Source organism: Scardinius erythrophthalmus, assembly GCF_964197995.2.
Source record: "Scardinius erythrophthalmus genome assembly, chromosome: 25".
Taxonomy (NCBI): Eukaryota; Metazoa; Chordata; class Actinopteri; order Cypriniformes; family Leuciscidae; genus Scardinius; species Scardinius erythrophthalmus.
In genome coordinates this window covers 2,909,223-2,981,311 of record NC_138245.1, presented here as the reverse complement: position 1 = coordinate 2,981,311, position 72,089 = coordinate 2,909,223, and the positions used below count along the sequence as shown (strand labels likewise).

The window sequence follows — 72,089 nt, the reverse complement described above, 5'->3', positions numbered from 1 at the left end:
TTTTGTGGAACGGTACGCGATGCGTTAGTGTACATGTTTTCGACGCATATGTTACACGTCACATCCTGACCTCACGTGTCTTTACGGGATGTGTGTGAACACACTCAGAGATGCCAGAAAATCACTGGCAGTGTGAATGAACCAAAATCAAACGATCCTGGCACAAATCCCAGGACACATTATCCTTTTCGGGTATTTTCCGGAATCTCTGTGTGAAAGCTAACACACACATTCTACCCTCCTTCTCTCTGCTTTTATTTTATTTCAGAGGCAGAAGTCTCCATCAGTCTGGTTTCAAAAGCAGACACTCAACTGAGACTTGACTTTGAGATTGGCAAGAGCAGCTTCTAAATCCTCAGTTCTCATCCTGCTGGATCTGTCTGCTGCCTTTGACACAGTTAACCACCAGATCCTCCTGTCAATCGTAAAGATGAAGGGCATCTCGGGAACTGCACTCCAATGGTTCAAGTCTTACCTCTCAGGTAGGTCCTTTAGGGTGTCGTGGAGGAGTGAGGTGTCTAAGACCCGACATCTAGCTTCTGGAGTGCCTCAGGGCTCAGTGCTTGGACCACTTCTCTTCTCCATCAACATGACATCGCTAGGATCTGGGATTCAGAAACATCGCTTTTGCTATCACTGCTACGCTGATGACACACAACTCTACCTCTCATTCCAGCCTGATGAACTGATGGTAGCTGATCGTATCTCAGCCTGCCTGACAGACATTTCTGGCTGGATGAAGGACTAAACTAAACCTTCAGCTAAACTTTGTGAAGACAGAGCTGCTTGTGCAAGCACCTGCTCCGCAAGTGAACGTCGTCTTTCGGTGCATCATCTCAAAGAGGCACAAAATCTCTTTCTCTGACCTTTACCTTGACTGTTCCATTCTGGTGGAATGGTCTATAACTCAACCAGAGCTGCTGAGTCCATTGCCATTTTCAAGAAACGGCTAAAGACGCATCTTTTTTGGCAGCACTTGATACATTAATACTGTTACGAACCCCGTTATTAAAGTGCTCGTTATAAGGGGTAAGCAACATAAAGACGCGATGACAAGATAGCAATTTGAAATAGTTTATTATGGGATCAAAACTCACGTATCTGCAGGCAACTGATAAAGGATAGAGATAGACAGACATACCAACGCAACATAGAAACAAACAACATTCAAACACAGCTGAACAGCGGCTGGCAGAAACATCATGACGCACACAGGACTCCTCGTCAATCCTCTCAAGCCCTTCTCCCTCAGTGAACATCAAGCTCTTCACAGAGCTAAAACAGTGATTGCAACGATCACGCCGCTGTGGAAAACAAACGTATCCCTCAAGTTCCACCCTCTTCTCTCTTCACTCTGATGTTATATAGGCTATCCAGCCTAGATACTAAACCGGCTGAAGGTGCGTAGGGGCGGAGCCTATTAGGAAAGAGAGAACCGGATCAATGAAAGAGATATACACAAATAAACATAACTCTGGCCGTAACAATACTTACACTTTCTCTTCTATTCTATATCTATTTATTAAAAAAAAAAATTAAATGTACATCGTTAGATTAAACTGAGAAGGGTCATAGCACTTGCATATTGTTGTCCTATTTAGTTTAACTCCTTCTATTGTTCCCATTTGTAAGTCGCTGCCACTTTCTGGTTAAATAATGTTTATAGATGGATTAACTTACAAAGTATTTATTAAGTAAAAAGACTTGTTTGCCAACAGTTAAATGACAATTAACTAAAGATTAAATTAAAGACTAACAATTTACCATCTATTAATGATGGTAATGATTAATGATTTTTTTCTCCATTAGGTCACTTGATGAAGTTTTTTTTCGGTTCCTTGCCACTGTTGCCTTTGGCTTGCTCAGTTGGGGATATTTTGGGGATATTTAATTTTATTCTATCAATCAATAAATTCCACTAGAAACAAACCTTGTTGTATTATTTTATTTTAATGTAATACTGTGAAGCTGCTTTGATACAATCTGTATTGTGAAAAGCGCTATACAAATATACTTGATTTGATTATAAGTCAAGTCAAGTCAAGTCAAGTTTATTTATATAGCGCTTTTCACAACACAGGTTGTATCAAAGCAGCTTCACAGTAATAAATTAGAACAATACATCAATGTTTGTTTCTAGTTGAACGTCTACGTACGGTAATGCTGATCAATAGTATCGTTGATTGATTAATTTAATTAAATATCCCCAAATATCCCCAACTGAGCAAGCCAAAGGCAACAGTGGCAAGGAACCGAAAAACTCCATCAGGTGACCTAATGGAGAAAAAAAAAAAACCTTGGGAGAACCCGGGCTCAGTCGGGGGCCAGTTCTCCTCTGGCGTTTATGAACTAGAGGTCGGATTTAACTGTAGGATTAAAAGTATTATATGAATGCCTGGCTGAAGAGATGCGTCTTTAATCTAGTTTTAAACTGGGAGAGCGAGTCTGAGCAACGAACAGTATCCGGAAGACTATTCCAGAGTTTTGGTGCTAAATGTGAAAATGCTCTCCCTCCTTTGGTGGACCTAGATATCCTAGGTATGACCAAAAGCCTCGAATTTAGTGACCTTAAAGAGCGCGATGGATTATAGGGCGATAGAAGATCGGTTAAATAGACTGGAGCTAAGCCGTTTAGGGCTTTATAAGTCAGTAGCAATACCTTGTAATTAATACGGGACTTTATAGGTAACCAATGTAGGGATGATAAAATCGGTGTTATATGATCATATTTTCTTGATCTAGTTAGAACTCTAGCGGCGGCATTTTGGACTAACTGTAGCTTGTTTATTAAGGATGCAGGACAACCGGCTAATAACGCATTACAGTAATCTAGTCTCGAGGTCATGAATGCATGAACTAACTTTTCTGCGTCAGAAACTGATAGCATATTACGTAGCTTAGCAATGTTTCTAAGGTGGAAAAAGGCTGTTCTTGTAACATATGAAATATGATTTTCAAAAGACAGGTTGCAGTCTAATATAACACCCAGGTCTTTTACTGTAGAGGATGAAGTAACAGGACATCCTACTATGTTAAAGTTGTATTGTGAGAGGTTTTGTGGGTGGTTTTTTGAACCGATAAGTAGTACCTCTGTCTTGTCTGGATTTAATAAAAGAAAATTATGCGTCATCCAATCTTTTATATCTTTAACACACTCTGTCAATTTGGAAAATTTAGCGTTTTCATCTGGCCGTGATGAAATATAGATTTGAGTGTCATCAGCATAACAATGGAAACTAATTCCATGTTTCCTTATAATATTTCCAAGTGGTAGCATATATATTGAGAATAATAGAGGGCCTAACACAGATCCCTGCGGCACTCCATAGTTTACTGGAGTTATGATAGATTTTTCTTCATTTAAATAAACAAAATGGTAGCGGTCAGATAAATACGATCTAAACCAGCTTAATGCTTGTCCTTGAACACCAGTATAATTTTTTAGTCGATCTAAGAGTATTGTATGATCTATAGTATCGAACGCAGCACTAAGATCAAGTAAAACTAATATTGAGATACAGCGTTGGTCAGAAGCTAAAAGTAAATCATTTGTGATTTTAACGAGCGCAGTTTCAGTGCTATGATGCGGCCTGAATCCAGACTGAAACTTTTCATAGGTGTCATTTTCTTGTAAGAAAGAGCCCAGTTGAGCGGACACAACTTTTTCTAGTATTTTAGACATAAAAGGTAGATTTGAAATGGGTCTATAATTTACTAGATTATTCGGATCTAATTGTGGTTTCTTAATGAGAGGTTTTATAACTGCCAGTTTAAATGTTTTTGGAACATAACCTAAAGATAAAGACGAGTTAATAATATTGAGGAGAGGCTCTTCCACTACAGGTAACACTTCTTTCAATAGTTTAGTTGGTATGGGATCTAATAAACATGTTGTTGTTTTAGAGGAAATGATAAATTTATTTAACTCTTTTTGTTCTATAGTTGAAAAGCACTGTAATTGTTCTTGCTGCGTGATAATTGAGGCTGAATTATAAGGCGCGATTGAGGATTGAACGTTTACAATTGTGGTTCTGATGTTTTCTATTTTCTCAGTGAAGAACTTCATGAAATCATTACTACTAAACTGTAATGGAATACTTTGTTCAGGAGACATCTGTTTATTTGTTAGTCTCGCCACGGTGTTAAATAAGAACTTAGGATTGTTATGGTTGTTTTCTATTAGTTTGCGTAGATGCTCAGCCCTGGCCGCTTTTAGGGCCTTTTTATAACGTGACATACTGTCTTTCCATGCGATTCTAAAGACCTCTAAGTTGGTTTGTTTCCATTTACGCTCTAAATTACGGGTTTCTCTCTTTAGAACACGCGTAGTACTGTTGTACCATGGTGCTTTACTTTTCTCTCTGACCTTTTTTAATCTAATGGGCGCAACAATATCCAATGATCCAGAGAGAATGGTGCTCATAGTGCTAGTTAATTCCTCAAGTTCATCTGTTTGTTTGGGTTCACTGAGCAGCTGAGACAGATCCGATAAGCTGTTTGAAAAATTATCTATGGTGGATGGAAGGATTGTTCTGCCTAATCGATAACGCGGCGCAGCATGATATATTACAGGAGTACGTAATATGCAAGTTACCATGTAATGGTCAGTGACATCGTCACTTTGTGGAATGATATCTATATCGGTTGGATCGGTTCCATGTGATATAATTAAATCGAGTGTATGATTAAATCGATGAGTCGGTCCGGTAATGTTTTGCTTGACCCCAAAGGAGTTTAATAAATCTGTAAACGCAGCCCCTAACGCATCATTTTGATTATCTACATGGATATTAAAGTCTCCAACAATTAATGCTTTATCGAAGTTAACTAATAGGTCTGAGAGAAAATCTGCAAACTCTTTTAGGAAATCAGCGTAAGGCCCAGGCGGTCTATATACGGTAGCCAAGGCTAGAGATAATAGGGATGTTTTTCGAACATCTAAGAGCGTAACATTTAGTACAAGTACTTCAAATGAAATAAACTTATAACCCGTTTTCTGAGTAACATTGAGAAAATCTCTATAGATTGTTGCAACACCGCCGCCACGACCATTCAGACGGGGTTCGTGCTTATAGGAGTATCCTGCTGGAGTAGACTCATTTAAACCAAAATAATCATTTGGTTTAAGCCAGGTTTCAGTAAGGCAAAGTACATCGAAGCTATTATCTGTGACTATTTCATTTACAATAACTGCCTTAGGTGTGAGTGATCTAATGTTTAGAAGACCTAGCTTTAAAAATTGTTTTTGATTACCAATAGCAACATTTTCTGGTTTAATAACAATTAGATTTTTTCTAGATCCTGCAGTAGATTTATGATTTGATCTCACTAAACGAGGAATAGACACAGTTTCTATGCAATGTTCTACACTATTTATATCAGTTAAATTGGTGCAGCAGAGACTATGATTTGGACTTTTGTTTACTAGTCAAAAGGTATTTAACATTTTGGAGATGTTATCTGACAGAAGATCCGATCCGAATCTGCTTGGGTGTAAGCCATCAGCACGGTAAAGCCTAGGACGCTCCCAAAACAGATTCCAATTATTTACAAAGAGAAGTTTCTGCTCATTGCACCATGACATTAACCATTCATTAAGCGCAAATAATCTACTAAACTTTTCATGACCTAGTCGATACGTGGGAAGCGGTCCTGACACAATAATCGTTATATCAGGCGATGTGCTGCGTACCGTATCGATCAGATTCCTGAAGTCTTTCTTCAGAACATCCGTCTGGCGCAGTCTGATGTCGGCCCCTCCCGCGTGCAGGACAACGGTTCCGACGCGCTCGTTCAGAATCTCGGGAACGTGAGCAGCGATTTCAGAAATACGAGCACCAGGAAAGCAGTGACTATGCACCTTACTTTTATTTAACGTAACGTGTACGTGTCGAACGATGGAATCGCCGATGATCACAGCATCGCGTTCTGTTTCGCGAAGAGGGGAGAAGCGGTTTTGTGTGGATATCTCGAAAACCGGGAGGGTCGGAGAGAGTTTTCTTGGTCTAGACCTGACTCGCGACTTCCGCTGCGGAAAAATCCAGGCTTCGTGATGGCATGTTGGAGCCGGAGTGAACGAGACCATGGCTGATCGCGACCTCGACGTTCGGGACCGATGTTGAGGAACGCACGGAGTAGACGAGGTCGGAGTCAGCGGGTTAGTAACATTAATCTCTGATTTGTGTGCCTCGGCACGTGATGTTTCGAGAGCCAAACGCCGGTCTATCAGCTCGGCTTTTCTTACTAAAAGGTCGTGGATCTGTTTCTCAACAGCTTCCAGCTCAGACTGCACCGCGTGCAGCTCAAATGTGTCCTCACCTGCACCAAAAGGTAGACTACTTACATTTGATATATTCGCCATTTTAACAGATGGACAGTAAGTTAAGTTAGCAACGACGCTACCAGTGGTGCTATCAATATTAATACTAATTTATGGCTTAAGTCTTGGATATAATCCGTCTTTTCAGTGGTACGGGTGTAGAGTAGACGCACGATAGGCGAAAAAATGTTTGTTTGTAACTTAAATGAGTGCGGAGAAGACGCGTTCAGCCGTGATCCACGGACGTAACCTATAAGAGTATCCAGCGTTGGATCACAAGGCTTGAGACGCGTCTGCTCAACAATCCGCATTATAACTATGAGGTGAGGAAAAGTAGAAAATGTTCGTTGTAAGTGAGTTTAAAGAGAAATCAAGAATTATAAATCAATCGATGGAGCTCCAAAGACAACAACGCGCTCAGACGCGACGCATGCGCATTCGAAACAGGAAGTTCGAACAAGATGTGTTCGGTAACACTTTATAATAAAGTGTTACCGAAAAGATATGTTAGCAATTCCATATTTTGATATTAGAAGGGAAGGGATGCAGCTGCTTTCACAACTACCAATGCTTAAAAACATCCCGAGCTAATGTTTAATGCACGGAATTTATTGTGTGGTTTTCCTAACCCCCATTTGGGAAATAGATTATAACGGTGGAATAGTTAGTATAGCATGCTATGCCACTTTCATCAAAACCTATTACAAAGCTAAAGCAATGTCATGTCATTAAATACGATAAACAGTGATTCTGGAACAGATCTGCGTCTTCCTTATCCCGTTAAAAAAAACCTATTACAGTATGTAACCATATTCTGTCCTTTCGAAAAAAAAGTTGCACTAACTGTTCTTACAAGCAGCATTTGCCGTCAGGCAGACAGCTAACATAAACATATTTTTGCTAGCCTACCTGCTGCAAAAGTACACCATTTGTACAAGACAAGTAGAGCTACTTTATCCAGTGTAATTTATCACTTATCACAATTTTTTTTTACCTTTATCTTCTTTCTTTTCTGGTTTCCTGAAGCATAATTCGCTTCATGATAACTGCCGAGGAGGTTTTGTATTTTGCCAGCAGCAGAGACGCGTGGTTGGCTGGCTGCTGTCAGCGACTACTGAGGGGGCCCCCTTGAGGGGGATCCTGATAACAGTATCATTGCACTTTACTGCATTGACTATCAAAGGGGCACTCACACAGTTTGTCGTTTACTTTTACTCTTAACCAGTCGTTGTCTTGGGGCCCCAGGCCAGCTCAGGGCCCCAAGCAATTGCTTTTTTTGCCTGCCTTGTTGCGACGGGCCTGTCCCTGTTCATTACTGGTCATGGTTTCAATGTATGTTCCCATTTGTTTCCATGGTTACTCAATTGTTTATTGATTAACCCCACCTGTTCCTTATTTTCTCCCTTTACTGAAGGGCTGTTTACATGACACTTATTTTTTTAGCTAAAAACAGAAAACTTTGTATGCGTTGCAGCCGTTCATTACACGACAACTGTATTTTGGGGACCTGGAAATGCAAGTTTTTGAAAACAATACTGTTCCCCCATGTAAACTACAAAAATGTGAATTTGTGAAAATGGTGATGTCATGCTCATGCGTACTACATCTTCAGTTTACAGGTGCATACTGTTTCTTTACAAAGGTGCATCACCAACTACTGGTTTGGCAGCAGAATAAAGCATTTTTAGTCGTTTTTGCGGGTCCATATGAACTGGGATCATTTTGACTACGTTCTTCTGAAAAAGCAGTCAAAAAACAGGAGAGATCATCAGTCTGTGAGTGTTTACTTTTCCCAGTAGATTTAAGCAAGGCTCTGTGTTGCTAGGAACTTTGTTTTATTTACTGTGTTTTTACTCTGGTAAAAGCGCCCGTCTGACTTTGTTTGTGCGTCATGACTTTTTAGTTTCGCTTGACTAAATAGGAGGGTGTGGCCAAAGCCAGTTAACCCCCTGGGGTTGGCTATAGAGCTGGTAAGTCCCGCCCCTTCCGCTAATCCCCCTGGACCTCTAGGTTGAAAAAAAGTCAATGCAAGTGAATGGGAGAAAATAATTATTTTCTGGTCCCGTTTGAATTTTGCTATGAATGTGAACATATGTTGTCTGTGAATTTTTTATATAACTTTTCGTGTAAAGAATGCTACAATTTAGCAGGTAGAAGTTTGATACGGTTAGACTTTGTGTGAGAGCACTTTGTGGACTACAACTCTTTGCTGCTTTCGACGCGTTTGAAACGTCAACACCACTCGCACACGGACACTAGCTCACGGATCCCGCTAAACATGGCTGTGTCTTTGGTGCACTTCACCGCCTTCTTTCAGGGAGAGGACAAAATCGTTGATGTTAGTGAAAACCACGGGTAAGTCAACTTTATGGGGTGACGTCACATAGGCGACATGTAGTCTTTCTCGTTATGTCTTTTCCACAACTGCTAGCCGGAGAATCATACCATATACTGTCAAACTCGTAACATGAAAAGTTATATAAAAAATTCACAGACAACATATGTTCACATTCATGGCACAATTCAAACGGGACCAGAAAATAATTATTTTCTCCCATTCACTTGCATTGACGATTTTTCAACCTAGAGGTCCACTTGGGATTTTACGGATGGGCGGGACTTACCAGCTCTATCGCGCCGGCGCGATAGGCTCGTTTTTATCCGTATGAGTGCAAAAAATAAATAAAAAAATATATACATTTTTATCTTATATGCTTGTGTTATACATCAATCGAACCTGTTTAGTGTGTATTTTTTTTGTGTATGCTCATAATAAAAACAAAGTGTTGTGCTTTTCGCCAAATAAAGAAAAATAAACATGATGCGAGTTCTGCCTACTCTCCATCAGTGAAGTCAATTCTGAAACGCGTCCGAAAATGAACTGTAACTCAGTGAATACTCAGTCAAACAGGCATACAGACACACAGGCATGAAGCTTGAATTCTCTTCTTTTAAATGAAGTATTTTTTTATAAAAAACAAATATTCACAGTTTATATAATATGTATGTAAAGAGAGAGATGTCAGTCGTTCTCATCTCAGCTAATTAAGTTTTAATGTGACTCCGCCTAAGGATACCGCGCTATTCAAACGCAAATGTGAGGCGATCCATACAAACCTGTGAAACGCCCACATCCGCTGGATAAGGCCGGTGAAACACTGGATGCGTGGCGTAAGCGTCTCAGCTGCGTGGCGTGTCCGTTTTTATTTCGGCTCCCATGTTAACAGTTTAGAGTTTGCACACTGCCTGTGTGAGACGCGCGTCTCAGGCGCGGCACGAGCCGCGTGGAAAACGTGTGCATGCTAGAAATAGAACCGACGCCTATTTTTCACGCGACACGCAAGCATCTTGGAAGCGTTTCCATGCAAAATTGAATAGGAAAATCTGTTTATTTGTCATTTTGACACGAATACATATTATTAAATGTCCTTTTGATGTTTAAAAGTGTCTAGGTTTTGACATAAATGCAAATATAAATTTAATTTTACAAAATATGATCGATTTTCAAATAGTGCTGTATTGAATGAACAGCTTTTAGCAAACTCTATTGCTATATTGAGATTGAGAATATATACTGTATGTGTTTTGTCAAAAATAAAGTCATCAACTAACTAATGAATCCTTTACTTTGAAATACGTATGATAAAATGTATACTTTAGTTTTGAAAGACGTTGACTAGTTTTGAAAAGATTATAAAGTATGTATGTGCATGCATATATATATATATATATATATATATATATATATATATATATATATATATATATATATATATATATGTGTGTGTATATATGAAGAGTTCAGATGCAAAAGCCTCTAAATGCCATCTGAAATTTTCTCCTAGAATGATCATTTTTATGAAGCTTGTATATTTAAGTTAGCTATAGGTGACACACCTGAATGAAAGGCTCATTAAGTATGCAGGGACATTGTCTCACCAGGTGTGAACTACTAAATATGCATGATGCTGTTGGAGCGTTTACGCCCCATCTGCATATTGGCTTTCCAAACTAAAAGTGTTTCACAAAACTAAAATCAATGTATCGTTTTATGTGAATGATTAGGCAGGATGATTTTCACATCGTTTTGAAGAAAAAACTCTAGGTGATGACATCCATTAGTCAAAAGTCTTATTTACACATATTTAGAATGTGTTTTGTGGCCTTATTTCAGAAACTTTAATTTTTAGTTTTTTCGATAACCATGCATAAACATTATTCTCTCAAAAATGAAAACATGTACATACATGTGGCTCACATATTATGGAAGTCCTGTTTGTGCTATATAGAGTGAATTTACACCTTTGCCATTAATATGTTTATAAGCAACTGAAAAAAGCACAAATGTCAGGGCATGTCAGAACATCTCAAAGACCCCAAAAACACCCCAGACCCCAGAGGGTTAAAGTATTTATTGTAACAAACTGCTAGTACTTATTAGAAGAAGCAGTTGAACAACAGGAGAGATCATCAGTCTGTGAGTGTTTACTTTTTTTTTTTTTTTTTTCAATCAGACAGAGAGCTAAACATTTCCTCTCATTGGGATCAGTGTAAAAATTGCTCTTAATAACTTGCTTTTGTTGCCATTTCCATTAGATCACTTCTTCTATCTTCACCTCCAGTTGTTAGCTGGATGAAAGAAATTCCTGGCAGATAAATCCTCATGAGGGCAGTAAACGACTTTTCTTACAGAACATCAGATAGATAAATGTATACCACAGTTTGACATACTGAAGCACAGCTATTTCCAAATCAGAAGGGAAACCAATGCAATATGTATGACTTTAAATAAAATTTGGCATGAGACCAAACCCACCAATAAGTAGTCTTACCTCTGACCTCACAGCAGTGTGCTGAAAAACAAGACAGACGCTTTAATAACATTCTGGGTTTAAAGCTATTTACTTTGATTAAAAGCAGTGCCCTACTGGAATCTGAGAAATGTTCAGTTTTATGCAAATTTCAGCGCAATATCCACAGAATGTTACATTTTAGTTAACTAAGCACACAAATTTAATTACATTTAGGGACAGAAAAACTATTTAGGGGTAAGAAAAACAAACTTAATTCAAGATGTAATTTTTTTTCAAGCTCATGACTATCCATTGTTGCCTGAAGCACTACACCAACATGAAGCCGTTAACAGTGATTGGTCTGTTATATCGTGACTACAGTTTGGCCTGACAATCCATTAGGGGCCGGCTATTATTTTGGCTTTCACTTGTGGGTGGATAGCACTTAATAATCAAACAAACTGAGCTGGGCGGCTATATCTGCTGTTTGCACAACGGCATCATGTTGAAAATTGACTGTGCTACACTCAGTGAATAACTGCTATATGCTTGAATTCCTCTGCAGATTTGATAATTTGTAGTGAATACATGTGAACGTTTTATGGACTGTGAACAAACCCTGCAGCAAATCTTCGCAGAAGCATGTCTTATTCTTTGGTGAATGAATGTCATCTTGAGTTGAACTTTATTTGACCTGTTGTATAGGCAGATGAGGGGACGGGAGGTCTTATTAGTAATTAATGTGGTGGAAAAAACAGGTGGAGCTCAAGATGAGATGTTTTTCTCATGTTCTCATGGTCCCACTGAGCACAAATGAATCCATATTTGCATTATATTATGTGAGAGTCTCCCCTCAGTGACTGATATGGACTGTGAATTTGGCTGATGTTCTCTACTGTAACTGATGAATGGTGTATGAGCTGATCCATCAAAAAGGCAAGAATGTTATTCATTTTTAATGTGCACTGCAAAAAAAAAAGGATATTAACACTATGGGCCCTATTTTAACGATCTGAAACGCAAGTGTCAAAGCGCAAAGCGCAAGTAACTTTGTGGGCGGGTCTCGGCGCTGTTGCTATTTTCCCGGCGGGATAAATGACTCTTGCGCCCAGCGCAAATCTAAAATGGGTTGGTCTAAAAAGGTCGACTTTCGTTTTGCCGAAACGGCGCCACAGTGACTGGACTGTTTGGGGGTGTAAAGACCACTCCCCAGGGGGAACGTTGTCCCTGGACAGTCTGTCGGGGCCCTCGTTCAGGTGGCCAGGCACATGCGCGGCTCTCAGCGAGCGCAGAGAGTGCTGAGCCCACGCGAGGAGGCGTTCCGCCAGGGTACAGAGTGTCTTTCACATAGGCCACTACCGATGTATTGTCCGTGCGGACTAGAACATGGTGACCTAGGAGGAATGGGAGGAAGTGTTTGAGCGCTTTCTCGACCACGAGCATCTCTAGACAGTTTATGTGTAGGAGATTCTCCTGGTCTGACCAGCGGCCATAGACCGGTCTGCCTTCGAAGAGCGCTCCCCAACCTAGGTTGGAAGCGTTTGTCGAGACAACTTTCCGGTGTGAGATCACCCCCATAGTCACTTCTGTGTGATACCATTTGGCTGCCAGCCAGGGCTGCAGGGCTGAAATGCAGCCCTGATTCACTCTGACTCATGAGCCGCCGGCCGCCCAGGCTCGGTGGGGCACGCGCGCTTTCAGCCAGCGTTGAAGCAGGCGCATGCGCAATAAGCCCAGCTGGAGCACTGCTGTAGCTGAGGCCATATGCCCCAGGATACGCTGGAATGTCCTCAGCGGAACCTGGCTGCCTATTTGGAAGGATGCGGCGAGGTGACGGATGCAGCGCGCACGCTGCTCCGACAATCTGGCCGTCATAGCCACCGAGTCCAGTTCTATTCCAAGAAAGGAAATTGACTGATGGGGCTCTTGGTCCAGTTGACCGAGAGACCCAGACCTTCCAGATGGCTGAGAAGCGCTGTTCTGTGAGACACAAGTTCCGTCTCTGACTGCGCTAGAATAAGCCAGTCGTCCAGATAGTTCAGTATCCGCATTCCCTGTCTTCTCAGGGGAGCGAGAGCCGTGTCCATGTATTTCATAAATGTACGGGGTGCTAAAGACAGGCCGAACGGCAGGACTGTGTATTGATATACTCGACCGTCGAAGGCGAATCTCAAGAATGGCCTGTGACGGGGAGTTATCTGGATCTGGAAGTACGCGTCCTTTAGATCGAGAGAGATAAACCAGTCTCCTGGGCGAATCTGCGTGAGGATTTGTCTGGTTGCAATCATTTTGAACGGCCGTCTCATGAGGGCTTTGTTCAGATGTCTCAGATCTAAAATAGGTCTTAACGCTCCGTCCTTCTTGGGTACGAGGAAGTAACGGCTGTAAAAGCCCGACTCGCTCAGAGAAGGATGAACCTGTTCTATAGCCCCTTTGCGCAGCAGCTTCGCTATTTCTGCTTGAAGCAGGTGCGCTGCTTCTAAACTCACTTTCGTCTCCGTCTGCGCTAGGAAGCGCGGGGGGCGACGAGCGAATTGAAGCGAATAGCCGTGTTTTATAGTATTCAGCACCCATTCTGACGCGCCCTGAATAGCTTCCCATGCTTTGCACGCATAGCTAGGGGTCGAATGGTCTCTGGGTTCAGATCGCCGCGCTGCGCGGGATGGGGAACCTGTATCAGAGAGGATGGGGCGGCGCATGCGCCGCCGGTGCTCGAACACGGGGGCTGGTAAACAGTGCTGGCCGGCTGTACAGCGTACGGTAGCTCGGTCCCTAAGGATGGAGCGCGTTTTGCGGGTCAAACACCCCTGGCGGGAGAGCGGCGTGGGGGTTATCGTGTCTAAAAGTGAGTGTGAGTGCTCGTGAGCGGGCGCAGAGTTTACACTTATAACACGGCCAGTGTTTGGGAGCTTTAGAGGGTCTGTAACCCGAGGTAACTGAATGGCAGAGCGAGCAGCGGGTAGGTGTGAGCACAGAGTTGTGGGCACATTTACTCGAGCGGCGTGTGTCCGCTTTATGAGAGTGCGCTCTGAGCGCGTTACCGTGGGGACCGTGTTTGTGTGTAGTGGTGAGCACATGGGAGTGGGCACATTTTCTACACTTATGACACCTTCGGCCAGAGCCGGAATGTTTGTGAGCTTTAGAGGATCTGAAACCCGGGGTAACTGAGTGGCAGAGCGAGCAGCGGGTAGGTGTGAGCACAGAGTTGTGGGCACATTTACTTAGTACTCAAGCGGTGTGTGTCCGCTTTATGAGAGTGCGCTCTGTGAGCGTTACCGGGGAGACCGTGTTTGTGTGTAGCAGTGAGCACGTGGGAGTGGGCACATTTTCTACACTTATAACACCATCGGCGTTATAGGAAACTGATAAGCGAAATGCTTTGATGGCTCATATGTTTAGACGCTCATAAATACTCAAGCACCATCCTGTGAACGGGAGGGTGCGAGATGCGGGTTCGCTTTCTGTATGTAAGAACGCTGGCCGTGAGCTCGGAGAAGCCAGCAGAAAAAAATATTTAACTGCCGCCAGAGCCGGATTCGAACACGGATCTCCCCCGTGGAAGCCTAATGTTCTGCCACTGAGCCACAATGACACACATAAGTATTTAGTTAGTGCGAGCATATGACTGAGCGTCATGTTTCGTTTCGGCGTCTGTTTGCAGGCACGCGTGTATTAAAACAGGCTCGTTTACTGCAGTATTAGTATTTCCAGCCGCCTGAACTTAGAGGGGACTGAGAAATATGCGGGAATTGGAGGTAGTCCGGCCTAGGCGGGACAAAAACACCCTCTCTTCCTCTTTTCGCCAGTGCTCGTGACGTCCGCTCTGATATCCCTTGAGAACGGCGCAGTTGCGCGGCTCGAACAAAGGGAGAGAGAGCGGGAAGATGTCATCATGTGCTGTGACATCGTTTGTTTGCAGGCGTGCGTGCATAAAAACAGGCTCGTTTACTGCAATATAGATATTTCTAGTCGCCTGAGCTTAGGAGGGGACTGAGAAATGTGTGAGAAACGGAGGTGGTCGGTGAGTGACGCGCGCGACCGAGACGCGGGGTAGCTTCCTTATAACGTAAAGGAGGCCAGCCCGTGACCGTCTACTTCTGACATCCCTTGTGAGCGGCGTGTTTGCGCGGCTCGAACAGAGGGGGAGAGCGCAGGAAGGGGCGTGCGACATCCGGGGGGGTAGCTTTCTTGTAACGTAAAGGAAGCTATAGCCCGAGACCGTCCTTTTCTGATATCCCTTGTGAGCGGCGCCTTTTGCGCGGCTTGATAGAGGGGAGTAAGCAGCTGTCTATGATAGCAGCGCTGTCTGCTTCATCCCCTGAGGCGACGGCAGTGCGGGCGAAGCCGGCCGCTGCGCGTCGGGAGGTGGGGGGGGAGAAGGAGATAGCGAGGCTCGCGGGAGGGGCTCCGGCGAGCGCTCAGCTGTCATAACCGGCTCGGGAAGCCTTTGAGAGCGGCGTTTCTTCTTACGCGGCCCGTAAGAGGCAGCCGGAGAAGGGGGAGGATCATCTAACATGGCGAGTCGAGCTCGCAGGGTCGACATCGGCAAATCCTCACACTGTTCGCAGCCGCCCGAGGAAAGGGCGCGGGCTGCGTGGTCGAAGCCCAGGCAGAGAGCGCAGATACATGGCGGTCTCCTCACGCTCTTTAAGATGCAAAGTGTGTCGCGGGGCGAACACACAAACACACACAACACAGAGAAAAGAAAGGATATATTCACCGGATAGCGAAGCAGGCAGGGAAAGCTGAAGGCGACGAAGGCGGCCGGCTTCCTCAGTCTGAGATCCTCGGCGTGCTGGTCGCTTGATTCGATGGCGGCTTCCTCAGAGTCCAGCGATGCAGAGAGCTTCGCTGAAGAGACAGAAATCAGTGAAGCAGCCTCTGAGCCCTGCTTATATACGCTAAGCCACACCCCTTTTGGCGGGTTATGACGCATGAAGCGCGCCAAGCGCGCTTATTGGTCGTGACGTCATGCCAAGGGCTCACCGATAGGCTGCTGCAGTTGCCGCAGGGCAGCCAATGGGCACGCTAGTAAGCCTGCCCTAGGTCTGCATGCTGCCGCACTGCGTTGACAAGATTATTAAAAATTAAGGATATTTTTTTGCCTTCAGTATCTCGAGAAAGAAGACTTTCCCGCAGCGTAAGCTACTTACGCAATACGAGAACCTAACGTAAGAGAACTTAATTTCTTAAGTAATTTTGCTTCAAATGTATCTTGAAGAAGAATAACTTTTTCTACATCATAATGATTCACTCCAGCAACACAGTCACAGAAATGAATCTTTCAGCATGGTATCAAGAATATGACAATTATATGACAAGTGTGAATGTTTTTGGACATACCTGTACTTACGGTGGCTGAGAGAGCTCAACATGCTGAAACTGAAGAAAACACATGCAAACAGACAAAAAACACCTGCAAAATAAGAAAACATCTTCATCAGTTCCGTTGATCCAAATACTCTCAACACAATCAAATACAGAAACGCACAGCAAAATAGCACAGACCACAACGGAAATGTTTCCAGGGGACCCAATAAGTGACGAACCCTGCTGGGGCGTGCTTATTGCTTGTGAGCATCCCTATGTCCTGCTCCCCTCAAAGGGCAGACGGCAGAGCCCTTGTAGTGGGACTTTGGAGTGAGCAGGGCACTCGTGTGGCATTATGTAGCCGTTTGGAACGCACTTGATGAAGGGAGCAACGAAAGACAACGTAATTTCCTCGTTATTTTCACCTGGGATGTTCCCATGACAGCTCAGCACGGCGTCCATCAGCTGCTGTTCTTACGACATAAATGTCTTATTAATGCTGTTAACATAACTGTTGCAAATAAATATACTTTTTTTTTTCTGAAAAAGCTGTTAAAATATGCGTTATATATCTGTGTGTGAGTGTCTCAACTTTAAAACTTTGGACCCTGCATTACCTAACATTTCTTATGAAACTTTTCTTCATGAAAATTTAAACATAACATGATAAAATTTGTACAATGTAACTGATGTATAGATTAATTATTTTCCCTCATGTTCTTTTTCTCTATCTTTTTTATTTATTCTAGTTTTCAGCTTATTCACGAGTTCACACTTACAAATAAGTCAGATAGAATAAATGCATATTTGGCGTGCTGTCCGAGGAGAGGGCTCCGGGCTCGGTATTCGGCCCGAACCCAGAGTACTCCCCCCATATTCCTGGCTGTGAAAGAACAAGCCAAGAGTGAGGAGTCGGGGTGGTGGAGGGATGCTGAAAACTGTCAAGGAAGTTAGATGAGTTGACAGAGTGAATATATATATGCTTCCTCTCATGCTGATAGGGTAGACATGGTAATTGTTTGATGAGTTGATTGATTACTTGATTATTTGAACGTGCTCCTCCCGAACTTTGTTAATAAAACATCATTTGTTCTTTTCTCATTTGTATTCTGATGACATTGAACATATTTTTCATACATTTTGTACATTGTATACAAAGATGTATGTCATAAACATGTCATCTCTGTATGTTTTGCACAATATATATATATATATATATATATATATATATATATATATATATATATATATATTTTTTTTTTTTTTTTTTTTTTTTTTTTTAAATAAAATAAAATGAAGTAGACTTTTGAGCTGCACGTCCCAGCCGGGTTCGTCACTTATTGGGTCCCCTGGAAACATTTCCATTGTGGTCTGTGTGATTTTGCAGTGTGTTTCTGTATTTGGTTGTGTTGTGAGTATTTGGATCACATGTGTGTTGTGAAACTGATGAAGATGTTTTCTTAATTTGCAGGTGTTTTTTTCTATTTGCATGCGTTTTCTTCACAACACAGCGTGTTGAGGTCTCTCGGCCACCGCACATACTCAATACTCAATTAAAACATCAACTTGTGACAGGACTGCCAAAAAATTTTCTTTTTAAAACAAAATTTTGTCTTATCACCAAACGCATTGCTTGTTCTTACGGATGAGAATGTGCTCTGCTTAAACTATTAGTTAGTAGCTTTGGCATGCTCTGCTGATAAAATGTGTCAGTGAGCCAAAGTCGGCCTTAAAATGCAGTAAGTCATCCTGAAGGGACACATCACACTTCTATCTGTTGCAAAAAGTGACTGAATGCTCCAGGAAAAATGTGGAGCTTCCCTGGGAGAATTTCTGCAGTCAGGCTTCTCTCCAATCATATGAACAGACTGGACACAGACATGCTGCATTTGTCACTCAACGCATGTTATAGGCGTAACAAGTATTGATTTGTTGTTTTTTTGGTTTTATTTTTTTACTCACACAAAATCATTATGGTTTCTGTTGGAAATTAAAATGCATATGTGAGAAAAGAAAAGGGGAAAAAATATATTATTACGAATGAGTTTTGGCGCGTGGCTCGCGGGAGGTCTGATTAGAGCGAGGTATGTATTTCGTTCACTCCTGTTGAAAAGTGTGTTAAAATGGGTAAAAGTCACTAATTAATTGATCAGTGTTTTGTTAAGATGTACATTAAATGAGTATGCATGTGAGTTATCTTTCCTTTAAAGCCGTTTTATCTGTGAAAGTGGAATTTTAACCGGGTGAATGCAGTGTGACGTATGTTAGTGTAAAGGTTGGCCTGTGAAGCATGACTGCTAATTTCTCTGCTGTATTCAAATATTTTGCAGGAGCAGGCATGATTACCCAACTTTGATTATATGCAACGATTAAACTGCATTTTCCCTGCTCATGCAGATAAAAGAACCACTGAACCAGCAATTCGCCACACAACACAACGCAGAGGGGTTGCTGAGACGTGGCGAGAGACACATGCGATCAGCCAGACCGGCTACGGGAGTTTGTTTTTGGTGATATATTTATGTGGATTAGCCTCACTCATGGTTTTCGTTTAGTGGTCTTGTAAAAAATCTGAGAAATGGTTCGTTCTGTGTCAGCTGAGTGAGTGTAGGAAATGTTTGAGTATACTGGCCTAAAATCAGCCAACAAAAATACATTTTCGACATCAATTACGTAGTATTATGAATGCAACACTTCCAAAGGTTGTGTGTAGAACACTGAGATGTTTTTTTTTTTTTTTTATTCAGATTCATCTTATTTTACAGTACTTATACTTTTCATTCACTAAACTCCCATATTTCAAGCAAAATTAAGTTTTACTGCCTTTGCTTTAGATAGATGTCTGTAAAAGTGATTTTACGTAAATGTTGAAATGAATGAAATGCATGTCATTGTCATTTAGCTTGTTCGCAATATTAAAGAGCTTAAGAAATGTAAAACCACAAAGCATATTATCTTTGAACTCTGCCTAAAGGAGATGAGTACTGTGATGGACCTGTTTTTGATGTGTGTTTCTCCCAGCATGCACCGTGGGAATTACCTCTTGTTTTGAGGGCACATTCCAAGACAGCAAACAATTCTTGCCAGGCCCCCCCGTGTGAAAGGATAAGACGTACCTTGGTGAAGTAATGAGAGAACGTATTCAACCCTGAGGCCAGACGGCATTAATTTCACATTTGATCCACAAGTTTCAAATTAGCTTAGCAGAATAATCTCAGCATTTTTTAGTTTAATGTTTGTTGCTCACAGTTGAGCTCCATATGGACAAACAATAATACAAGACGTGGATATAAAAACAGCAAAGGTTTTAATTTAATAATAAACATAGAATCTGTACAGGACTTTTTGTACAAATGACCTATATGACGGCCATGAAAAGTGAGAACAGGCGCGATCCATGTCAGGTGATGAATTTCATCAGTTTCATCTCTGGAATGAGTTATTTATGTGTGTGCGACTCAAATAACAACAACAACAAAAAAAAAAAATCTTTGAATAAATAAAGGATGGTTTATCTTGTAATGGTTTTAAATGTAATATAATATTGCCATTTTTTTTAGATTTGGAGAATGTATTGTAAACATGTTTGGTTAGTGTAATAAATTTATAATCTATAATGCATATACTCTCTATTGCAGTTATTCATATGTTGTGTGTTATTGTGGCATTTAAAATGGACATCTTGAGATTAGTCATAAAATGCATGGTTTCTTTTATGCTTGGAAAGAGCCAGGAATTTTCCTTTTGTCTTTTCGGTAATTATTTATATTCACAAGGAAATTTCAAATTATGAAAGGCCATATTAAATAAAAACATATTTTTTAGAATAAGCCAATGTTGCAATGTAGAGTTTGCTGTACAGTACTTTTAAAAAAAATATATATTGTTCAACACATATTTTAAGAAAGTCCTTTAAATATTACATGATGGCGATTGGTCTAAAAAGGTTAAAATATTTTTCAAAGTCCTGTGTTAAAATGCTTATTCAACCCCACCATGCATGTCTGATCTGGAGGTCAGATCATACTGGCAAGTCAAATTTGGACCATCACAGACATCTCACCTAAATGCATAAGACACACACGTTCACATTGAGAGTGGCAGTCCATGCATGGCTTCTTCTTTAGCTTAGGTGCAGTTGTGTAATGCTTTCATGATCATAGCGCCAGTCCTCTCCAAACATTCTGTTCCTTCGCTCTGCTCTTTAATTCTCCCTCTCCGTAATAGAATCCCGATGGCCTTCCTTTTGGACAGACATGAACCTTTTCTCTGAGGTGATTCTCCAGGTGTTGGGACAGAAGAATGAACAGGCAGGGCAACAGATGAGTAAATATCAGTTTAGCTGTGCTCCAATGGATGATCATGTAGACCTGCCCCTAATGAAGGAGAACAACAAAAAAGAAAACAAAGTATTGATGGGATTGTGAAAGCTAGTGGAAGTGACTTTAAATCTATTTAATGAAAACAGTTGCATTGAATGTGCCTACATTTTGATGATATTTAGATAAAGACACAAATATTTGTACTGTATTAGTCTATAATAATCCACACAAACCCAGGCTTATTGGTAAAATGTGTCTGTGGTGATAATCGCACATTTCACAACTCTTTCAAAGTGAAATGTCCGAATTATCGGAAGCATATGTAGTACACATCATCAGCTTTTTTGTCTTCAGGAGCCGTTTGTATTGTTGGTACGTGGTGAAGGCAGGATCGTGAAAAATCTTATCAAGAGTTTTAGGAAGTGTGTGCCTCCGTGTCCCAGGTTTTTGTCACTTTGCATTCGAAAATAGATTGCACAATCAATCGGACCAACCAACACAAGTTTCAAAAAACGAAAATAGGGAATCAATTTTAACGGCCTTCTCTCGGAGCGTGTCCAGCTCGTCACGATACGCCCGCAGCGAACGCGCGTCACACAGCGACTGCAGGCTCTGACACACACACATAACAGCAGATTATCCTTCTGCATAATGTGTCTCTTTTCACAACAAACATGTGAATTCTGCCAGTATTCAGACAGTCTCATGCATACAGATACAGATTCCGGCTACGCGTCTACAATCGCCTACGTAGGCGAAATTTGTTTGACATTTCTAATCGTAAACTCAGCCATGTTGAAGCCTGCAGTGATGTTTTTCACTGATGTTATGGCAGTCCACTCTGCTTATTGTTTTTGGAGAATATTGCACACCTGTTTGTCATTGTGCACGAAACTTCACGCCAATAAATCATCAGAAATATTGCTGACTTGTGCGCGTCTCAAGCGCCCTCTTTACGTTCGTCCTAATGCCTGTTAGTTGTCCGTGGATTTGCCAATATCTGGCGTTGAAAATGGAAATATCTTTAGACATGGAAAATCGATTCAATCAACACTTATTTTTCACAAAAGTGGCAGCCCTAGAGGACACACACACGATCTATGCGTTCATTGCTTGGGAGAGGAGCATGAACGTTCAGTGCGTTCAGGGTTCTGAATGCGCCCATTGTGAAAAAGTTCACAATGAGGAAGCCTTGTCCCGTTTGTCACGTTTGTCCCTATTCTTGAGGTATGTCGGATTAGCGTCCGCACCCCACAGCTAAGGCTGTTGCCAAAGCAAAGCTCCGCTTCAGCCATGGGCATTGCAGGTCGAGCTCGCTTTTTCGCCTCGATCACGGGCTCAATCGATCTGCTGGATCAAGATGTGCTGTCTCTCGAGTCACACAATCCAGTAGATAGCATATAGCTGGCACCATCCAGCCAAGAGGGAGTGGATGTGGATGAAGAAGGCGAGGAATGTGTGTGTACTGAGTCTTCTTAACCTGCCAGCCCCACATACAGAGAATTGTTGAACGTCATGGACCACACCAGATTGGTTCTGGGTGTGAAACGCGAGGTCGCTGGTGGTAGGCTGGATGAGTGATTCCTGTTAGGCCATGTTCGCTCTTCCATCTCTTCCATCTCTTCCCGACCTCCATGCTGAAGTGCAGAAGTCGTGGAAGAAGCCATATTCAGCCCGGATTTATCCGTTTCATCATTCAAACTACGCAAATGTGGAACGATTGGCCGAGCGGGGATTTGTTAGGTTGGCCCTTGTGGAGGAGACGCTATCTTGTGAGCCATGGCTCTGTGATGGGGGTCACGGAGAGGTATCTTTGGCTGAATTTGGCGAACATCAGGAAGAAAGGAAATAATTTTCACCTCAATGCCCGAATTCTCGTCCTCTGAACTTTTTAAAAACATTTATTGTGACCGTGGTCGGAAAGTTTAGAGAGGCGAGGACGCAGTCGGCAGTGGTCAGGAAATCTATCCTGCACCGTTTCAGATCCCGACTAAAGCCTCTGGGGATCCGAGGACCGGAGGCAGGGCCAGGTGTGGCCACTCGCAGAGGAGGAGAGACATGAGGAAGATGAGACAGGATCTCAGGGCAGTGATTAATAGGAAGTGCTTCGATAAAGATCCGAACGCTGATGGAAAATAACTGTGGCAAGCAGGGTGGGGCCAAGAGCCGTGGGAATGGAGTGAGGCCGATGGTGCGAGAGTTAATGAGCGTAAATTGCGCCACACCGGCCTCGAGTCTCACGGAGAAACTCCAGGAGGATAAAAGAAGGAATGACGAAAGTGCAAGATGAGAGAGGACCACTCCTAGACTATTTATGTTGCTGTTTTGTTTTAGTTTAAGTGGCAGTCGTCCATGAGGCAGCGGCAGTAGTTTTGTTGTATATTTTATAATTAAAGTATTATGTTGAACGTTCGCCAGTTCAATAACAGCTTCCCTCTTTCCCTTCCCTCTTTTCTTCTCCTTCAGACAAAGAAGTTGATGACGTGTGCTAAGGGCGCCCTCTTATACTTCCGGGATCTCCGCTAAAGACGTCACGGACTGTCACCAACCAATCAGATTGTAGTGTTTTCACACGTGCTTCCGACACTGGATACGCTGATGGCGTCTCCATAGCGTCAATCCAAGACCTTAAAGTCTTAAAGTTCTGCATAATTAAGGGCGTGGTCACTTGAGTGACAGGTGGACTGCTGCTGATGTCACTACTAGCCGTTTGTCTGCTGTCTGTTAGCGTCACGTCACCTCAGCTAATCTGCCTTTATGCCCATTTTCGGTTATCTGGGAGTGACTCGCTACCAGGATGGGCTTCAAAAATGCTCTTCAGAAACCTGCGGGTGACGTCACGGACACTGCATATTTTTTTACAGTCTATGGTAGAGGCACACTTTCCCAATGAGCCTATGTTGGGACTTTAGCGGTTTGAGGGTGTACTGTTACCTCTGACTGCAGAAAGCGGTACACTCTTGGTCCTTGTGTAAAGCACACGTGCAGCGCTGACCTCCTGAGCTGCCCTCGGCAGAACGCCGTATCCGCTGGGAGCCTCGATAACTTGACATGCCATATGGGACAGTGCGCCTACCAATACACAAAGGGGAAAGGGTTATGACCTTGCAGTTAAAGAAAACACTACCACTGCAGTGCTTAAAGGCAAACCGTGAAAGTGAGAAAGGCTTTTAATGCTTTGATTTACTTAAAGGACTTGAACCAGCAAGCCTTCAATCTTTTTTTTAAGAAAAGTTCAAATTCTCCCTTGAAATTACACTGTATATCACGTCTCCATCCACCTTAAAATGTCAGAGTCGGGAAGTTTACAGAAGGATTTAATGTGTGCTCAGAGTATGTGTGCAGTGTTTCACTGCCCTAGTTTGATCTTTCTTTTGCACTCATGGAGCAGGTTACATACACAATCTGCCGGGTCTGAAATGTGACACTGAACCATGAATAATGTGGAGGTTAGAAAATTGTCAGCACCATCCCAGATTATGAATGTGATCGACATGCCAACCTCACTGTACAAACACCTGAGCATGGATATGAATATGGTAAAACACATTAAATTGAGAGAATTGGACTCTTATTGATAGCTGTAAGCATTATTAAATGACCCTTAATGTTTAGTAAACATGCACACTCAGGGCCTTCGCTAGTGGGGTGAAAGGTGGTGACAATTATAGGGGCCCCGCTGCCCAAGGGCCCCACAAAATCCAGCAGTTATACTATATAGACCCCTGTTGTATGAATAATTCTAATATGTATATTAGTTGTATGCCTGAGATTTAAATGAAAACCACAAAAACGTGCAATTTGATCAAATATTTTTTTTCCAAATATCTGCTTCTCTTACCTCCCTAAAAATGGTTTAGTCCGATCTAAAGTATTTATTAATTATTCAGTCAGTGACAAACATCAGAAGAACCCAATTAAATTGTAAGTCCCACCCCAGCTCGTGAACAGAACCAATCAGAGTTGAGGTGGCAGTGCCTTAAGTTAACGACAAACTTGTGGAAGAACAGGAAATTTACTGACAAAATGTCGGGGAAAAGAAAACATAAATCAGGGTACCAGAAACGCCATGAAAAGAAGGAGAGTGAGGCCAGGAGAGTTGTTGTATCCCTGAGACGTTCTTAAAGACAGGTTGTATTGTTATTTCGTTGGGAATAAGAAAACTGCTGGTCCTGTCACTTTTCATTATTGCTGCCCACCACAATCCACCGAATGATTACGTGGTCAAAATCCCTGTCTTTTTACACTATTGTAAATAGAGTTAAAAAATTGTCTTGAGTCACGACACACTGCACTTGAATGAATACATGTATTAGCTTTATTTAATAATATTACCAGTTCCATATTATCTTTATTAAAAAATAAGACAATAAATTATTTTATTTTTCAAATTTGACTGCATTCTTACAATTTCTAAATGTTTACTTTTTGATTTATGAATTATAGCAGACTGATGGGAAAACACATTATTTTGCTGTTACTTTTTTAAAATTGGTTTTATTATTATGCAACAATTTCTGCTTTTTGTAAGTTTTTATATAAACATTTAACTTTTAAAATAAAGGTTTTACAACAACATCACCATCTTCTGTGATTTGTGGGCCTCCATGCTAATCTATTGTACAGTATATGAAATTGGTGGAGGGTGGTGGGGGCCCACATCAATATTTTTTCAGGGGGCCCCGAATCCTCCAGTGAACACACTTTTAGAAGAAAATGTTCAAGAACATTAAAGTGTTCCTTCAGGTGCTTCCCTGGAGCTCAAACAGTAGCTTGTTGGCGCTAACAACACCAAGGTCATGGGTTTGATTCCCAGGGAAAGCAAGAGCTGATAAAAATGTAAATGTGTACCTTGAAATGCAACGTAAGTCGCTTTGGATAAAAGCATCTGCCAAATGTTATATTATATTATGCAATTATTTAAGACTTATATAGAACCTTTTGGGTATAAATAGTTCTTTAAAATGTAGGGCTAAAAATCTTTCAAACCCTACAAAAATCGTAGGGTTCAATACATGTATGTGATTTATAGTTTTTAGGAGTTCCCATGGGATCATTTAATGGATATAGTTTTAATAAATTTTTATTTTGATTGAATTTTATTTATTAAATAGCTTGTAAACTTATTTTACCACTAGAAAAAAATTAAATCACCTGTTAAACATTAAAGCATTGTACAATCATTTAAGATGTTTATCCTTATATAGAGCTTTTTTTGGCATAAAGACTTTTAAAACTTAATTTTTAAAATCAAATCAAGAACCCAATAGTTCTATATAGAACCCTGTTGAACCATTTTCCCAAAGAGTGACAAGGACACATAGAACTTTTAAGAATGACAGGCGTATCAATTCTACAGAAATCTACTGCAGATTCACTGGAAAACCAGTTTGGTTAGAAAATGTCCAGTATATTTAACAGTAAGAATAAGAGATTCAACAAAATAAACAACCTATTTCATTAAAACTACACCTCAGCTCAAAAGTGCAGCTCATAAACAGCAGGCTTGGTCTGAGGACTTTAACAGCTCAATGATTACATGACTTATGCAACGCAAGGGCCAACTTCCAGTTCATTAGACCTTGTGTTTTTTGGTACCACCTCAATAAAGGACTCTTATTTATACTGTATGGAAATGAAGCAGACTCCGAGGCTCAGTAAATCTGAACAGCTGTTCTCAGGGAGCTGAAGGCCTCATCTGCTAAGAGTTACTTCTGCAAACATCCAGTCATGAAAGCGTCTCTTTGATCTCGACTATTCTCTTTAGCCAGTATTATATGCCAGACAAGTGCCTAGACAAGTGGCTGAGAATATTAATTACTCTCAGAGAGAAGAATTACTCTGGGCTATGTTGACCCACATTTCAAGATTTCTGAAGTTGTTCTTTATGAACATGACTTATGATAAATTCTCTTAAACAAATTGATATATTTCACATATAATATGCCCCCCCCCCCCACACACACACACACACACAAATTAAAATGTCAACTTTAGTTGGTGACGGAGCTCGTATAGCAGACACTGAAACATTTCCCAAAACTACTTACGGCTCTCTTAATAAAGATAAGTTACTCTATAAGGATACGTTAATCATCATCATGTACAATAAATTATTATTCTGTACATTATGGATAAGAATGATGCATGAGAATGTTTTTAAACTACACAAGAAGTTCGCAGTGTTATCTCTGTGATAAGGAAGGGCAGGCCAGAAATAATTCAGTTCTGGCAGAAAGGAGAACGCTTGTCCACGCGCCTCTGTTGAGTTTGTATAGACTGCCAAAAGACTTCTTGCAGTTAAAATATAATGCAGCAACACATTTTTCACATTCACTATTTTTCATTTTTAGCAACCCAATTTGGTTACACTTTATTTTAAGATGACGTATTTACATTGTGCTTCCTCAGATAAGAGTAAAATTGATTAACTACATGCATTTACTATAGAGTTATGGTTAGGGTTTGGTTGAGGGTTAGTTACTTGTAATTATGCATAATTTACTGTTATTACCATAGTAAGAACATGCAGTAAAATGTAACTACAACACCTTAAATTAAAGTGTTTCCCCAAATTGTAATCATTTTATTCTTCCATTCTTCTTCTTATTAAATGTAGCAGTAGTTAGTGGTTAAATAAAACTTATTGTGTCAAGGGTTTATGGTTCTTTTTAACTATGTCAGTTAGATTCAACATATTTCTTAGGGTTATTAATTAGAACCATAAACCTTTGACACAATAAGTTTTATTTAATTACAAATGTTTTGGTGTTCAAGTACCAAGTTGTCACATTTATTCACTATTATTTATGCTATGCCATTTACCAATAAATGCCACTTAAAGATTGTTTAAATCAAAGTTGTAAATCCATCTTTAAAGTAAGAGGTAAACAGTAAAAGAGACGTACTCAGGTGTGTTGATCCAGATGATGTCCAGGTGACAGTAGTAAACACACTCCTTGTCTTTGTAGGAGTAACATGTGCATCTCTTGGCTCTCTTCCGGGGTTTTATGAGCTGGCAGAAATAACACACTCCAGGTTTATTAGCAGAGTCACCAAACTGCCTGGGAGTCGCACTTGATACTTTAGTAAAGTCCTTCGCTGTGTTTTTCACAAGCACATCTTGACGAAACGTTGAAAAGCCTGAGTATGAAAATGCTTTAGTTAGAACAATGTCAAGACTATTCGTTCAAATGATCTCATGTTGCAGCAGCACTAAAACATCATCATGAATGCCTATCTATCCAATTTTACTTTGTCACAGTAAAGATTCAAAGTAGGTTATGTGTGTTCACCTTAAAAAGAATGTGCTTGATATCATAACCTAAAAATGTGCTGGTAAGAAAAAAAAAAGTCCTAGTCAAAAATAGGCATATCATTTATGAGAGACATTGTCTATTTTAAGGGTCAAAGCCTTATGTTTCCTCAGGGTGTGAAATATGCAGTAAGGCACCGGGTCACAACCCAATAATGAAGGGTTGAACCCGAAGAAAAAGGGTTTAGGTAAAGATTTAGACAGAGCCTGTATTTTGCCAATGCAGGAGCAGGGGCCGGTTGCACAAAGTCCCACTTTATATTAGATGTCTTTACTAACATTTAAATTAATCATTTGATACAATGCACTTATTGTGTGTTTTTACAACTTATATTTTAAAAAATACCTGCTTGTAATTAAGGATGAAATACATTTTTGTAATTACATCTATAATTTACTTCCCTTACCCTTTAACCATGCACACACAAACATATTTCACCAAACCTGTCCTAACTTTACCTGTATCACTCCTCAACAGCAAGCACAAGTGGTCTGCTATTCAACATCAATGCAATAACCACATTGTTTAATGCAAGTACACAGTAGTTAAGGACCCTAACATAAAGCGTGACCCATAATCCCATAAATGAAGACCCTGTCTTAATAACTAGTTTGACCAACTGGCAGTTACTCACTCTTACTTTCAGACTCAGATTAGACCAAACTACCTGTGTCACTGACTTCAATAGTTAGGACCAATCTTGAAGAAAAAATGAGGTGACTAGTCTAAGATGTTTATGCAACCGGTCGCAAGGTAAACAATATGATTGACGCTGTCTTACAATTTCGATCCCGTTGAACATCAATTGATCTGCTGTCATTACTGTAGTATCAAGTGTTTGACGTTCCTTTCCTGCGACATTGGCGCCAAATTAGACTTGCGCTTCGACATATACGTCCGATTATTAATTTGACTTTAGTAGGCTACATTGCATAATTTAGAATTTGTAGATTTCTTAAAAAAAAAAAAAAAAAAATTAAATAGTCGGCGCCACTGAAGAAACCTCGATGCATGCATCATCTAACTCCTCAATATTATTGCTTATAATACTTTTATAATATAGCCTAACGTGTTCTGTGCTTTAATAAGTATGTTTGTTGTTTTTTTTTTTTTTGTTTTTTTTTTTTGGTAATTATATGCACAGGGTGATTTTAGTCCACCGAATGCAATGCAATCTAAACCCACCGTTGGCCATTGCGACTGTTAGTCCAATAAAAAGCAAAATTCCCAAATGTAGTAATGACACCTTGGCCATCCCAGTTATTCCAGATAGTCTCCGTGAAAAAGATAAGTCAGTTTAAAATCCAGGGTTGACCAGAAGTGCTGAGTGGTCCAGTTAGAAGTAGCATGTTGCTGTCTGCTGTGTTATTCCCACACGGACTGACATGTGTTCAGGCAGAAGAGTGGAGCTCGCCAGAAACATCCTCAGGTCCTGCAGATGCTGCTATCACTGCGCTGTTTCTCTCGCTGGGGTTTTATAGTGAACATCTATCATCAGCTCGAGAAGACCCGCCCGCTGGAGCACAGCCTCACTTGTACAGCTCAATCAGCTGTCAGACAGAATATTACATCACACGCAGATCTGAACGTTATTTTAATGCCATCATAATTATCAAATAATCCACAGACATATCGTGGGTTGGTTGATAGTATTCTCTACGGGTAATAAGTAAGCCTAACCAATAAATAAATAAGCCTAACTAAGTCTCTGGTAATTACAGAGGTCTGATATCAATTGAGAAAGTCCCTTTCAATATTTTATTTATTCTGATTTCAATGCCTTCCCCTCAGGCGCTTGAGATATCAATGACATGTTCTGTCTACAGATTTATTCATCAAGAGACCACACTGGAGACTTCAGTGCAGCTTTAAGAGCTGTTAGGAAAATGAACTATTCAAGTGGGTAGCTATATAAGAGTATTTCAAATTTGATTGATAAAAATAAAATGAACTCAAATAAATATGTAGGGTTGTAATATAGCTACATATTGGGGCTGGCTGCTTTTCAGGGGCTCTCAAACTCACAGAGAGAACACACTGAAAACTGCATGTTTGTTATGGTGTACAGTTTAACTATGAGTTTAAACATTAAAGCTAAAACATTAAGTTGAATAAAACATTAAGTTTAATGAAAAATGTCATCTTATTTAATTAAAATCTAATATCTGGCAGTAAATTGTATCCAGTGGTTGTCCTCTGCCCCAACGTTGCTCTTTTAATGTTTCTTTTACTTTTAATTCTTCAACCATAATTGTCAATTTCCTTTTTTTTTTCTTTTTTTTTACAAATTTTGCAGAATGGATTTTTTTTTTACATCTTGTACCTTTATATTACTACCTGAAGTGTCAGAAAATATCATTATACTGAACTACATCTCAAACCACAAGCACAAGAATGTGGATTCATATAAAGCCTTGTTAGCAGATTTGTGTCCAAAATTGAAATATCAGCATCGCAGACTTTTACAAAGAATTTACAAAGAATTTTAGAAATACTATTACTGTTATCTATTCTATATCTTTTCTCTCATGATCTGTGTCTGTGAAAAAAGATGAATGGCTATGAAACCATGGTGTCTTATAGATAGATAACATATTGGGGTCAAGCCGAAACTGCAGAGCCAGATTAATTAACTTTTTTAATTTGACTTTTTATTTCCAACATGCACATAAACAGTGTGGGGCCTGGACAAGACAATTTGTTCAGACTTCTTCTCTGACGTTTTATTTTTTGAAGGTTTGCGGTCCATCCCTGGAATGCGGTTACAATCAGTGTCTGCCATCTGCCCTTCAGGTTTATGAAGACTTGTCAACAAGTTTCCAGATGACTTAACTTAATTTGTTCCTTGTCTACTGTGTGTAGGAAGAACAAGTCTCATGATCAGTCCAAAAAAAAATAAAAAAAAATAAATAAATAAAAAATTAAAAAAAATGTTTTTTTTTTAAAAAGTAAAAAAAAAAAAGGTCAAACAATTCAACAAATCTTGATGAAAAATATTAATGATAAAATATTGAACTACAATTTGATATCACTGACAGCTACAGTAGAGTTTAAAGTTAATTCGTCTTGCTTCCTTCTCAAATTATGCCGGAGAACATGATCATCCGGTTTGGTTCATGTCAGCTCATGTTTATTCTGCTGTCATTAAGCAAAATGGGAACATGTTAAATTCTAGGAACCAAGTGGATTTCTATTCTCAGTTTCAACTACCATGTTTTTCTCTTCCTCTCAGTCAGCTGAAAGTACGCAAGTCAACGTGGATGGCCGATGGACTTGCATATGGGAATGCACAGCATGGGATTAAAATCCTCATACCACATGGATCCCACAGGGGAATGAATCTTGAAAAAACAGGCACTTTGAGGCGCCGCTGCCCGCCGGAATGAGGCGTACAGTATCAAACCGCACCGGGCATGTAGTCAGACTTACACAAAAATGTAAAAGTGAGAGTTAAGAATGTGAGAATCACGTCGTTTTGCTGTTTAGATGGCGGTTTAGATTGTGGTTCAATATGATTTTAACTCCGTCTTTCTGCAAGGTTTTAATCAATGACTGCTTGTGTGGCCAGTCCGGTTTTATTTATTTACATTCACGCTGAATTTAACTTACATTACATGCATAATTGACCATAAAGTGATTTAATCCTGGTCTCGGTCGCCAATGATAACACATCTTGATATTTGGGCTTTGCATCACTCAGAGGATGATAACTAATCCTGACTTCTGGATAAGCAGCAAGGGTTCTGCAGAAACACAGAGAGCACTGAGACCTACACATAAGCATTAGTAGTACCATTCTTTATTTCTAATGGGAACTGGAGCTGTCAAACTCGTTATAGTCCAAGTCTTCTGGTGTTATAAAGTCATCTTACTTCAGAAGACTGGAGAGAATAGAATAGAATAGAATAGAATAGAATAGAATAGAATAGAATAGAATAGAATAGAATAGAATAGAATAGAATAGAATAGAATAGAATAGAATAGAATAGAATAGAATAGAATAGAACAGAATTGACAAGTGTCCAGCTAACAGTGAACATTCTCAGAACGTTCTTGCAAGGTTTTCTAAAAGTTATTAACAAACGATCTTCCAGAAAATTATGTTCATTCAAAGTTATCTAGTCATTAATAATGTTTTCAAAATTATATCAGAACAAAATTATGGCAACGCGTTATTTTACAGTGTCCTTGTTACACATGTTGCATGTAGTAATAACAGTAAATCATGCATAATTACATGCAACTAATGTTAAACCTAACCAAACCCGAACACTATAGTAAGTGCATGTTTCTAATTGACATTAGTCAGTCCTTAAATGTATAATTTTATCTTTCTGAAAAAATGATCACATAGAATGTTCCCTTAACGTTTGTATAAACAAAAATAAAGTTTTTAAAACATTTAAAAAACTTTGGTTTTGAATGTTCAGTTAAATTTCAGAAATAATGTTTTCATAACCTAATGAGAATCTTCTTAGGTCATGTAATTGTTTGCTGAGTAACTCTATTGATGCTTTTTGTTGTTGTTGTCATTTTAGAGTTTGACAGTCCTATTCACTTTCATGATGGAGAAGAGGAGCTAGGTATTCACCTAAAAGTTCAACTTTTATGTTCAATGGAACATTGAAAGTAATGCAGATTTTGGAGGGCATAAGTTTAAATAAATAATGAAACATTCTCATAATCCTGTAACCCGAGAAGGACTGTTTCAGGATCAACAGAAGCTCACTCTACCTTTAAAAACATCTGCTAAAATTTGACACTTATAGGCTACTTGGATTACGCATTTTTGAGATTGCTATGATGACAATAAGAATCATGGGTTCAGTGAGACACACACATAAACCAAATTTATTTTAAATCTGCATAACACTGCAACTTCGTAATAACGTCCAATAAGAGGTTAAACCCTTCAGCAGTTGTAGTGATACCTTCAGAGACCATGAGGTGTCTCCGGTCTTCACAGACAGCTGGAGAAGAAACTCCATTATCCGCCACTGACACTCACCACACACACACACACACACACACACACACACACACACACACACACACACACACACACACACACACACACACACACACACACACACATGTCTGGTGCACTATCTTTGTGACTCTCCATAGACGTAATGGTTTTTATACTGTACAAACTGTATATTCTATGCCCTTACACTGCCCCTATCCCTAAACCTACCCATCACAGGAGACATTCTGCATTTTTACATTTTCAAAAAAACTAATTCTGTATGATTTATAAGCTTTTGTACCCATGGGGACCTCGATTTAGGTCCCCACGGTGACACGAGTCCCCATGAGTCTGTGTGCATTCAGGTTTAAGTCCCCACCGGTGTAGAAAAACATGTCCACACACACACACACACGCACACACACACCTCATGAGGAATGCACAAGAGACTCACGTTTGACAGTAAAATGTTGCTAGAATAATGACCTGAGTACAAACTATACAAAGCTCAAACAAATAACTGGTGAAACCATTTTGTGAGGAGAATATTTATCTATATTCAGTAAGGAAATTAAGTTTACATTTAAACCTTGACTCTGCAGTCCGGGTTATTATTGTTGAAAAATAAATAAATATTAAAAACATTTATTAATGAAAAAAAATCAATTAAATACATTAACGTATTTTTAAATAAAAGAAAAAATCAATTAAATACATTAACGTATTTTTAAATAAAAGAAAATAGAATATGGATTTTATATCAGCTAGTTGCAAAGAAAAAAATCTCATTTTGTTTACTAAAAAAGTGCGTAAAACTAAAAATGATATGGACATTGTCACGGGTGGTTGCTGGCAGACAGATGAGGAAGACGTAATATCCAGTACAAAGGTTTATTTACTAGAGATCCAACAGACAGGCGAACAGAGAGCGACACACACGATCCCGGACACAGAACTGAACATATATACAGGTGTTAATGATGGCGACTGATGAGTGAACAGATGAACGTGATTAGTGTGCGTGACAACAAATGAGTGACGAAGGCAGGTGATGACAAAGCATAACTAGTCCAAACTAACGTGCATGTGACAGACATGTAAAAAAAAAAAAAAAAAAAAAATACAACAAAAATGACTGAAACTTTAATTGAAATTTAAATAAAAAACAACATATTAAAAAAGGATCTAATTCAAAATATTAGCAAAATATATAATAGTATACAGATGGATACACACACAAGGATAATCAACAGAACAAGAAACAGGTGTGCAACTCAGTTAGAAACTATGGCAACAAACTGGAAACAAGAACTCAGGCAAACAGGAAAAGCTATTAAACTTAACAAGACAAGATCATAACACTGACCATGCAAACAATTTGTCTTATAAGAAAGAATAATTAACCCTAGAATGCATAAAGGGGGTCAAACTGATTGTAACACTACCCCAATAATACATAAAGGGCCATAGTCATTTCCTATGGGGAAAAATATATTTTTTTTGTCAGTAATTGTTGAAACTGCATTAGAATAAATGCTTTATGCTGTTTGCTGAATATTACTAATTCTATGTCTTATCTTTCTTTACTCTTTAAGCTGAGGAGTCTGTAAAGGCTCAGGAATAAGAGCTTTTTATCCTGATGCATTAAAGAGGTTTTATCGTAAAGTTCAAATAAATAAATAGAAACATGATTTACACATTCCAAGTTGAAGTCGTTTTCTTTACAGTTGTGATATTTTATCATGTAATTCAAAATATATTGAGCACCACACAAGATCTGCTTTTTTAGGAATTCTTTGTTTTGTCAGGTAGAGGTGATTTGAAAGTAAATTTTACATAGTGGCTTATTATGTGACCCACTGAAATCTTAATAAATATAATATGATAATAATAAATCTGACCCACTTTTCACCCACTTTGGTCCCACAAAACAAACAAACATAATGGGTTCATTTGTGGGTGCAGTGTGGTCACCGATGGGCCCCATAAGGTTTTTGTGTGTAGCCCACCATGGCCCCATTATTAGCATTATTAGACCCATGTAAGCCCATAATGAAGCTCTAAACGGGCCCCACTGAGAGCCCACTATGGACCCATCTTGGCCCCTCTGGGCTAACATCCATGGGGCCCATGTGGAGCCGATGGACAGATTTGGGCTCCATTTGGGTTGCCCATGGAGGGCCCAAGTGACAGACCATCAAAAACCCACATGGAAATGTTGGCTGGGACTACACACATTCATGCTTGACAGAGGAATAGGAGCAAACTCTGCCCAAAAGATATGCTTAGAATTCTGCAAATCGTTTGTGAAATATTCCGTCTCTGTCTGAAAAGATCATTTTCACATGGTCTATGAGAAACGTGGAGAGTTCAGACTGGAATATGCTCTACTGAAGATCTAAAGTAGTTTAAAGAACTGTATTTTAAGAACAATTCATTTCATTTTCACTTTTGTAATGCATATATAAGGAACTTGGACAAACAAACATGTTTGATCTATCAAAACACTTGTGTATCATCAATTATTTTAATTAAAAATGTATTTTAAAAAGAAAACCATTCATTCCATTATGGGTCATTTTGACCCCCTTTATATATTTGCGTAGGTTTTTTGGTTCATGCATTCTAGGGTTAAGCTGGGTGCATGCCCCTGTTTAGGTATACAGCACACTAATGCATAAAGAAAATCATTAAATCATAAAAATGCATTCAGCTAAAGAAAAGGAAAAAAAATCAGCCTGCAGGTCAGCTCATTTCCCACATTAATCTAGTCTAAACCCCGTCTGAAGATGTTAGATCATCACTTCATCATTTCCCGTCTGCCTTTTAACCCTGCGACATCTGAGAGCAATTCTACCCTCTCAGCCACGACCCGTAGGTTCATCATAACAGATTCGTCATAAAGCAAAGTGCAGAAATCAGATCAAAGCGACAGAGTCAGTAGATAACCCAGATGTGTCATTAAATCATTTACATAATCAAAGCTGGCCTACTATATTAACCTCTTTTAGGTGCCATTTTTTAGAATCCAATGTATATACCAATCCTCTTTTCTTTCTGTTAAATACAAATAAATCAGGATTGAATGAAATCAACTCTTGAAGTTCACCTTTAACTTGAGGAGGATCTTACCCAACAGCTGGTTTAACTCAAAAGCCGAACAGGTGAGGAAGACAATGCATCACATGACCACCTCATCATCATGCTAATAACTCATCACAGCTTTAGTCATGTATTACTCGCTAGCCCATCTCACTAACCTTTCCTCACAGCTGTTCGTTCCATATTTCTCCTAAAGCAGTCAACCTTTGACCATCTGAACTTCTGCGTTTCAGAACAAGTAAATACATGTAATTGATTGTTTGATGGGATTGTTTTTCCCACACCATTACATGAACTGCATCTGACTGAGTTATTGAACATTGTCGGTGATTTAAGCTGTTCCTGCTGTATTTCAAGTCTGATCTTATTTACCTAATTTCTTTAAATCTAACTTAAAATCGAACCGTTTTTTTTTTGCTCAAAGCAAAATAGTTTTTTCTTTCACAAATAGTCAAATCTGTTGGATTTTCCTCTTCATTTTCCCACAGAAGTGATGAGTGAATATGGTAGCCTGGATTTGTCCTTCCCCATAAACTGATGGGGTCTCTTTTTTGAAAGAATAAATATAAATATGAAAGGCAAGGTAGCCATTCCACTCAACCGTGAACAGATCAGGTGACGTATGTTAACCTCTCTCTGAGGGTTAATCCATGACTGATCCAATTAGATGGCATGTGTTTAAGGAATAGAATGGAATTCCTGAATGGTTTTGTCATAGTAAAACCTTCCGCACTTTGACTGAGACAAATCCCACCTGGTCTCTTTAGGCCCCAACGTGGTGCAAAAGGTTTCTGATCAGATTTCTGAAACCAGGTATGCAAACACGCATGTGACCACTTGTGTAATCGATATGGACAAGTCATGAGGAAGCACACCAAAATAGGGGATTCAAAATTTCCTGCGTGGTACAAAAACACACTGATTACGATCAAAATCACAATTTTTTTCCCCTTATATTCTTTGTTCATAGATTGCTTGCAAGCCATTTAACATGACCTTGTCCATTCAATAGTCCACTTTAGACTAACTATAAATAACTTTGCAACTGTATGTCAACTCTCATTAGAGTATTAGTAGACTATTAGATTCGGGTTCGGGTTAGTAGAATAAGTTGACATTTTACTTACAATGTTACTTATAGTCAGTAGAATGTCTGTTGAGGAGCATTAAAATAAAGTGTCAGCAGATATTAATCAGACAGTCTACTAATACTCTGCTTTTGACATGTAGTTGCAAAGTTACTTACTAGTAGTAAGTACTCTAAGAGGGGCTTTCAAATCAAAGTGCTATGTGTATTTGTGCTCAACACAAAAGTAATGTAGGTTGTGACTGACTGAATAAAGTTGTCACATTAGTTAATTTGCAGACATTTCATGTCCATTGTCCACTGCCAGTAAGCAAAGTATGAAGCACAGCTCACACAGAAGTAACTAAGCAGATTTTTGTTCTGGATGGGAACCTTTTTTACCCTCAGGTAAAACTACCGAACGCATGGATTCCTATTGAAATGTCTGGATTTCGGTGAAATCTTGCAGAGCCCTGGTTATTGTGACCACAGCTAAAGAGGGAAGGGTCTCGACGAGATCCAAACACAATTGGTCAGCCTAGTCTCCTTTATGACCACGTGTGATCAGATCACCGAAGACTTATTTTAATACCAGTTGGAATCAGGGCCTCAGAGAAAAGAGTGTTTCTCACGATGTGCTCTCTCCTGTCGTTACAAAGTGGTCTATATAGGGGCTTTCGCACCGGCTAGTTCTAGGAACTTAGTTATAGGAACTAACCACTAGAAATAAAGGTTCCCATTGGAACATTTTCCTGGTTGCATTCGCACCGCCAGTAGGAACTCTGAAGTGACGTGAGCTGCGCTTGTTGTTGTGACTTTTATTTTGATGGCGCTGAGAACGCCAGAGAATGAGCACACAGCGCTCACATTCTCCATTAGTTTATGATCTATCTAACAGTCCAGTCTGATACGTTATTAGACAGAACTGTTATACATAGAAAGAACTGTTATACGTTTGCCGTGTGGTTGATGTCCAATGTCGCTTGCTGAGCAGAAATACATAATCATGTTTCTCTTGGTCCCCTCAAAGTCGTGTTGGATTTTCTCTTTAGTGTAAAGGTTGAGAGGTCCATCTTACACTGTTTTCCATGTTCGTAGAATTAATTTGTGGAGTAAATATATATGCTATAATCTGTGTGTTTACACAGCTTTTTTTTTTAATGACGGGTGCTTGTGTTTTGCGTGCGTTCGGCCAATCAGTGAACACTAACGTCACTGGTAGTTCCTAGTGCTGGTTTAGACTAAATTAGTTCCTTCAAAAGGAGCTCCTTGAACTAAAATCGTTCCTTGTTCCTGCGGAGCGAACAAACACGCCAAATGTTTTTCTGCCAATGGTTCACTGAAAAAAAAGATTTTTGCTGCTTGTTCAAATTGCTTAATTAAAATGAGCTTAAGCAACACAATTGCTATACATTTTGTCCTAACATAATTTGATTGTGTTCAATCTTCTTAAATATATGTAAAATTTAAGTTTACTTAATCCGTTTGTGTTGGATTACATGAATGATTTGTGTTGCATTAACTGAAACTGGGCGGTGCTTGTTAGTTCCCAGCATGCTTTGCATATGGTTGACTTAAGAGAGAATAAATGTTAAAATTAAGTGTTATTTTATGTTTTTTTGAGAAAATGAGAAAAAGGGAAGACTTGGTAGTGTGTGTTTAATGTTCAATTACATTGGAATTATTAAAACCATTTAAATTACAGTGGGTGGAGAAGAGTGGAGCATTTTATGGACTGATTCAGATACATTCAACTGGCTGATGGAGCATGAAAATCTTAGCATTTAAGACGCTAATATGTGCTACTGTTAGTAAATAGCTAGCTATGGTCTATCAATTCAATTGTGTGTCTCTAAAATAAATGAAATCTTAATGGATGAATGAATATATGATACCAGAATCATGTCAGGGAGCCTTTAAAATTTACTTTGAGACTACTTAAATGGGTCGCTTAAATGACTTCATTCCATGATGTTGAAGTTACATGAACAAATTATGTTTGTTTAACGTAACCCAGTTATGTGGAACCTGTTGACATAAAAAAGTTAATTTTTTTTAACATTTTTTTTTTTTTGAGTGTAGGAGCTATGAAATGGTTCCTTCAGTGCGGAAGCCCCTTAACAAGCTTTCTGGAGCCACCACATGCCACTCGGTGAGTGCAATTTATGTCTTTGTTTATTCATTTAAACCTACATTAGGGTAATTCGCTTACACTTACATTACCAGCCTCCCACTTCATAACAACATGGATTTGTTTCCCAAGCCATTTAAGCAAACTTAAAAAAGATTTCACTGGTCAACACTGAAACAAAGACTGACCCCTAACCTTAACCTTACTATAGTGTTAGTAGATACTGATAGATAGCTTTACTGGTTCTCACAATATGATCCATCAATGATTTTTCTGAACCCTGAACTGAATCTGAGAACTGAACTTTAACAGGAGACTTGACCAATGAAATCAAGTGCAGGGCAAGATTTGAGCTTCGCTGGTTTGGTTTATAATCACACCCATTAAACAGTATCTGGTTTCAGTGGTTGGATCCTGTTTAAACCTAGTGCTTTCCGGTTCAGACTAACTGCGACGGATCTTGATACCAGTTGTAAGCGGTGTCAAGTTTTTAAAACATGACTATTAAATGCTGGAAGGTTTGTTTGTTTAACCAACAAAGCTAGAAAGCTCTTAACCAACTGAAGCTATAAAATCATTTTGCAAAAGAATTTCAAAAGAGGCTCAGAAGTGTGAAAGCACAAAACACTTAAAGGGATACTTCACCTCTGGGAAGATGAATGTGTATTTAAAATAGGTAATTTAAGTAGAAGAAATGTGGAGAAATTTTTGAATTTGGAGCTTTCTAGACTGAGAAAAGCCAGAAAATGTATTTTTGGCTTATGTGGATGAAAGACAACAACTCCCAGAATGCACTTGCTTCGCTGCCTTAGGAGGCCACGCCTACCGGTTAGAGAGCACAGTTGAAAACAAACAACAAGGCTAGCCTACGTGATGAGTTTGCCAGGGATTTAGAGACCCAAAATGTCCGGGACTCGGCTTTTGCGTTCTACAGTCGGCATTCATCATGTTTACTGTGGCGAGCAGGACGAGGCTGACGGCCGCGGGAGAACGGCGCGAGGCCGGTGGCTTCATTACTGAGACGCGCCGGGTCTCGCATCTCTCACGGAGGAGCGGGAATTTTCTTAGCAATGTTAAAACGCACATCAACCAATCACTTGTTTAGCGTTCATGTAAACACTACAGTCAGATTCACCAATCGGAATGAATTCAGTTAGATTGAAATGAGAGGTGTGCATGTAAACAATGAATGGCGACCGCAGAACGCAAAAGCCGAATCCCGGACATTTTTAACAGTCTCGCCCGCCGGACAAGTCCGGGAAAAGGAAGATGGTAACCCCTACTTACTCAGCTTTCTCCTATTATTCAGCTTTCTCCACAGAACAAGAGCATGCTAGCTTAGCTTCCAAAGAAAGACGGCTGATACTGTGTACATTCTGTGAGTGAGATCCCACCCTGTATGGGCGGGTTGAAAACATGCGGAACAACGCCATCTACTGGCTGTAGTCTTTAGCCTCTGGACAGAAAATCCTCCGATGACGCAAAATGACGATTTTTGCGTCATCGGAGGATTTTTTCCAGACAAAAAATACATAAATCTCTCCTCTCAGGGGGATATGAGGGGGGAAAGCATGGTAATTCGAAAATACTACAGGTTTTCTACTAATACAAAGCTTAATGCTAAATCCTGAAGTAACCCTTTAAAAGTACCAATTATAAACCCTTATTATAAGATCTAAAACGTTGCACCTGAATTAGATTAATATATTGACCCAAGCTCGAACTAAATTGGGATTGTAATGATTATAAGCACATCTAAATTAGTTCCAGAGATACATAGTGTTTTCGGCCTGTTTGCTGCCCAGTTCTCTGCACTCATCATGAAATACCTAAGACCTGTGGTTTTGGACCGGCTGGTGATAAACTTGCCAGTGTGCTTCAGATTTCTTTCTTCTACAAGCTTTGTTTCTTCTGTTTTCTCTCAGGAATTTCCCTGGATGTTTCCTCCACTGCCACATGGGGAACTGTAAGCAAGGGTTTTGGTTTGGCAGCTTTTTGAAAGTTATTTTAACTCCTCAGTGATAACCTGATGAATTAATTCATTTAAATAAATAAATAAGCAACATTTACAGCCTTAACTATTGTACCACATATATTAAAAAAATCTGCAATTTGCATATACAGTAACTAAATTCACATTTGTAGTTTATTTAGAGATATAGATAGATATTGCTAATTTATTCATCTGTAGCACAACAGAAGATGTAATGAAGAATATGTTTGTCCATGATAATCAGAGGGAAACTTGTTTCAAAGCAGCTTTACAGAGATAAGCGTATAATTTAAGGTAACGGAGATTGTTTTGGCTTTATAGCGGCTCTTTAATAAAGTTATTTTCCAGCTAAAGTTAGTTTTGATTGATTCACTTCCGTCACAACGATCATTTGTTATTAAATTAGAGGCCGCTAAGACGACACCATTTTCTCTACACAGACTTTAAACGCGAACCTGTGAGAAACACTGATGGCGTTCACATGCGCATTAAGAATTGGTTCTATAGTTATGTGCGTTTGAATATATGTGCGCAGGTTTGTAATTCCCTACAAACCAAGCCTAAACAAAGTACTGGTCTTTCCTTTTGGTACAATTTTGGTACAGAATTTTATTTTATTTTGTCACTTCGGGGTAGATACGCGAAACAAATTATCCCGACAACGCTTTATCTGTAGAGTGGTAAAGGGATCCTCCATAGGGAGAGACTAGCTGGCACTTCAGCACTGCGTTGTCATCGGGTCCAGGCGAAGGTCCTTCGTCAGATCTGGATGCGGCCTGGATCCGGCAGGCTGCGGGAAAACCTCGGGATAAACAAAGACACTAAAATTAGCGTAGATGCCATTCTTCTTATGATGTAACGAGTACATCAGGATTTATGGGAAGTGTTCCCAGTTCCGGCTGACCAAAACTATGCAGCCTAACATTGAATTATAGAAGTCTATAATGTGTTATGTGTATGCTAGGTCAAAGAGATGTGTCTTTAGTCTAGATTTGAACTGACAGAGTGTGTCTGCTTCCCGGACAATGGTAGGAAGACTGTTCCAAAGTTTTGGTGCTAAATAGGAGAAGGATCTACCGCCAGCAGTCGATTTTGATATTCTAGGTATTATCAACTGGCCGGAATTTTGAGATCACAATAAACGTGAAGGACTATAATGCGTTAAGAGCTCGCTCAAGTACTGCGGAGCTAAACCATTTAGTGCTTTGTAAGTAATCAGCAATATTTTAATATGTATACAATGTTTAATAGGCAGCCAATGCAGTGTTGACAGAACCGGGCTAATATGGTCATACTTCCTGGTTCTGGTAAGAACTCGAGCTGCTGCGTTTTGAACTAGCTGTAGTTTGTTTATTAAGCGTGCAGGGCAACCACCCATAATAGCATTACAATAATCTAGCCTTGAGGTCATGAACGCATGAACTAATTGTTCCGCATTTGTTAATGAGAGAATATGGCGTAATTTAGATATATTTTTAAGATGGAAAAATGCGGTTTAACAGATACTAGACACGTGACTTTCAAATGAAAGCTATTAAATAATAGTTTAATAGCTTATTATATCTGCCTAATGGCAGAAACTCCATGAACTGCATTTGGAGCCTTGCTTCATCTTTTGAATGAAAATCTGTGGTAACTCTTTATTTCAATGGTCCCCTTTAGACATTCTACTGACTATAAGTAACTACATGTCAACTTATTCTAACCCAAACCCGAACCTAACAGTCTAATACTCTAATGAGAGTTAGATGACATGTAGTTACAAAGTTACTTATAGGCCTTATGTCTAAAGTGTAACAATATCTGTCTTAGGGTGTGCTGGGTTTTGTCAGAAATAAACAGTAGTTTCAGTAAAACTGGCTGGAAATGAAAACCTAACAATTTATTAGATAAGATGAACAAAAACTTCTGATGAATAAAAAAGAAAAAGAAAACATGCTCGCACACACACACACACTCTCTCTCGCACACACATACACACACACACACATAAGCTGTTGAATTTATCTGAGGGGAAAAGTTCTATGTCCTCGCTGTGAAAAATAGAATAAATTTATTTTTAATAAAAATAAAAATAATCACACTAGAATGAAAGTGATTTACTTTAGCAAATACAAATAATTCAGTTATTGGTGTATTTCCAGAACTCTGAAAGAACTCTGCTTTTCTGTTTTTCAATGGCTTCTAGCAAGCTCTATCTTAGGCAGATTGAGTAATCAACCTCCATTACAGTAATTTAGCTTATTAAACTTGTGCTCGTAGAAGTCAAAAACTCTCCAGGCCAATATTTAATTAAGAGCATCAGTTAAAGAGGTGGTTGATTATGATTTCACTTTTCTAACTTTAGTTAGTGTGTAATGTTGCTGTTTGAGCATAAACAACATCTGCAAAGTTACAACGCTCAAAGTTCAAAGCAAAGGGAGATATTTGCTTTTAAAGAAATCGCTTTTAAGGACTACAACAAACGGCTGGTAGAAACTACACGACATTCCTCCCGGGTTAGTGACATCACCAACCCTAGAATTTATATAAACTCCGCCGCCCCTGGAAACACGATTTATAGATTATCAAGACAGAATATGCTAATCAATGACTAGAAGATAACTACACATAAGATACAAAAATTCATCAACTAACCATTCAGAAATGTTGTCTACATGTTGTCACTTCTCCTTGAGTCTCTCCATCTTTGTCCGACTCGGTTTGAACATAAAAGGCTAAAAGGTTTTGAAATTTTCAGTGCATGTGTGTGTGAGGTAAAAGGACACAAGCTGTTGTAGCTCCGCCCCCTGTGCCGGGAGCAGCAGCTCATTTGCATTTAAAGGAACAGACACAAAAATGGTGCGTTTTTGCTCACCCTCAAAAAGTGACAATTTTAACATGCTAAATAAAAATATCTGTGGGGCATTTTGAGCTAAAACTTCACATACACGCTCTGGGGACATCAGAGATTTATTTTACATCTCGTGAAAAGGGCATTATACCACCCCTTTAAATCATTGCTTTGAGAGTCCGAATCTGTGTGTCATGCGTGTGATTTGGAGAAAAATATTTAAAAATATCTGTGCATTATCGCCAGATAGCCATACTGGTCTGCAGTGTTTGAAATGGTTTTCCTCAGATTGTACCTTTAAAGCTCAGCCAGCACTTCCTCCATTAACAGGAATGAGCCCGGATACCATGCAGCATCACCTCAAATTCATATTCTGTAAGCCCTTTAGTGGTTATGAAAGCAATTTTTATTTTATGTCATTGCCCGTTTCTACTTGCCAGTATCCTGATTTTAAGTCCAAGTAAGTGAACCAGCATGAGGTACAGTCTTACTGTAGAGCCTCCTATGGCTGATACAGAACCAAAAGGAAGTATTAGGTTTATTCAACTGGGACCACAGGAGAAGATCATGGAGCATTTTCTTTACCTGTTCTTCAAAGATATTCTTCTTGAAAGAAGATGCATGCTAGGCTTTTATTGTCCATAACAAACATTTTTCCTCTGTACAGATGAAAACGTTATCAAAATGTTTCCCGTTCACACGGATCGGTGGAAACGACTCAAAACACTGGATTATGCAGGCCAGTCAAATAATTGGCAATGTCACTGTGTAAAGAAAGACTATGCGCCGGACACATACGCATTCAAACGCGCATGCCTAGACTAAACACATCATACGCATGTGCACGCCGTCACCATTCACCTTTTTAAAGTTTACATGGGTGTAACGGTTTATAACGTATCGCTTATAACGGTATCGCTTTCAAAACCCGTTCTCAAAAACTTGTAGCCTACTTTGAAACCTGCTTCAAAAGTTTGCGTTCTCAGGCCACCAAACGCCATTGTCATGTAAATGAATGGCCAGAACACATTAAAATTTTCTGAGGAAACCATGAGGAAATCTAATCAATGCTACTATTAGTGGAAACGAAGCTGTTTCCACTTCAGAAAGGGAAGAAAGCTCAGTAGTCTTGAGCAAAGTCTCTGACTCTCTGTTCTGGCCGCTGTACTAATGTTGTCGATCATGATGAAGATGCTCATTTGCTCCAGCTCCTCTCCACGGGTTTCATTTGCTCTCTCGTGAGAGAAAACCTGGGCCAAGGGGTCATGAAGAGAGAGAAATCACAGACACTCTGACTTAAAATTCCTACATGAGTAAAAGAAAGATTTACACTAAAATGAGTCACATGTGTAGCAGATAACGAACAGAGAAATGAACCAAAAGACAATGCACAAGCTTAAAAACATACATTTACTTTTTAAATGTTTTTTTATATGTATTACGTCAGCATTTTCACAAGTGCTCTCAGAATATTGGATCCTACTGTGTGTGTGTGTGTGTGTGTGTGTGTGTGTGTGTGCATGCATTACAATGCATTACATTGGAGATTCATATAGGACATTTCTAACATGTTTTGAATTATATACTGTATGTCAAATTTCTTACTGAACACATTGTCCTCTCTCACTCTGTGCTTATACAATCTTGCATTTAAACTACAAGGAAAATTACCACCATTACTTTAACTGTTTTTGGGCTGTTTTCTTTTTAGGAAAACTGCTTGAGGGTTGAATCAGATGACTCATGGTAATTCGCTAAAAACACACAAAAAGTATCAGGAAGTAAAAAATTTACAACAGATTCACCGCAGTGCAAAAATCGAACTTTTTACCCTTATTAACTGATACACTCTGGCTTTTAAATAAGGAAAGTAGCCATATTACTGACTTAACTACATTATTTAGTAGTGTAACAGTTGCTCAGCTGTTTTTACAGTTTTTCTCAATCGCTTTTGCGCATTTTTCGAAACATTCTCTAAACTTTAAGCTCTAATTGTCACAACTCTTCGCAGGAACATCAGAACTCTATGGCATGTCTGCAAAACGTAGTAACTCACCTAGTTTTAGGCCTTAAGCAAATTTTCGCGCAAATTCATCTAAAAGCGCCAAATTTGCACAGATGTAGCTCAGGTCATACTGAAATGATTTAGCTAGGGCGCCGGAACCAGCGAACCTTGGGGCCAAGATGGTGACCAAATCCAATATGGCCGCTGCCCGAAAAGGTTTCCGGCTATAACTTTTGAACCACATGAGCTACAAATACAAACTTTGATGACTTTTTCAGCTTAATTGATCATGGGAAACAAATAGGAATGTTTATATTTATGACCCAGTATATCGGGACCCCTTAATCCTCCAATTCCAATATGGCCGCTGTCCAAAAAAGCAGTTTTGACTGTGGTATGGGGCCTTACACCCCATTGTTTGTGCCAATTCATCTACAAGCACCAAATTTGGCACAGATGTAGCTGAAGGCTTGATGATTTAGCCAGGGTGCCTGAGCCAATGGTCCCTGAGACCAAGATGGCGGCTAAATCCAATATGGCCGCCGCCTAAAAGGGATTCGGCTATAGCTTTTGAGCCAGATGAGATACAAATACAAACTTGATATATATTTTACCCTTTTTGACCATGGGAAACCCATAGGAATACTTACATTTATGATTGGGTATTAGGAACCCCCAAATTCCCTAAATTCAATATGGCCGCTGAAAAATTAACCAAATGCGCTACAAAACAGGATGTGTGGTGTCTGTTATGTTTATTGACCACAGGAAGTCCATTGGCATATTTAGATTTATGCTTGTGTAAGTCTGGAACCTGTATTCTTTTCAAGACTGTGGTTGAAAATCCTTTTTTTACCACAACTTTGAAGGTTATTCTCAATGTTGATTCATTTCCTTATGAAAGTCAAATGCTTTCAGTGTACCACAGGTGAATACATTTCAAAGTGTCAAATTGTTAAAAGAATAATATAGTCAATTTGTCCAAAACTTAGTGTGGCAAGACTCGAGTTGAGGGTAAAGTAATTCACTATTAAATTAATCCGACTACGCCACCCTGGTGGAGAGCCAGGGAAATAACTCCCAATAAGGACACACAGTAAGTTTTACCATTTGAAGACAGAGGTGATGTGAGACGTGAGGAACAATACAAAAATACACTTTATTATAAAATCAGTCAATAAAATTCTCACTCAGGAATTTTCCAACATGACAAAAATAAGTCTCCAGAGCCAGGCGTAGTGGGAACAAGGCAGGCCCGCTGCAACTCAGGAGGTCATCCAAACCCACCTCAAATCACAACAGATCAAACCACGCGCCCACACCATAAGAGTTGTCAGCACACACCACACGGTGAAGCACACACACTACCGAATGAAGCAGCTAGCCTCCCTTGCTCCACACCTAGTCCTCACTGGCTCCTGGAGAAAGAGGGAAGAGACACACATTAATAAAGAAAGTGTTGCCGGGAAGAAGAGCAACAAAAACAAAGAAAATATATTGCCAAAAGCAAAACAAACAAAACTAATACAAGCAAAGTACTGAAGCAAAACAGCAGTGGCATCACATATAGCGGTGTCACATGTAGCGTCTTCAGTTAGGGCTTAGAGATAGTAATGTTCCATTCCCCATTTACCTTCAACAAGAAGGCACAAGTCAACTAAATGCACCAAACCCCAAATGTAAACGAGGGAGAGACGTACTTACGATTTAGGTAGAACAACCACCAAAAGCAAAGCTGTATGGTTACTCTTTGTCTACCGGCCAGCGTTTATACACCTGTAGCGTGTTGTTACTGCTGAACATGACATCATAAATACCTCAAACGCTAGCAATCAAAATTTAGTGCAAATACCAACATACCTGAGAGTGAACTCTGCCACAAACTTGCCATAATGCCAGCACCGCCAGACCCGCTCTAACTAAACCATACATAAAGCATATTACTAGAGCTATTCACATCTTTACATAGCCAGAGAGAGTATCAACATACCTCTGAAGAAACGATAACAGAAACAAAAATGTCAGGAAGGGAAGAACCCCAACCCACAAGGACCCATACACCCATCAAAATAAGGGTCCTTAAATATTGTGGCTGCTTTCATCTCATTGGTCTGTCAAAGTCACACTTAACCAGAGCCAATAGGAGGGCAACATCACGTATCCTGCCACATTAGCATAACAAAAAAACAGCCATAACATAAAAAAAACAACAGTGAATTCTCATGGTCTCTCTCGTGAATTCTCATTCTCATGGTCTCTCTCACATGAATTATCATTATCAGTCACAATCACCGGATCACTCATCGTCTCCACCATCATTATTTGTACAACCACCCTCACATGCACATATAGAAGTGCAACGAACTCCGGTTTTACAGCACTTGCAGTGCCCTCTACATGCCGTAACCTCTAACGTTAGCTTGTTGTGACAGCTTGCTAGCTTGTTGTGAGGGACATAAAGCAGGATATTTTTCTATTTTGCAATTGTAGTCATATTAAGAACAAAACACTTGAAGTAAAAAGTACACCTGGTTACTTACACGAGGAAGGAAGTTGGTAGGAAAGGAAGTAGATCCTGTTTCCCTGTTGCTGCAGCCAGAACCTTAACACTATGTGCATTTAGTCATTGTGCAAATTGTAGACAATTGTAGTACTTACTCATTTGCACACATGTGCCAAAGCACAAGCCTTTAACTTTAAATCAAAAAGAAATTCAAATCTGATATGAACAAGAAATGAATTAAGAGGTCTAAATGGGTCTTGAGAAGAAACAAAACAATCTCATTTAAGAATTGAGAAAAACGGTAAAACTTCTAATTTTTTCAAAGGATTTGTGGTGAAATGTGTTTTTAAGGTGTTGCAGGGTAATCACTTTGTTTTATAATAGTATTGATATTTATAATAATATTGTTGAATTACTGATGTGCATTAAGCAGAGAAGAATCATGGAGCTTGTCTTACATCTTGTCTCTTACATGGCAAACATAATTTTGAGAATGTACCGTAAAGACGTGTATATATACAATACCATATGATTTTAATAGAATTTGGACATAAAGAATTTGGATTTTACATTCAACTAAACAACTCATCAAAAAGCACACACTGTACAGTATATCAGCATGAAATAAGTTCAGTAGCTTAATTCAACATTTAAAAACAACTTAATATACATGTATGGTTACACAAGGTTCATAATTACAGCCATTGTCCATTAAATGCCTTTGTCTAAGGCAGCAAGTGGCATTAAGCCAACTAGAACTGATGACAGAGCAGGAAGGTTAAAGTCTATGATGATGAATAAAAGTCTTTTTAGTCAGATTGCCATTGGCTTCCCACAGTCTGACTCACTGCACACACTGATGACTGATCTCTGTGAAACCCCGTTGTGAGAGTTTACTCCTGGGCCAAGGCTTTATGCCTATTCAGACATGATGATTCGCATAAAGAGATCGCACACACGAGACGATCGTGTGCATCCCACTGCGTGCTTTCTCCAGGTGCCTTCCCAGAGTAAAAGCTGAAACTCCTAGGGCTGTGAAATGCAGGATGAATCAGTGTTGATGGGCGTGATAGCGTGAGGATGCAGGAACTGCCTGGGTGTTTAGTGTTTACATGAACTGCACCTGTGGGTCTGAACCAAAGACTGTAAAAAAAGTATGGATATAGTGTCTGAGACATCACCCGTCGGTTTCTGAAGAGCATTTCTGAATTGGGCATCTTGGTAGCGCGTCACTCCTGGATAACCAAAAATGGGCAGCGAGGCGGATTAGCTGAGGTGATGTGACGCTAGCAGACAGCAGACGAACAGCTAGTAGTGACATCAGCTCAATCCACCTGTCACTCAAGTGGCCACGCCCCTAATTATGCAGAACTTTAAGGCTTAATATAATTTAAACGGATGAGTTATAAAAAAAATCACCCCCCTCACAGTCGTCATGAAGGGCAAAATTATATATATATAGACCAGAACCACTTTTTGCACCAGGCTGTAAAAAAAAATTCTGCTGTAAAGTTGGCCATTTTAACATGGGGGTCTATGGGATTGACTCTCTTTTGCAGCCTGTCTCTAGTGGCCAGTCGATAAACTGCAGTTTAGGTCACTTCTGTGTTGGTTTCAAGAGAGAGGCAGGAAGGTTTCTGCTTGGTATGAACACAATACTGAAGATTGCCTGTGTATATTTGAGAAAATGTTTTGCTATCTTTGCTCCATGTGTTAAGAAACCTGGGGGTCTTAATGGTTATCTAATGCCGAATGCAAGGGGCCCGATGGCTCCAGTGGTCAGCACACACTGTGCTCGAGGGGCCTGCGATCCGCAGTCATCAGATTGCACTTTATGCACTAAAGGCCCGCCTTCCACACTAGCCCATCTGACCTGGTTCATATACACCTGGAAGTACAGACAGAATGCAGTAATTACAATTTGTTTCATCTATCAGCAAAATAATTCAATAATCCTAACATGAAGTAAAACAACATTTGTGTTGTGTTTGTGTGTTTGCAACTCATTCTCAGTCACAAGGCATCCAATGCTACAGCTTGTCCAAGACATACAGGAGCCAAAAGCGTCTATTTTGCATCTGTTTACTGACACAGCCAACAGCTCATTGCTGTAATGAGACATCTTTCAATGTACTCCCACAGTGATGGACATTAAAAATTATAATTTTTGAATGATGACAAAGCTAGATAATTTTGCTTGCTAAAATTTGTCCACATATGTGTTCTTTATTTCCATCGTAAGATGTATTATGTACTGATTGTGCATTTAATTCTAAAACATTTAGTCAGTTGTTCCTGTATCTGAAAAAGTTTTTGTTATAGACATTTTGAGCATCTAACCTCATATCTACTCTAAACCTAACCACTTTTCCACAATATAAAACATAAAAATTACAAACATTTGTGCATTTGGCTTTTATCCAAAGTGATTTTTACTGCATTCAGTGTATGCATTCTATCAGGTCTCACTTTCCTTGGGAATCAAACTCATGACCTATTGCCCATGTGATCTTTGCCACTGCCGGAACTGAGCCAGATGAGGCCCTGATATGCATGCTATTGACAGTTATTCCATGCAGTATGTGGGCCACAACTGGGCCAGATGTCATTTGAAACTTAAGTTTTTAATGGCTGAAAATCCTTCTCCTCTGCGAACACATTCACATCTTATTTAAAAGATAAATCTGAAATTTAGCATGATGTAATCGGTCCCAAAAACAAATGGCATTTGACATCAAGGCTGTGGTAGCGTTTCTTCAGGCGGCAGTTTTTGAATGTGAGCATGATTTCAGCATCAGCGTTCAGATAGGGTCGTAGATTAGTCATGATCAAATCTGGATATGTTCCTCGCGCAGAGCAACTGTTTTGCCTTGGAAGACTTGGAATACTGGCAATTTTCTGAATAAATTATTGTTAATCTGAATTTTTTATCTGACTGTTACATCAACATACTATGGAAGCTTGTTTCCGCCACAGAATAAAAAATAAAAAAGGTAATTGCAACTTTTTTTCTCACAATTCTGACTTTTTATCAGAATTGCGTGATATAAAGTCGCAATTGCGAGTTATAAAGTCAGAATTGAGTGATATAAAGTCAGAATTGAGTGATATAAAGTCAAAATTGTGTGATATAAAGTCAGAACTGTGTGATATAAAGTCGCAATTGTGAGTTATAAAGTCAGAATTGTGTGATATAAAGTCACAATTGTGTGATATAAAGTCAGAACTGTGTGATATAAAGTCAGAACTGTGTGATATAAAGTCGCAATTGCGAGTTATAAAGTCACAATTGTGTGATATAAAGTAACAATTGCGTGTTATAAAGTCAGAACTGAGTGATATAAAGTCAGAATTGTGTCATATAAAGTCGCAATTGCGAGTTGTAAAAAAAGACTTGTGTGTTATAAAATCAGAATTGCGAGTTATAAAGTCAGAATTGTGTGATATAAAGTCACAATTGTGTGATATAAAGTCAGAACTGTGTGATATAAAGTCAGAACTGTGTGATATAAAGTCGCAATTGCGAGTTATAAAGTCACAATTGTGTGATATAAAGTAACAATTGCGTGTTATAAAGTCAGAACTGTGTGATATAAAGTCGCAATTGTGAGTTATAAAGTCAGAATTGTGTGATATAAAGTCACAATTGTGTGATATAAAGTCAGAACTGTAGGGCTGACTTCTAATAGTCGAGGATTCGACGATTCGATTCGGAGAGGTCTGATTCGACTATGAACCTCATAGTCGAATACATGGGCGTCAGTTTGGTTTGAAATGTGCTGGGGACAGAGACGCATTCGCATTTTCAGAAGGGCTGGGTACCATTTTTATTTTATTTTTATTTTTATTTTCAGGTCATGTTTTGAAAGACAATGTCCTGTAGCTTACTAATGTAAATAAATAAAAATGTATTCAAAAATCTGCTTCACATTTTCAGCAGGGCTGCGGAGCGGCTGTGAGTTGACTCCACATGGTTCTCATGTGCGTTAAAAAGCTTTACATGGTTTAATGTACCTAAACAATGATCACCAAATTCCCCTCTCATGTTGCTCCACATAACCACTTAAAATGATAAAAAAAAATCGAACCCAGAGTCCAATTATTATGGACGTTATCTGATATTAAGCGTTTCTGCTTCACATTTTCAGCAGGGCTGCGGAGCGGCTGTGAGTTGACTCCACACGGTTCTCATGTGCGTTAAAAAGCTGACTCCACACGGTTCTCATGTGCGTTAAAAAGCTGACTCCACACGGTTCTCATGTGCGTTAAAAAGCTTTACGTTGTTTAATGTACCTAAACAACGATTACCAAATTTCCCTCTCATATTGCTCCTCATAACCACTGAAAATGGTCAAAAAATCGAACCCAGAGTCCAATTATTATCAACGTTATCTGATATGAAGCGTTTCTGCTTCACATTTTCAGCAGGGCAGTGGAGCGGCTGTGAGTTGACTCCACGCGGTTCTCATGTGCGTTAAAAAGCTTTACGTGGTTTAATGTACCTAAACAACCATCACCAAATTTCTCTCTCATATTGCTCCTCATGTTTATGAAATGTTATGATATATGTGTGATATATATGTTTTTTAGCTCTTTTGTTTGAAATGGAAAAAATCTAGCTGCTATCTAAAAAAAAAAAAGAAAAAAAAAAGGTTCGACTATCAGTCGACTACGGCAAAATCTAACGAATCAGATTCGACTATGAAAATCCTTAGTCGAAAACAGCCCTATGTGATATAAAGTCAGAACTGTGTGATATAAAGTCATAACTGTGTGATATAAAGTCGCAATTGCGAGTTATAAAGTCACAATTGTGTGATATAAAGTAACAATTGCGTGTTATAAAGTCAGAACTGAGTGATATAAAGTCAGAATTGTGTCATATAAAGTCGCCATTGCGAGTTGTAAAAAAAGACTTGTGTGTTATAAAATCAGAATTGCGAGTTATAAAGTCAGAATTGTGTGATATAAAGTCACAATTGTGAGTTATAAAATCAGAATTGAGTGATATAAAGTCAGAATTGTGTCATATAAAGTCGCAATTGCGAGTTATAAAGTCAGAATTTAGTGATATAAAGTCGCAATTGTGAGTTGTAAAAAAAGACTTGTGTTATTAAGTCAGAATTGCAAGTTATAAAGTCAGAATTGAGTGATATAAAGTCACAATTGCATGTTATAAAATCAGAATTGTGAGATATAAACTCACAATTCTGAGGAAAAAAGTCAGTCTTTTTTTTCTTTAGAACTGGACTTTATAACTTGCAATTGCGAGTTTATATCTCACAATTCTGACTTTATAACTTGCAATTCTGACTTAATAACACAAGTCTTTTTTTACAAACTCGCAATTGTGTGTTATAAAGTCATAATTGCGAGATATAAATTCCCAATTGCGAGAAAAAAATGTCAGAATTGTGACTTTTTCACGCAATTCTAAAATAAAAAGTTACAATTTTTAAAATTTATTTTTAAAAACTTTTAAAATGTTTTATTCTGTGGCGGAAACAAGCTTCCATAACATACAGTATGTTATGATGACAAAATTATACCCCAGTATATAGTTTCCTGATACAATTACCATGCATTACATGTCAGCCTACTGATAGCAGAGGTTTCTCATTGCAAGAATTATTTTCCGTCGTGATGTAAGGACTTCTTGGACACGTGGCAGGATTGGACACCATTAAAGTGAGAATGGGTTGATTTGGTCTTGTTTGTGTGTACTTACACCTTACTCAAGTTCAATGACCAGCTTTTGCTCATCATCACTACTGCTGTTACTGTCCTCATGCTCCATGTAACTATTGCCTAAATAGAACAGTTTAGGCTCTGTTGAGTTGCTATGTATGCCTGGGGGACATATTTGCGGTTCTTGACTGGACATTTGATTTGAAGCATTGCAATGACTGGGCCCAGCGCTGGATGAAGAAGCAATACTTGTACTGACAGACTCAATCTTCGAAGCGCCACAGTTATTTTGCAAAACGCTGGCTGATACAGGTGTGCCACTTGTTTTGTGCATCTGAACTTGAGAGCCTTTTGAGTAAATCCAATAGCTCATCGAACCCCTTGTCTGCGTCTCCTTTTGGAATTCATTTTGCATGGTATTCACTGGTTGTCTGGATGTTTGACTGGAACTCAGTGAGGATGTCTCCTGTTGGCTCGTCTCTCGACAAGGGCTGTTCCCCAGATATTCCCCCATGCTGGTGTTGTTGGTACATTCCCCTTGACCTTCATGTTGACATGTTTGTGATAGGCTGTTTGTGCAAGCAGACGCTTCTGGATTGTTTGAATCGCTGATTTTTTCATGCTGAAGTGGTTCTGAAATGTTGAGGGACACTTGAGCGGATGTCTGATGTTTTTTTTCCTGTTGTCAAAATAAATACAAATACACATTAATTGCGCAGATATTAACATAAATAAATATATAATCTCTGTATTACATACATAATACATTACATACATAGTCTCCAATGCCATCTATCTCATGTTCGTCCATGCTGGGATGCTGCTGTTCTTCTTCGCGTAATTTTTTTCCCCCCAAACTACTTCAGCGGACCTTTAAGTAACCGGGGTTAAGTAACCTTAAACAATGAAATTAGCTGCAGGGCGGGATTTCTGCCTAACTGGTTTGCGCCCAGTGGTATTTTTTTATTTTTTTATAGAAAGATTAAAAATACGGGAGAAATACGGTAAAATATTTAAGCGGAATGATAGCGGGATAGCAAGGTAAAATAAGGGAGAATCCCGGGAAAAACGGGAGGGTTGACAGGTATGGTCCACTGCCTGCGCTATTTCTCTCCATAAGTTATGACTGATAAAAATCTTCTACCACCGTCAGTTGAGTTGCTTCACTGTCATTAATCAATCTTTTGTGTACAGTTATTTAATTATGCCATCAGTATCGTGGACTCGCTCTCTCTTGTTTCATACAAACGCAGCGGCGGCCATTTTGTGACTTTTGTTTTGTACACTGTTGGATTATAAAATTGAAGCAGGTATAGTTTAAAAACAGTTTAATCTGAAATCAATATCTCTTATCTCCATAATTATTTATGTGGTGAAATGCTGTGTAATAAGTGTTATGACTGTAAACCGTATCTCTTAAATGCTAGAAACTGCTCTTTCCGTGGAAGCTTTGTGTTTAAAGACCTAATAAAATATTTCAACTAAGATTAGTATTTCGTGTCTAATTATTTACTTATGTGGCAAGTAGCCGTGTAATAAGCGGGATAATGAACATCCAGACGGTTGTTATATCAGAATAAACCCCTTCAGGCTGATGAAGACCTGATCCTGATCACCCTGTCGGGGTTAAGTCTGAGATAACAACCGGCTGGATGTTCATTATCCCTTACATATGTCAGAGTCTGTTCTTGAAGCTGGGTCTCCGCTTGTTCTTTTGGTTCCTTATGTCAATGTCAATTCTTAAAGGCAGTTCCAAGTGTTAACAAATTCGCATAAATTATGCTGTACGCATAAAAAAACTAAGTATACTTTAGGGCTGGCTGGTCTATGCTGTGGGCCGCTCTCTGTTTGAGTGCATGTGAGGCAGTGCTTTATGACTTATTAGTTATTCATCAAAATAAATAAAAATATTTCCATAACGACAAGACGTCTGGAATGAAGAAAGTTAAGACTGATCAACATGATTCATATTCAAAATGGGAAGAAAGTGTTGCTTTGTTTACGGGTTGTTTATGCACATTTCCCTTTTTGAATGATGACTATAAACTGTTATTTCCTCTCAATCAGGCGCAGAACGTACAGTCAAACCAAGATTTATTCAGACACCTTCAACATGTCTCACATTATCACAGTTTAGTCGCTATAGAAAAATGGTAGATAAAATATGAGGTTTAGAAAATGGTCATAAAATATGACAAGAACTCATTATCAAATCTGTTGATATTTCACTGGTTTTGTCCATCCTTCTGTTAGACTGTCTCACAAATTAATTAGGTTGAATATCTGTCAGCTGTTAAATTAGATAATACCAATTCAGGTCAACCAATTACCAAGAAATGCTTCATTTTGTTCAGTCTGTGGTGTAAAAAGGTCGCATTAGCAATTAAAGAAAAAACACTTCAGTAAAACATGGACAGATCAAAGTGTCGGAATAATTTTTTGGTTTGACCGTATATACTCAGATGTCACATTCAGTGTTTGGTGTGTCACGTCATTTCTTTCTTTTCTCTCACCTTTCTTTTGTCCTGTTTTCCATTGTCGTCAAAGCCTTGGCATGTGAAGGTGTGTGTGTTGTTGGTGTCAGCCATGTCTGTGGTCGGTCTCTCTCCTTCTCCACCTCCAATGTCTGGGTCTTTGGGGATAGATTCCTTGCTCTCCGTCCCAGGATCCCTCTGAATCCTCAGGCTTTTGAGGGTATCATCCTCCCCAGGCCCTGAGAGCAGAACAATAGCAGAATTAATAAATGCTGCGATTCTTTAATAAATTAAACGATTCTGTGGAATACTTGATTCTGATTGGTCAATCGTGCCATCTAGCGGTATATTATTCCCAGATAACAAACTCTGAAACAGAAACACAGGCTCATCCGGTTCAATGAAGTCAGCATCGCTAAACGCTCGCTAGGAACGGGTTTTCTTTGTGGAAGTTTTGCATTTGGTGAGCTAATAAAATATTAAAACTCAGTCAAATCAATCTTTTGTGTACAGTTATTTAATTATGCCATCCAGTATCGTGGACTCCAGTTTCATACAAACGCAGCGGCGGCCATTTTGTGACTTTTGTTTTGTACACTGTTGGATTATAAAATACAAACAGGTACGGTTTTAAAACAGTTTAATCTGAAATCAATATCTCTTATCTCCATAATTATTTATGTGGTGAAATGCTGTGTAATAAGTGTTATGACTGTAAACCGTATCTCTTAAATGTCCGTCTAGTTTAAATTTGCCGCGCTAGAAACTGCTCTCTCCACAGAAGATTTGTGCTTAAAGACCTAATAAAATATTTCAACTAAGATTAATATATTGTGTCTAATTATTTACTTATGTGGCAAGTAGCCGTGTAATAAGCGGGATAATGAACATCCAGCCGGTTGTTATCTCAGAATAAACCCCTTCAGGTTGAAGAAGACCTGATCCTGATCACCCTGTCGGGGTTTATTCTGAGATAACAATCGTCTGGATGTACATTATCCCTTACATATGTCAGAGTCTGTTCTTGAAGCTGGGTCTCCGCTTGTTCTTTTGGTTCCTCATCTCAATGTTAATTCTTAAAGGCAGTTCCAAGTATTGACAAATTCACTTGACTAGAGTATGAGAGGGTGTAATTGTGATATGGGAGAAGTGTTACTTTTAATATGTTGTTTAAAACATGATAATTTATAACACATGTGCCTGTCTGCTTTTGCAAAAAATGTATAGGCTTAAGGTTTTATGGCAACGATAAACTTTTTTGTCCAAAACTAATAAACTGGTCACAGAAATCTCTTTTCTACTGAGCATAAGACTTGATTTTCTGAATACAAATGTTACAGCCAGAAAACATATGTACAGTAATTCAGCCTCCTGGAATTTATGCCTCATTGCAAACCAAATGTCAGCCAAATGAAGAAAAAAAATAACGTGACAGTTTCACATTGTATATCAAGGCACACCGACCAACATATGCTACTATATATTATGGTGGTGGAGATATAAAAACGATTCTCCTGATGAAGAACAATCGGTCAGATTCTCTGGGGTGGAACTGGTTTGGCTGAACTCTTGCGCAGCATTGCTCAGAAAAGGAGGCTACGTTTGGCTCTTAGGTTTCTTGTCAGATGTCTGGAATAAAGACCGGCATAAAATCTCCTTTTAACCTCTGGGTCTTGCTCTGGTGGGGACCATCTACTGAGCACCCTGTCTATATGTCTGAACACATCTGATCAATCAAATCCACTCCAGTCAAGACTAGTCGGGAGGATTAACATTGCTGTTGATCAACTTTTTATCGACAATTCGCTTAATCACTGAAGCATCCATAGACTTTTCCTTAGAGTTTTCTTTAGCTTTGAGAATGAAATTAGAAGGGCTGTATGTTTTGTTCATTCTAAACCTCTCTGATCGACCCTTGACCTTCTTCATTTTTGTTACTATGACTAATTGGAGGTGACCTGTGACCTAATGAAAGGGAATCTCTTAAGAGTGCTATTTATGCAGGGATCCAATGTTTCCCTCGAACAAGTGACTCTAATAAGAGAAGCATCAGGTCAGTGAAGGAATTCATTGGGATTATAAAGGTTAGGACAGGAAAAAGCCACAGAGAATGTGCTGACAATTTAATGATGTTCACCTTAGATTCACCCTCTCACACTAAAATCTTGGTGATCCTACTGAATTCAAAACAGATTCTGCTTGTGAACTGCTATCGCTGCACGACTTGAGTATGCAAGACAGAATGGTTCAACAGCTTTGGCCTTTTTTCCCACATAATTATTCTAATGTGTAGTGTTGCATCCCAATCTGAGATGTCTCTATCAATACAGGAAACAACACTTGTTTATTCGGCCACTACTAAAATGTGTGAGCTCTAAATTGATGTAATCAATGCTCTATCATGCAAGCATCCTTTTCGTCTTCTTCTTATTTATTTTTTACTACTTTAATAGCAAGGTTTTTCTGTACTTATCCACTTTCAATTCTTGGACGTTTCTCAAAGGATTGCACGATTTGGGTAATATTCTTATGTGACAAAAGCATGTGACTTGGCATAATGCAAATGAACTGTTGTGCTGCTGTAATTGGACAGTGCATGAGATAATTATAAAATAAGAGTAACATAGAGAGATGGGAATTTTTGATCTCTTGTCGCCACCTTGTGAAGAGAAAATGTTATGACACCCATTGAAATCAGTGTTTATGATTTATAATGTCCCAGAAATTTGTTCTAAGAATGTTTTGCTAATGGTCCCTATATACTTTTGCATAAGTAATAAAAATGTTATTTCTGAATGTTCTTTGAACTATCAAAATGTCCAGTTTTTAGTTTTTTCTTGGTTATTCTAACGTTAAGGGAACAGTATTGGATACTTTTAAATGTTCTCTGAACATTCTGAAACAAGAAGTAAAATTTAAAAATGTATGATGAACATCCAACTAAAACATTTTAGAAAAACAACGCATAGATAATGTTTTGTGCTAATGTTAGGGTGTGCTAATGCTTTAATGTTTGAGAACATTAAATACCATAACATTTAATGAACTTTGCATTAATGGGTAACACTTTACAATAAGGTTCATTAGTTAACCATAGTTAACTACCTTAATTAACATGAACTAAGAATGAACAATGTTTCTTTAGCATTTGTTAATCTTAGTTAATATTAATTTCAACATTTACTAATACGTTATTAAAATCAAAGGTTGTATTTGTTAACATTAGTTAATGCACTGTGAACTAACATGAACAAACAATGAACAGCTGTATTTTTATTATCTAACATTAAGATTAATAAATACTGTAACAAATGTATTGCTCATTGTCAGTTCATGTTAGTTAATACATTAGCTAATGTTAACTAATGATGCTTATTATAATGTGTTACCCATTAATGTTATCCGACTATTAAACATTCCCAGAATGTTAGCCAAACTTCTGAGAACATGCCCTGTTAGCTGGAGTCTATGGTTGTTTTTCAAGCACTGCACTTTAAACAGAACAACAATATTACTTTGCAGAAATATATAATAGTTATTTGGTCCCACCTGTAAATATTTCCGGATTGGCATGGTGTGTATGGACATCTCCACATTTGGTGCTGTCTTCAAGAATGCTAGATGTCCTGTCCATTGGGCAAGTGTCATTCACAAAGTCACCAGGGCCCAGAGCAAAGGCCTGTTGGAGGTCATACTGTGTAGGTGTTTGTCCTGGGCCGCACGTTTCAGTCGATAGGGTCCCATGCGTGCAGCTGAGCTTACCTGTGTCACATGCTCTCACGTTCCTTGTATCTAAATTTGAGCTGCCACAGTTTGGCTTGTTAGGCTTATTGGAGTTTTGCATCTGCTGTGATTCTGCGGTAGAGGTCTTTTCCTCACAAATACAAGTTCTGAGCTGTGTCGTTGTCATTGTTTCAACCCTCTCACCATTTTCTGATAACGTGACTGACACGAGGTGGTCTGTTTCATTAGGCTCCACTGGCTTAGTTTGAACGTGATTTGGCTCCATTATCTCTGTGAATATTTGATCCTCAGGGGAGCTAACCAAATCTGGGTTACGGACAGAACACTTTTGGGGCTCTTTGTCATTTTCTCTTCTTGAATAGCTCTCGTCCACTGAACAAGGTTCATCTCCAGCTACTGGTTTGGGATGTGACTCTGCGATAACCTCAAACTCATCAGGTTTTCTCTCCTGAGGATTCTCAGGTATCTTCTGTGGTTCATACAACTCTCCAGCTGTATTTTTCTTGCAGTCCACTGAGGCTGTGCTATGAAACTTTGTCTGTGGATGTGACCAAGATGACACAAACTGAGGGCTGCCGTCTGCATCATTTTTAGCAGATTGAGAGTTTAAACTATAAACAGTTTCTGCTTTTTTTACTGAACTGGCAGATTCACAACAATTGGAAGTGTTATTTTTTCTCATCTCACCATTATCTGCCGTTTCCTGTTCCATGCACACATTATTGCTAAATAACTCCTGTGAAAGTGTATGGTTTGTTAAAGTGAGTGAAGTTGTTGTTTCAATGTGAGGCTCTATCAGTGCTAACTGTTCATCAGATATGATCTGCATGACGATCTGGAGGTCAGCTGTTCGTACATAAAACGTGTTTTGAGCCTGTGCTGAGCCATTTAGTTCCATCACCTTTCCTTCAGACTGGGACCCTTGAAAGTCACATCCAGTGGCCATTATAGAGGCAGAGCTGTTTAGCGTATTCTCATACACTGTGGATTTAGCGTCCGCTGTAAGACCAATATGTTTTCCTGGTTCACTCACAGGGGAGGCAGGATGGTTTTGAACTGTTGGTGGAGGATAGATTTGTAGACCAGATTCTGAACAAAAACTCACTGTTGATATTGTGTTCGTTGATGTGACGGGTTGAACTTTAAGAGGGTGATGCATTGCAGACGATACAGGAACTGTCGACTGGCTTTCCACCACACCTGTTGCACAGTTGCTCTGCAACAAAGACACTTGCTTCTGCACCGGTGGAGGTAGCGTAGGAGAAACCAGTGTAGGCGTGGTAGACTGAAGTTGTGTCAGGACTTTGGATGAACTGTTTGTGTGATTCAGCCCTGAACTGGAGACCAATAACATAGGCGTTGAGGTTGTCGCACAAAATACATCTTGATTACTCTGGTCAAAGTTTGTGACTCTTGAAGCCCCCTGACTCTGGTTTGAAGATAACACACTGTTCTCAAGATGGCATTGCACTGTAGTTTGCCGGCTTTGCGTGAGAGCTGGAATGGTTGAACAAGTGTTGTGTGTTAACGTGGATCCGGAAGAAGAAGTCGACACTCCATCTGTGGGACACGGGATCTTCAGCTGGTACTTTGGAGGAAAGCTGGTCTTGGCTTCAAGGACAGTAGAGCTGGTGCTAGAACCAGACGGCGGGCCAGATGTCCCACTTACACTGATCAAACAAAGTGCATTACCAAGGAACTGACTTGGATTTGAGAGCTGTTGTATGAAGCTACCCTGCGGGTGGAGATTTTGCATGTTGACCTTTTGTGCTGGAACTGTGATGGAAGTCTGGGTCGCACAGGTTGACAGAAGTGATTGACTCATATTTCCATTTGCCTGTCCAGTTCTTGGATCTGAAATACTGGGCATTTTCACATCATTCCCAGTGCGCTGTTTCTTCCTCTCTGATGGGATACGGCAATCAAGGTGCTGTGTTGCTGATTCATCCCTTTCCATGTCTGCCGCCTTTGCATTATTATTCTCAAAGCTGGTATATGACACTTTAAGGTCATTCACAGCAGAACCGGAAGTAAAGCTCAGAGACACGGATCCATTGTCTCTCTGTTGGCTAATTTGAGTTTCCAGGCTCTCTGCTTGTTCAGAGCTGGATGTTGTCTTTTTCATCTTCAGTGGGCAGTCTTTCTCAGTATTGTAGAGTTTCCTAAATGTCCCACCTTTGTAAGTGTGCCACTTTGTGTAGTCAAATTTCTTGGCTTTTCTCCTGTTGTTTCCTTTTATACATGACTCCGTTCCCAAATCAGTGCTGTCTCCATCTGAGCTAAGACTGCTTATACTACCTCTTTCAACCGGGGATCTCTCTGGAGGCAAACCATCTACCGCTACCTGCCTAACTAGTGAGCGATGACCTTGTGCATGTTGCTGTAATGGTCTTATTGGGTAAACATGCCCTGCACTACACCTTCTGCTAAGATTTAAATTCATTGCTCCGTCAGTGGGTTTGACACCCATAGTGAAGGGTAAAGAACTGCTTCGCGTTAATGGTGCATGATCTGTGCATGTGGAGGGTTGTGTTGGCGCAGAGCTGAGAATTGCTCCAACTCGTCTGTCTTGATTTTGAGAGCTTGAGATGTGCTTGTTGCTCCTAATCTCAAAATGGAAGGAGTCTTTATAAGTGTACGGCATGGGAAGATCAATGCTTCCTTGTTTTGACAATACTGTCTTTCTTGGACGCACATTTTCCAGCTGTTTATTGTCCACCAGCACACTGTTCTCATATATAAGCTTTGAAATGCGTTCTTCCAGCTTCTGCTTCTCCTGAACGGACACCTGGCTTTTCCCGTCTTCTGGTGTCTGGGATGCACTTGCTTCTTGCTGTTCCATTGGAGTTTCTTTAAATGATTCCACAGTGGGATCGTGCAAACTTGCTCCAGGACTGCTGGATGAGTGATGCTCACTGCTGTCACTGAAGCCGGAGTCTGTACTGTCGTGGCTTTGAGATTTTCCCCGAGACCTAGGCGAATCCCAAGGTTTGGAAAATAAAGCCTCCTGCCTCTGAAGAGGTGTACGATTTGGAATCGACGATGTACATCCGTAATCACCAGTCTGTTGGATAGCAGGATCATTTTTAACGCCGACTGAAAACTCCACAGTTTTTCTCAAAGAATTTACCTTGTCTTGAAGTGCTGGTGTTGTGCTAAATCCAACCATGGCAGCATTGCGTAATGCCCATTCAATGCCAGTCACTGTAGAGTCTTCCTGACTTGGTACTACAGGAAAAACCTCTTTGCTTCTCTTTACATCTCCGCCATTCGTCTCAGAAGATGGACTGGTGCAGTTGTCCTTCGAACTCTCCATGCTCTCCTGGCTGCTGAAGGTGCCTTTGTCAGATTCGCTGGACAGGCGTGCATGAGCCTGTGTGCGCTTGTGTTTATAAAGGTTACTCTGTGTCTTGAAGGAAATGCCACAGGTAGTGCAGGGATACGGTCGCTCTCCTGTGTGGCAACGGAGATGTTTCTCGAGCACGCTGGGTTTCAGACAGTCCTTTCCGCAGTGTGGGCAAATATGCTTCCCAATAGGTTTTGGTCTGGCCGAGGTTGCTGGAGCCACTAGCCTTTGTTGTTGCAAAGCAGCCCTGCTGCCAATATGCAGTGTCAGAGAGGGCAGAGTCGAGTTGCTACACATCCCTGGCAGGAACAGTGGTAGAACCGTTGAATCCTGCAAGGCTCCAGGTTGGGCCTGAGGATATGTCTGCAGGCCAGGGGCAGGAACGTTGTGGACATACATAGTGGTAAAAGGGGCCTGAACACGCGTCTCCTTCTCTCTCTGTGCAGACACTGAACACTGAGGCTCGGTAGCTCTGGCAAAGCTCTGCTTGCTAGTTGCCATGGTAACACAACCCTTGTGATGCTGGGAGACGGAGCTCACTAATTACCTAAAAAAAATGAAACAGTTTTATTATTATTATTTTTCATTAGGCTTGGACTCCTCTGGATCAAAGGATTCCTCCCCCTATTTGAACTGGAATGCAGGTGATAGGAAGCTAAAGAAATCTAGATTTAACACCTTATTACAGATTACCATCATGTGAGTGGGTAGAAGCTACAAAATGTGTTTCAGAGCAGGCTGGCTATTCTGGACTTCAAAAGAAAATGGTATACCAGCAGAAACAACTGGTTGAATTTGCTCGCTTCAATAGAATGTTTACATATGACAACTATCGTCTTTTACACTGATCAGTTAATCATGGAAATGTAAAAATGTGATGAAGATAATTCAAGATGGCTATGATTATAAGTCTAGTAGGAGTATTTAATGCGAACATTTGGTCAGTATTTGCATATTGCAGAAGCACCAGAGGAGTATGAGCAAAAAACAGTGGTGGTAAAGTTGTGACTCATTTCTAGAAGAATGATAGCATCATAGACCTCCTTCCTAGACACACATTTGTTAAACAAGCTCCACTTTATTAATCTTTTTATATTTTTCACATGAATGCAAGTATGCTTGGGTTGTGAGATATTTCAGCCTTTTAGAGTTGAAAAAAAAAACAGTTACTCTTTTTTTTAAGGTGACGTAGTTACATTGTACTTACTCAGATAAGCATGGTTACACTTTATTTTAAGGTGTCATTGTTACAGGGTAATTGTATATTTAAGTACTGAGTAATAATAATTAACAACATCTACTTACTATAGGGTTAGGGTAGGATTAGGTTTTGGTTTAGGATTAATTGCATGTAATTATGCATAATTTAGCTAAGTACAGGTAAGTACATGTAACATATTTAACAAGGAACTGTAAAATAAAGTGTTACCCTAATTAAATACATGTACTTACTATAGAGTTATGATTAAGGTTTGGATTAGGCTTAGTTACTTGTAATTTTGCATAATTTACTGTTTTTATAAAAACCCTAACCCTAACTATGTAGTAACATGTAAAAAAAAAAAAAAAAAAACCATATTACTAGGACATTTGCAGAAAGTTTGTATGAAAGTTATACACAACATGCATTTGCTAATCTCTGCTCATTCTCATTAATTTGTCTATCTTCCAAAAAAAAAAAAAAGATTTTAAAACCTGTCTCTATGTATTCATTATTAAACTTGAAACGATACTTGTTTGTCCACAGAATAGATTTAAGACAAATGTGAATTCACAAATCACATCACTATGAAAAAAATATTTAAAATGATTTAGGAACAAGCTGAAAGCCAAGGCTTCAAATGATATAAACTAAAATAATACACCTTAACATTACCCGCCATTCTTAATTACTTGCAGAAGTTACATTTAAATAGGCTACCCAATTCTTTGTATTGTTCACATCCCTTTTTCTGTGCCCTATGTATCACATCACTATACGCTTAAGAAAGATATTCCCATTAAGCACATCACAAGCGATGTAGAAGATCATCCTGTGTGCTTTAGGATAGTGCAATCATGGGTCACTCACCAGAACTTAAAGGTGACACTGCAGCAGCTAAAGGTTGTCCAATTAAATCCAAAACGTGGAAACAAAAATCCACCTTTGGAAGAGTGAGAGTTGACAAGAGCAAGAGAGGGACCGATGGCATGTTACTGTGGCACTCTCTCTCGACACAAAGGCCCCTGGTTCCTCTTCCCTCTTTAGTTTTCTTACTGTCGCTTCTGTTGCTGATGGAGGAAATACAAACGTCATTCATGCAAATGTGACTGGATGACGGCGGCAACACAATGTAAAAAGTACATGAGAGAGAGAGTGAAAGAGGAAGAGAGAAGTGACTCCCAGAACCATTAAAAACAAAGTTCAGGGTGCCAGCACTTTGAAATAAAAGAACACAAACCAAAGTGAAGACATATCGCAAAATGGAGATCTAGAGAGAAAGACTAAATGAGATGGACACAGATAGAGAAGAGAGCAGATGGAGGGAGGGAGAGAGAGAGAGAGAGAGAGAGAGAGAGAGAGAGAGAGAGAGAGAGAGAGAGAGAGAGAGAGAGAGAGAGAGACTAGAGACAGCATGAAAAATAGAAACTGAACTGAATTGACAAACAAAATCCCTGTTTCAAAAGAGGAAGTGCTATGAACATGCAGACCCACCTCAAAAAAGAACACACACACACACACACACGCACGCACGCACGCGCGCGCGCAAACACGTTTGCAGCATGTACCTGACTTCTGTTTCTGTCTTTTCTCACTCCTCCAGTCACCCACACACCCACACACAAAGGAGAAGTGTAACAGAAATTGTGGTGTTGTAACATTTAATGGTGTACGTTTTTATTTATATATTTTGATAGAAATGTTAGCAGCTACTCATCAAAATAAGTGGCTTGTTTCTGGCACACAGTGATCAGAGAGTACATTAGCAACCATCTGTGCTTTAAACTGCATCAGAGGAATGAAGGCCTCATTATTTCCTGTAAACAAAAGCGAAAGCAAATCCTCTGGAGGAATACAATCTGATTGTATTATCCTTCTGTGATAAATTGTTTTGGCCTTCACTCTCTGCTTCTCGTGTAATTGGCATTTTATCAGAAATGCAAAAAAAAAAAAAAAAACTACCTGTTTAGAAATGTTAATACATGTGTAATAGGCTATTATTGAAAATGCAGGGTAGAGGTAGGGAGTTGGCAAAATAACAGAATGAAAAACTAAAATGATATATTTCACATTTATCCTATAGAGAAATAAAAAATGTACTATCTTGTGTAAAGGCTTTATTTTTATGTCTGACACGCCATCAGGGAAAGGGAGCACTATCTAAACCCATATTTTGTGTTAATGAAACATTTTAAGGGGTCATTACTTATTCTTTGTTGCTTTTTTAAAAACGTTGTCATTACTAAATCAAATTTAGTTGTTTGCACTAATCAGACGAAATATTGAGTGCAATGATCATGTTAAGCTGAGATAACATGGTAGCCTATGTTACGCTTCTAGGGAGGGGGGGGGGGTCTTATTGAAACAGCGCTAAACGGGGATTTTTTTAAGCAACGTGAAATGGTGAGTGCATAAATCTTATCTTTGAGAGAAAAATGATGACCCAAAAACCGGGCCGATGTTAGTTGAACGCTGAAAAGTTAACGTAGTGTTAATGTATGGGGCGCCGTTTGTAAAGCGGTTCACGCTGTAAATAACAGCAACATTTTGTCACATTTAGCTTCAAACAATGTTTAAAAAACTGGTATGAATTTTTGACGGTCACTTTTTAGCACATTTACAACAATATTTGTCAACTTAAAGATATTTTAAATAGTTAAATCTAAATGTTAAATGTTAAATCTAAATGCTAAATCTAAATCTAAATGTTGAATCTAAATCTAAATCTAAATGTTAAATCTAAATGTTAAATCTAAATGTTAAATCTAAATCTAAATGTTAAATCTAAATCTAAATCTAAATGTTAAATCTAAATGTTAAATCTAAATCTAAATGTTAAATCTAAATCTAAATGTTAAATCTAAATCTTAATGTTAAATCTAAATCTAAATCTAAATGTTAAATCTAAATCTAAATCTAAATGTTGAATCTAAATGTTTCGGGTGAAACTAAATATTTAACTAATATGCAAATTCAAAATGCCAGTAACTGGATTTAGATTCAACATTTAGATTTAGATTTAACATTTAGATTCAACATTTAGATTTAGATTTAACATTTAGATTTAACATTTAGATTTAACATTTAGATTTATATTTAACATTTAGATTTAACATTTAGATTTAGATTTAATATTTAGATTTAACATTTAGATTTAGATTTAACATTTAGATTTAACATTTAGATTTAGATTTAATATTTAGATTTAACATTTAGATTTAGATTTAACATTTAGATTTAGATTTAACATTTAGATTTAACATTTAGATTTAACATTTGACATTTAGGTGTAACATTTAATATTTAGATTTAACTATTTAAAGTATCTCTAAGTTGACAAATATTGTTGTAAATGTGCTAAAAAGTGACAGTCAAAAATTCATACCAGTTTTTTAAATGATGTTTGAAGCTAAATGTGACAAAATGTTGCAGTTATTTTCAGCGTGAGCCTATGGGGCGCCGTTTGTAAAGCGGCTCACGCTGAAAATAACAGCAACATTTTGTCACATTTAGCTTCAAACAATGTTTAAAAAACTGGTATGAATTTTTGACGGTCACTTTTTACCACATTTACAACAATATTTGTCAACTTAGAGATATTTTAAATAATTAAATCTAAATATTAAATGTTACACCTAAATGTTAAATGTTAAATCTAAATGCTAAATCTAAATCTAAATGTCAAATCTAAATCTAAATGTTAAATCTAAATCTAAATCTAAATGTTAAATCTAAATATTAAATCTAAATCTAAATGTTAAATCTAAATGTTAAATGTTAAATCTAAATCTAAATGTTAAATCTAAATCTAAATGTTAAATCTAAATCTAAATCTAAATGTTAAATCTAAATGTTAAATCTAAATCTAAATGTTAAATCTAAATCTAAATGTTAAATCTAAATCTAAATGTTAAATCTAAATCTAAATCTAAATGTTAAATCTAAATGTTAAATCTAAATCTAAATGTTAAATCTAAATCTAAATCTAAATCTAAATGTTGAATCTAAATGTTAAATCTAAATCTAAATCTAAATGTTGAATCTAAATGTTTCGGGTGAAACTAAATATTTAACTAATATGCAAATTCAAAATGCCAGTAACTGGATTTAGATTCAACATTTAGATTTAGATTTAGATTTAACATTTAGATTCAACATTTAGATTTAACATTTAGATTTAACATTTAGATTTAGATTTAGATTTAACATTTAGATTTAGATTTAACATTTAGATTTAACATTTAGATTTAGATTTAATATTTAGATTTAACATTTAGATTTAGATTTAACATTTAGATTTAACATTTAGATTTAATATTTAGATTTAACATTTAGATTTAGATTTAACATTTAGATTTAACATTTAGATTTAGATTTAACATTTAGATTTAACATTTAGATTTAGATTTAGATTTAACATTTAGATTTAACATTTGACATTTAGGTGTAACATTTAATATTTAGATTTAACTATTTAAAGTATCTCTAAGTTGACAAATATTGTTGTAAATGTGCTAAAAAGTGACAGTCAAAAATTCATACCAGTTTTTTAAATGATGTTTGAAGCTAAATGTGACAAAATGTTGCAGTTATTTTCAGCGTGAGCCTATGGGGCGCCGTTTGTAAAGCGGCTCACGCTGAAAATAACAGCAACATTTTGTCACATTTAGCTTCAAACAATGTTTAAAAAACTGGTATGAATTTTTGACGGTCACTTTTTACCACATTTACAACAATATTTGTCAACTTAGAGATATTTTAAATAGTTAAATCTAAATATTAAATGTTACACCTAAATGTTAAATGTTAAATCTAAATGCTAAATCTAAATCTAAATGTCAAATCTAAATCTAAATGTTAAATCTAAATCTAAATCTAAATGTTAAATCTAAATATTTTTTACAAGGTTTGTCAGCTGTTTTTTTGTAGAATTAGTTGTCCTTAATAACATACTAAAAGTTTACCAAAGTTTGACCACTAGAAAGGTTTAATTTTCAAGATGGGCAGGAAGCCCTTAAAATGTCCTAACTCCTTCATTATTTGACCTAGCCAAGTCATCTTGGTGCCTAACTCCATGTTTTCTGGGTCTATGAATCCGTTGGACGTGTCTAAATTGCACTGACATGATTACATACTTATGGAAAACATGATTTTGTGAGCTGAAGAAGGTTTTATCTTTCTTTGGGGTGAACCAGAGATGTAAACGATTTAGCCTATGTCATTTAACTCCTACTCAGTACGTGTTTTTGGACGCATACCTTTTCTTTTTTTTTTTTTTGCTAAAACACAGACTTGACATTCAATGTAAAAGTTATTGCACCCAAAAGTAACTTAAATTGGAGTTGTATAACTTTGATCATAAACAACTCTGAATTAGCTCGAACAGAGGCCTGTGTGTGAACCCTCTAAAATGGTCACTTATTTCAATTTGAATAATACATATGTAATGCATCCTCTATAGATGTTTTTGAGTATAAAGGTAGCATTATACTAAACCTCAGGTTTCGGGCCTAGTCAAATTCAGGTAAACCTTCAGACTTGAACCACGGTTTCTTCAGCCGCTACTTCCTCGTCCCAAAGAATGATGGGGTTCATATATATATATATAATATTACAGTATACATTTTAAATTTACAAACAAGAAAATTGCAATTTAAACAGGTAAATTCCTAATCACCCAAATTGGACCTGAATTTTTCCCTTTACAAAGGGAAGTTCAAGATGCTGACGTTGAAAACTATCCTGGTGCAGATTCGAACAGATTCGAACAGGGGACTGACGTTACCTAATATATGATGTTGATTACTAAAATATGTGATACAAAAAAGATATTTCCCATTGCGCAATGTGACGTCGGAGTGACGTCATTTTCATGTAATTTTTGGACGTCCAAATTCGGTCCATTGAAGGGGTTGTTTTGTGACGCCAGGCGACGTCTTTTTTCAACGTCTTCCACACATCTAATGTTGACGTCCGTCCACAAAAGTTCGTTTGTGGGAAGAAGGAAGGAGACGGGGTCGGCTTGCTGTGGATCGTGTGTTTTATTAGATAAGTCTTTTCCAAACAATAATCACGCTCAAACAAAACAGTGGCTTCTTTAGGCTTCTCCTCATGAGACAACAGACACACACACACACACACACACACACACACACACACACACAGAAAATGATCTTAAATAATTATAAATAATCTGTATTCATATGTATTAATCATGTTGATAATAACAATGTTGATATTTGTAGATAAAAAAAATATTACATAGTAATCATGTAAATTTCCTACACCTGTCATAGACGTCCAAATGACGTCCAAAAAATTACCCAGTTCAAAGGTCCAATGTTGAACGTCAATATGACGTCCAAGTTGGGTCATGGTTGGACGTCCAAATAGATGTCCAGAGTTGGTCATGGACCGGCGGACCCAATATAGACATGATCTGCACGTCTATCCGACGTCCAATGTTTAATGAGTTATATGTAAAAACATATATAAAGATTCCCAACCCTAATTATTTGACCACAAAATTCACAATTCCTCATTCAGTGAGGTTTTGATGCACCGATGTATCGATTGTTTAAAAACAGCCCATGATTAGTGCCGATTAAATCCTGTCAATCAAACGGGTGCGGTAAAACATGACCGACAGAAACTCACACTGTGTGTGAAGAAAATCTCTCGTGTTGAGTTAATTAAGGCAAGTTAATGTGACAATAACGCATTAACAGCTACATTAAAGCAGGCTCTATTTGACCCTATAAATCACCCGTAGTTCAAGCCAGGGTTGCCAGATCTGCAGTTTGTGCCTATACTAATTTGTAGCGTGCCTCTCACCCAATAATCGCAAATAGCTCTGTGCTTTGTTGCTTCTAAAAAAACGAAGACAAGTGCTTATAACTACCTTATATGTGTAACTAAGTTTTATACAAACATTTCAGATTTTATTTGAGTGTAAATATTATATCTGGAAATAA

The 72,089-nt window shown here is 38.8% G+C and overlaps 2 protein-coding genes across 2 annotated transcripts; both read right to left on the bottom strand.

The window, feature by feature from the left end:
• Positions 1-20,683: 20,683 nt before the first annotated feature.
• LOC308686045 (endothelin-3) lies at positions 20,684-29,323 on the bottom strand. Its single transcript, XM_081358295.1, has 4 exons — positions 29,246-29,323; positions 27,653-27,887; positions 23,679-23,816; positions 20,684-20,798 (listed from the first exon to the last, which is right to left on the bottom strand). Exons 1-4 carry the CDS (start codon positions 29,313-29,315, stop codon positions 20,783-20,785), a joined length of 459 nt encoding a protein of 152 aa, XP_081214421.1. The 5' UTR covers positions 29,316-29,323; the 3' UTR covers positions 20,684-20,782.
• Positions 29,324-49,176: 19,853 nt separating this feature from the next.
• On the bottom strand, positions 49,177-66,141 carry znf831 (zinc finger protein 831). Its single transcript, XM_081357263.1, has 5 exons — positions 65,986-66,141; positions 60,374-64,461; positions 56,864-57,063; positions 54,391-55,029; positions 49,177-50,550 (listed from the first exon to the last, which is right to left on the bottom strand). The coding sequence occupies exons 2-4, from the start codon at positions 64,413-64,415 to the stop codon at positions 54,394-54,396; spliced, it is 4,878 nt and encodes a 1,625-aa protein (XP_081213389.1). The 5' UTR covers positions 64,416-64,461; positions 65,986-66,141; the 3' UTR covers positions 49,177-50,550; positions 54,391-54,393.
• Between the last annotated feature and the right edge of the window lie 5,948 nt (positions 66,142-72,089).

What these genes read in the sequence shown, in the direction of transcription:
- LOC308686045 (XM_081358295.1), bottom strand. Translation starts at nt 29,315, where the DNA reads ATGGCCAAGGTGTCATTACTACATTTGGGAATTTTGCTTTTTATTGGA. An exon ending in AACAGTCGCAATGGCCAACG is followed by an intron (nt 27,888 to 29,245) that starts GTGGGTTTAGAT and finishes TTTCATACTCAG; the next exon opens with GCTTTTCAACGTTTCGTCAA. An exon ending in ATCTGGATCAACACACCTGA is followed by an intron (nt 23,817 to 27,652) that starts GTACGTCTCTTT and finishes GTGTATTGGTAG; the next exon opens with GCGCACTGTCCCATATGGCA.
- znf831 (XM_081357263.1), bottom strand. Translation starts at nt 64,415, where the DNA reads ATGGCAACTAGCAAGCAGAGCTTTGCCAGAGCTACCGAGCCTCAGTGT. An exon ending in CAATCCGGAAATATTTACAG is followed by an intron (nt 57,064 to 60,373) that starts GTGGGACCAAAT and finishes TTCTGCTCTCAG; the next exon opens with GGCCTGGGGAGGATGATACC. An exon ending in GAAAACAGGACAAAAGAAAG is followed by an intron (nt 55,030 to 56,863) that starts GTGAGAGAAAAG and finishes TTTTGACAACAG; the next exon opens with GAAAAAAAACATCAGACATC.